The 72089-nt window shown below is 37.8% G+C and overlaps 1 protein-coding gene across 2 annotated transcripts; it reads right to left on the bottom strand.

Annotated features, from left to right (window-relative positions):
- Window positions 1-17718: 17718 nt before the first annotated feature.
- CNIH3 (cornichon family AMPA receptor auxiliary protein 3) lies at window positions 17719-59855 on the bottom strand (the record flags this gene model as incomplete). 2 transcript variants are annotated; one of them, XM_084284133.1, is made up of 6 exons in its annotated part: window positions 17719-17746; window positions 19955-20098; window positions 22278-22390; window positions 35528-35575; window positions 36686-36754; window positions 59775-59855. In XM_084284133.1, 6 exons carry the CDS (start codon window positions 59853-59855, stop codon window positions 17719-17721), a joined length of 483 nt encoding a protein of 160 aa, XP_084140259.1. The 2 variants fall into 2 exon arrangements, with proteins under 2 accessions (XP_084140259.1, XP_084140260.1); XM_084284134.1 differs by lacking the exon at window positions 35528-35575.
- Between the last annotated feature and the right edge of the window lie 12234 nt (window positions 59856-72089).

The raw sequence follows: 72089 nt of genomic DNA, 5'->3' as shown, positions 1-72089 counted from the left end.
TAAAAGCTTCAGAAAAAGAAATTTTAAATTTAGAACGATGAATCGTTGTTTTGCAGGACACTTGAGGCAAACACTAACTAAATGAACAGACTTCCATTAATCATGGAAATTAGATTCATTTAGTTGGATTTATAGATGAAGTAGTAGTAGGTTCACATATAAAAACCATAGAGAACTGAATTTGGTTATTCCAATTATCACCATACAATAGAACATTTTTACCTCATAGGAATGAATAGAATAAAGAGTTTAAAATGCATAAGAAAGATAAAAGTATAAAATAAGACAAAACATAATGCCTCTGCTTCAGATTTGAGAGCTACAGCTTACTGCAGAGAGAAGATATTTTAAATGGTGACTACTGTAGCATATTTGGTAAGAGTAATTTGGTAATGTAAAGCCTTCCTCTGAACTCCACTTTGGAAAGACAGAGGGTAGTGAGTTATGAACAAATTCAGATTATACCAACACTTATAGAATTGTTTTTAAGGAAAAACAAAACAAAACAAAACAAAAAAACAACACTTTTCTGCCATATCCCCATATTTTAATGGTTACTGAATACCAAATCCTCCCTCCAGGAAAAGGCCTCACAATAAATGACAGTCTCTGAAGTTTTACATACAAAGCTCCTAGGAGGAAGACATTCACTCCTGTGACTTCACTGGTATTAAACATGTATTCAACATGTTTTTATATAACATTTTCCCAGGCAAAAGCCAGATTTAAAAAAAAAAAAAAAAGCTGTATGTAAAAATACTGTAAATCTAGGACTACCTTATATATATAACAAGGTTATCCATGCAAAGGATACCTGACTACTCATTAGATTGACGTCAATTTTTTCAGTCTTAAAAAAAAAAACAAACCACAATATCCCCCAAAGTGCATTAGAAAACAAAATCGGTTTTATAGAAATTAATTTAATATTAACATTGCTGTAAACAGCCATTCTTACCTGCTCACTGCTGTCTTCCTTACTTCTGCCAGCTGGTTCACACACGCTATACCTGCCTTTTACCATAAGCAACACCTCTGTCCTCTCTGGTTCAAACCGGAGACGAGACACTAATTTTTCTTTCAGCGTTTTGGTTTGACATTCCATCTGGGTTTGACATCCTTCATCCTAACAGCAAAAATACATCAAATAAACTAAATCTGCAGTAATGACTGTTTCCCCACTGTGTCCTCAGAGTGAATTTCACACTTGAGAAGATCTGCAGGCACCTTAGAAATTAGGTGGTGTGCGGATATTTACTTCTGCAGTGTTGGAACTGAAAGTTCAGAGTTCACATTAAAAACAATTACCTTAGAACTTAGTTTTAAGAGGCTACAAGCTCAGATGATCACTTTTACTCAATTTCTTCTCCAGTTTCTCTGGGATACACCCTTCACCCCATGCATCACGGCTCAGTCACTTAGTGGATCTTAAAACTAGGAAATGGGCAGAAGGAGGACTTGTCTTGTCCCAGTGGCAGAGATCTCTTCTGAAACCACAAAATCTTCTGTAGATCTAGCTCTATCCACAGTAGCAGCAAGTCAATATGCTCACTGAATTAAAGATCACATGCAAGGTAGTAAAGCATGCGCTGAAGATGTTTACTAATACTGGTCTAATATTAATGTGGAAGTTTAATCTATTTCTGAACATTTTGTAACTATTTTTTTCAATGATATAAAATCAACTAGTGGTGAGAGGTGGCACTTTGCTGCTTCTTGTGGTATTACTTTATAAGCTAAGTTTCTAACAGTCTAAAGCATTTTCAGCAGGGAGGTGCTGTGACCTGAGAATTAGTTGCTGAGGCAGCTGCAAACAAATGATGGCCATGACCTATCCAAACTGCTCCTTACTAGACCCAGGACAACCATTCACACCCCAAGAATACAAAGTGCTGAGGTTTTCTTACCACTTAGTATCCTTCAGATAGTAGCTAGTATCCCCACAATCAATAAACTTTCAGAAATCACATTTACATTCCTCAATAAATTTAGTGCAGAACAGATGTTTCAAACCAATGCAAGAACTAACTGTGCACCAGAGTCAATCAATACAGTTCACAGGCAAAATTATCTCAGCCGTGGAAGTGGCAAGCTCCCACTGAGTAGTGGTAAACTCTTTACCCATTACAGATAAATCCAAAAAGACTGATACTGAAGCAGCCATACTACCAATACCTATGCTTAAGTAATCACTACCCCTAGTAGCAATATCTCACATCTCTTATAGGAGTCTCCTGTTAGGGGTCTGGATGGATCCCTTCCAGAAATACCTCCCAGCTCTTCCTCTAGTCTTGAGGTGTAACATCATTGGGGAAAACAGAGAGAGAACTATGACCCACTGATTTCACTCTTTTCCTTAATTTTTAAAGTATAATAAGATGGAAGAGCTAATAAAGAAAGAAAACTGAAGAAGACTGAAAACATCGTTTATGTTTCTTCAACAGAAACAAAATCAAAATCTACCTTCTGTTCTGTCACAGGGATCAAAATTCATTAGTCAAAATATAGAGTTAATAATTTATTAAGGACTCAACTGATCAAGCAATATAAGTACTTGAAATCCAGCTGATGTACAATCCAAATGTGTGATCTTTTCAACTGTCAGCAACAAATGTTCAGAAACTAATAAAATGTATATCTGCTTCAAAAAAAAACATAGAAAAACACAGGATTTGTTACAGTCCCTATTTGTATTGTGGACACCTTAGTATCCAAGCATGTCAAAATTTAGGCGTAAGCTAAATGAAAACCTGCATGTTTGGTGCCGTGATAAGGAGAGACAAGATATCCAAGATATATCAGTGTTATCATCTCCCTTAGCACTTGAGCATTAGGACACCCTCACAGCAATCCTTCCAACAGCTGGCCCATAGACCCCACTTAAACACGAAGTTGTAGGGATTTAGTAACCTTCAGCAGCTTTTTGTTCAGCTGGTAATTTATGTATCACGAAACCCCTCCAAGGAGACACCTTGGCCCTGCTCACCATCCCTGTGACCACCAACCTGGCCGTCAGGTCTGACCATGGGCAGATGGGTGGGATGGGCCAGGTCCATGGGGGTTCTTGGAGCAGCTGCAGCCCCAAGCCCCTGGTGTCCCTTCCTGCCCGTTGGGGGATCGTTGGGGCCTGGAGGGCCGTTAGGCTGCCACTGTAGGCTCTGGCCTGTGGGCTTACGGGTCAGCTGCCCCTTGGCTTGTCCAGCCCCGATATCCACATCCTAGATGCCAACTGCATTAAGCTATCAGTTGTAAACCTGTGTGTTGTGTATTTATATGTGTGTGAGAAAGTTGGTGTTGTCATTGCTTTTTTTTTCTTTTTTTTTTTTTTTTTTTTTTTTTTTTGATAATAAGCTTTTCAGTGACTCACTTGAACTTTCCAACAGTGAAAAAGTTACAGCCGTGGTTTTTCCCCTTGCACTCTGCTTGCATGAGGCAGTCATCACCTAGGTCACAACCTACCTGCTGTGATTATACCTCTACTTTAGGATGCTTGCTCTTTAGTAGTCTATAAATGGTTATATTCAAAAGCTTATTTATCATAAGCTTGTAATACACTCTGTGAGAAAAGAAGGGTTTGACCAGATTGTTTTTACATTGTTCTGATTTTGTTTGATAAGCTCACACTAACTTTTGGATTTCCACATACAGCACACTATTTTTCCTGCTTTCAGGCTTGATGTGAGTTGTTTTAGAGATGGAAGGGAGAGAGTTGTAAGCAGCAAATGTGTCTATGTCCAGAGAGATTTGTGCAATGATCATGGGTTGTTTTTTTTCACTTCTGAGAACTCCGACCAGAAGTTGATCAATGCAACACTCAAAACCAGCCTGTAAGAGGTCAGACAAGGTTAATTTTTGGCCAAAAAATATCTCACTGTAATATCAAGTAAAGCCAACAGTAAATGGCTCAACTAACTTCTACTGACACTTTCCTTAGTATGGCTCTGTGTCATGGGGAGATGCTTCAAGCTGTGGGATGTTCAAGAAGACGTGAGTAATGTAAGTACTTAGGTGAACTAATCAGATGTTACTACACCCTCACCAAGCTGATTTTTTTTAAGATAAAACTATTTTGTACTTCAGTAGTTTAAAACTCTGGTATCTTTCATATTTCAGTACTTCAGTAGACTTCAGTTTGCTTTTTTCCTGAGCTCTTAGTATATACAAATTATATCTTTCCACTTGTATTTCATTAATCATAAATTTGTTACATAATTAAAAGAACAAAGTATATTTTAAGACATCAAAAGATAGAAAAGATAGAAAGATAGAAAGATAGAAAGTTTGAGCTGCCAGACACCATTGGAAGTCTGTAAAAGCAAATAGAAGTCTGCTGAGAACTAACTCATCCATTTGATTTGACCTTATATGGCTTTCATAAAGATTTAAATGATGACTAATCCTTTATTTGCTAATCTGAAACACTAATGCCCAAATAAAATATGATTTTTGACACATTAATACTAATAAGCCTGACTTAGTGAATCAGTAATGATTGTCACACCAAGGCAATGGAATGGACTTCTGAATTGACTGCTGAAACATCAACCTGCATCAACAGTTCTACTCATTTAAGAAACCACAAGTGATTTGTATAACAATTGCTGCTAAGCTGTATTTTGACCACATCTGGTCCAATTATTAAAATTTTTGGAGTCAATTCCTCTTTTTACAGCTGGGGTTGGAGTTAAACTAATTGTGGTTGGAGTTAAACTAATTGTGGTGTGCTGAGGGGTGGTTAGCAGTATTGGTCTAATTTCCTTACATGTCACATTCACAAGTTTCAAGTCCTTAGCTGGTTGGTTCAAATTGCCACAAAGCTCTCTCTGCTCCTTCTTGTGATGGTATGTCTCGTTTCTCCTCTTCTGCTGGCTCTGATTTTATGTGGATGTAATGAATCCATGATTTCATCCCTTTCACTTTGATTGCAGTGGGAGTGTGGAACAAGACAGTGTAAGGTCCTTTCCACTTTTCCTTTAGGGAGTCGTATTTCCACATTTGGATCTGCACCTGATGTCCAGGTCAGAACATCCAATGGAACTGGTTGTTGTTCCTGTATATATCTATGAAGAGGGGACAAAATAGTAGACAAAGATGCCTGTAATTTCATCTTTTCCTTACCTCTTTTCTTTCTTTGTTCCTCAGTTATTGTAAACTTTATAGGCTATTTCAATCAACTGTGAGATTGACATTTATTGAATATTATCTTCCCAGAACCTGCACTGTCTGACTTTTTGGGTCCTGATACAATGACAAAAATGCTAACATATTCCACCTGATCCCATTTTCCCCCCTCCAGCTAAATATCAACTGCAATATGGTGTTATAGTTCCTGAATCAATTTTATAGCAATTTATATTGCGATCATCACTGATCACAATATTGCCTCATTTTACATTTCAACATAGAGTCACCACCAAATTTAGACCAAGTTTTGAGGATGCATCCAAGGGTGAAGCAAGGGGAGATTTTGGACAGAATGTGTCCCATTTTCTTAAATAGAAATATTAAATAATAATAAAAACTGTCACTCATTTAATACATAAATACAAACATGCACAGAGTTCTCATTCCCTTTACAAGAATGTTGAAAAAATATTGAACTGAGAAAGACACTTACTTTTGATTATTCACGCCCATCAATGTTCTTGTTTCTCTGAGCTGAAAGATGAAAGCTGAAAGTGACGTTGTGACTGATACTCCCTGCCCCTGATACCTGATGGTATGGTTAGAATAACCAACAATAAAACAAATATCCATAAGATGTAAGCAGGCTGTTAATGCATAGCCCTCCCACCTTTTCTCTTCCTCTTTCTGGAAGACCAGAACTACTACTCTAGTAGTAGTGTTATCAAGATCCAAGTGCTGGGTCACCAAGATGGTATGGGGAGCATCAACTGACAGGGTGATTAAGCCCATTGCCATTATCAATATCCAGGTGCTGGGTTGCCAGGAGTTGATGACATTTGTCCTGGAACAGGGAAGTGTAGCAACATGGGGAGCACTGTCTATAAAACCACACAGCAGCAAGTCCTAAGTGGGACTTGAACTGGAACTGCTGCTGGACAGCAAAACCCATGATCTCTGGTGGCCAAGGTTGCCTCCGCTGCCATTTTCTTCCTCTGAGGATTGAGTGAGTGACTCACGTTTTTTTACGTAACCTGAGTCTAGGTTATGATTTTATCACACGCTGATTGGTAAGAATTTGACCTGATCCGCAGAGGATCTGTCCAGATGACTGAAAAGCCTGTTTATCTGAGAATTTCAGAAATTCTACACAACCTTAAGCTATGTGAAGTGCTGGAAATTATAGATGACAAACTATGCTGAATGTTACTTTCCTTTTTTAAAAAAAAAAATGTAATAATAAATCTCTAATTATAACCGCAACTCTGTGGTCAGTCCTCAGTCTGCCAGGGATACCTAATAGGATACCTATCTGCCTGTCCTCTATAGTGTCGGGTGACAAACATCATGAATAAAGTTTATATTTTTAGACTAAACTGTGTATTCACAATGCAGCGGAAACATTTTTGCTTTTGAGGTAGATCATCCACAAGAAAAGGGAAAGATCTAAGGGAACATGAGTTACTGTGGTATTAACAGTGATGATGATGATGTACTATTAGATTAATTGTAATAACTTGTTTAAAGGAAGATTTTTCTATTGTGCATCCAGAAAAAATAAAATAGATAAAGCTGTTACACATAGTTCCAATAAAGTGATTTTAATTCTATACCAAAAGAAACTGTCTCACTATGGAGATTTCTCTGGAAATGTCACATAAACTCACTTAGCATGAAGGACATTTTGATCTTAACAAAACAAAACAAACTAAACAAGCAACCTCCCCTCATCCTCTGAATACCTAAGCGCTGTGATATATTTCCATTAACTGTAATCGTATTGTATTAGGGCGTCATCTGTATTCAGTCAATAGAAGACCATTAGACCACATATTATTTTGAGCATGACACAACCTTTGTCTAACATGGGGAAGAAGAGCTCTGCACAGCAGCAGCACAGCCACCATGGTTTCTGCACTGTGCATGCCTTTCTGTTAAGTTTCATCTCTTGTATGTCCCAAACTACATTTGGGCTAATGTTATAGATACCAAGCAACCAGGAAGAAGTCTCTCCTTCAACACTAATGACAGTCCATCCTTAGACAACTGAACACAGATAACAATATTTACAGATAAAGAGTAGAAAAAATACATGAAAAATATATAATTATAAAGAACCACCAAGAGTCAACTCTGTCCCTATTACCTGGCAAAGTGCCTTCTCCTCAATTTTTCATGAATCCCCCCTCAGTTTCAAGCTGTCAGTTATATCTGTATCTTTCTCTCAGGTGCTCTGATACAGCCTGTGGTTTATCTGAGAAGGTTTAGTCCCTGCAGTTGTGGCAGTGGTTAACAAAGTGGCAAAACGGTCTCATAAAAGACAGACCATTCTCAACTTTTATTTCTTTTTCTTTTTTTTTCTTTCTTCCTTAAAGCGAAAACTTAAGCATAGAATGCATAGCTTTTATTAACTGTGTTTATAAGCTTCTTCACATTAGGATATTAGTGGAACTAATTCCCCATATGCTCTACCATACCATATCAGTTTTTCTTGTCAGAAATGACTGACGACTTGAATTACTCTTCAATAGCTCACCAAAACCTCTGCAAATATTTTTAAAGTAACTTGAATTCTCCTTTCTGTGCCTGGTAAAACAGTTGTATTCATCTAGCCTTGTGCCTTGAGCTATGTAGCTGTATTTTAATTAACCAATACTCATTTTTTCCCTGTACAGGGACAATTGTAGAATCCCAAAATGCTCTTCCTTCACATTCCATAACATGCCCCATACCCTCAGGGAACGACATCCTTCTCCATCTGCTGTTACATGGAGGTTAGCATTGTGCTTTATTTTGTCATTCAGTGCTACCATTCACTGGAAATGATAGTTCTACCCAAAATCTTATCCTTTTTGTTTATAGTTACTTAATAAATATATATTCAAAGCCCTTTACTTTATTGTTTTACTCAACTTTTCAAAGAACAATGTTTTATCTCCTAAATAGGAAAATAATATATTACTACTACCATGCAACTTCAAAGAAGGTTAAACTGGTGCAATATCACACTTCTTTAAAGTTACACCCAAGATATAGCAAAGTATCTGTTTTAGGAAGACCAGGAAAGCAAATACCATAGTAACTGAAATAATGCAGGCTTTTGGACTAATATCTTTTAGTCAACTGAAATTGATATCTCATTGCAGTTCAGTGCCAATTAAAGTATGAACAGGAACATGCAGAGCAGCAGCAGAAGTATATAACTCTTTGAATGGCCCCCTTCAGAGCCACTGCTTTCTCATGCATCAATGAATGCAAAGACTAAAGGTCAGTTTTGCATAACGGAACCTTTGCAGTTAAAAGCAGAATGTATCATATGAAATCCATAAAATATTCTAGACCAGTGTGTGCCCACTCTATTTCTCACAAATCATTGTACATTTTTTCTCTTCTCATTAAGTTGCCTTTGATAATGACAGAACCAAATGCAGAGTAAGGGATTGCAGACCTGGGCTTAATATGAGGAAATATTTTTACAGCAGATGACCTATCTGGGGAACTAATTTTCAGCTGTAATGTTGATGGATCAGGATATATTTATATGGTTAAAAAAATTTAAAATAAAATAGGAGCTTTATTAAGCCATATAAACACTGAGAATTGTTCATTTGCAATTTGTGTTAGGAATAAAGACACCAAACCTGTAAAAAGAATGAAATAATTCTATGTCAGTCCAAGCAAAGAGGAAATAATAGGAGAAAAGCATATGAATTCTTTTGAACAACAAATGTTGGCTCAGTGGTGCCCATAAGGACCTAATTAGAGGTATTTAACAAAAGGAAATCTGCAATGTCAAGGCTCCTGCTCAAGAAACCAGTAAATAGTAACATCAGATAGCCATAGCTGTAGAGAAGCATGAAATCCCCAAAGAGGCAAACTACTTCCACTGCTTAGTACCTTCAATTCTCTAAAATTCAGGATACATTGAAGTCAATGTCAAAAAGTAAAATAAAAATAAAAAATCTCCAGTGCATATTTGTGGCAGAGATAGGCCTCATTCTCTTATCCGAGTTGTTCTTTTCCCAAAGTTGTTTCCATGTACAGATTTCTCCCTGCTAGGGGAAGACCTTGTGAGCTCCTTGTGCCTGCACATTTTCTGTAACACTTCTGAGCTGTTAAATCTGAAATCAGAAATACACTCCTTAAAGGCTGGGAATTCTGTTATATTTTTTGTGTTATTTCAGGTATTCAGATGCTATGCAACATCAGCTACTTCCACAGAGAGCTAATCAAACTCATTAAGCTTAATAAAAACAAGTCAAATATTAAGTCACTGTGGAATACACATTCCTTTGCTTCAATGCATGAATAAGTCTGAAAGGAACAGGCTGCTACAATAAAAATAATAAATATAACTACCAGCAGTTTTCCAGAGAAGAAAACATAGCAAAGCAGTCTAGGCTTAGAAACTTTGATTAAAAGGTGAAACGAAACCAAATGAAGAACAACTTTACATCTTATCTTTAACATCATATAGTGCGAAATTTATAAGTAAACTTAATTAAAGAACAGATACAGAATGACCAGACTTCAGTCATGACAGCAAAAAGTTCCTGCAGTGCTTATAAATTCAAAGTTGTTGTTTTTCTTCTTTTTTTTTCTCCATCAAAACAGAAACTCCTGTGAGGCTTCAGCTAGGGAAAGAAAGTGATTTATTTCCTTTTTTAATGCCAAAGCAATTTGTGTGAGGTGAAACAGTCATAGTGAGAGCATTTTACACAGCGTAGATAACTAACCCACATCAAACCCTGACGAGATGGTACAAGGTATTATCTTATGTAGATATCAGCCAAAAAAACTTAGCCAGATAGGCCTGCACACATGTATTTGTTTCCCTAAAAAGTTACACAGCAGCATTTTACCTCATTTTACCATTGATCCAACTCTGAGACAAACCAACGCATATAATTCCTATTTTGACTCACCTGGCAGGGGTCCTACCTACTTATGCTGTATGAGGTGGTGACCTTTATCTCTTCCCTCATCTTCGAAAAGCATTGCACACCAGAGGTCGCGGCAGCAGATGCTACTCGAGTGGCATGCCCTACTCATGAGGTCTCATAAAGTGACAACAACAAGACAGGTGTCCCCTCTGACTGCCCATCTCCACCAGTCCAGCACCATACCCAGTCTAGTCCACATGAATATACATGTTGCTTATATTTGCTGTCTGCAGAGCAGGGTGGGGCTAATCTTTCTGTCCAGCTTCCACAAGAAAGATCCTTCAAATATCTCCCTTAAAATGTCCCTAGCACCTCACAAAATGAAGCCAGCTTCACAATGAAATTTGAGCTACCGAAACACCAATTTCCTTTTCCATGAACAAGCAGATTTCAGTTTTTGTTGCAGCAAGTGCAAATGACGGTCTTTCTTGTGCATACAAACAAATTTACTGTAACATGGCTTCAAACATTGGCCAAAATTTTATTTGCCTACTTTTAAAAATGGTTTATATAATACAAGGAAAAATGATACTGAAAAAAAAAAAAAAGTGGTGATTACTGAAGCCGCAGGGACCTTACAATTTCTCTCCCCCTCATAACTCAGAAAGTTCTGCAATCTTCTCTGTTCGGATGATATCCACAGGGACAGCTCCACTGAACCTAGATCAGCCACTGAATGTCACATTAAAAACAAGGCACAGAAAAAATATGAGAAAAAAGCAATGCTCAGAAGTATACGTTATTTAAAATGCTGTGTAGCTATGCTGTACATCTAATTAAAGTGCAATAGATCAAGCCCATGATATCTACTAATCAGAAGAGAAAATGTGAGAGAAAGCTTTTTCAGCTGTATATTCCGAGTTTTTTTTTAACTCTTCTGGATGATAGTGAAAAAAGAATATTGTGGTTAATACATATACTAGATTACTTATTTATATGCCAACAGTTTCTTCCAAGAATAAGGGCAGGGAATCTCTTTCTACTTTTATTGAAGGGAATATCATCATAAATTTATGACCAAATTATTTAAGAACCACAATAAGACCTAGAAATTACCTTTAAATAGCAAAGCAATCTAGATATTTGCTAAAGAATCTATGTTTGCTGTATTTTTTATTTGCATTTGTATTTGTGTGTGTGATACATTTATATTTGTTATATATTGAGAGTCAGGTAAGGTCTGAAAATATGTTAAATATCTTTTAGAAAGAAACATGGATTTAAAATTCTTATTTCAAAAGAAATGAACATACATATTGCTAAAGCTGCTATTAACAGCACAGTTTGCACCTCCAATAACTTCACATTGTCAATAGCTGAAAGAAACAGAGCAACTGCTTAAAAAAACTCTGGCCAAACTTTGCATTCCTATTAACTGCAGCACCCTGGTTATCTTCTGTCTTGTAATTTGTACTGTTTTATACACCAGGAAAAATAAAAGTGCCACATTACAGATGGAGCAGAAATTCTGGTTTGTTTGTTACTACATATTACTTCGCACGGGTGAGAGCACAGCAGGACAGTCAGATTTCTTCAGGTCTGTTAGGACACTTGTGATATTAGGGATACTTCATCGGAAGAAAAGGATCAACATCTATTCAGGTTTTTGATAAAATAAGTGGTTTTAGTTCTTAATTCTTCATTCAATTTCCATAATGTATGACCTATATATGTTACTAGAAAAATAATTTTTAAAATATGTGATTTGCCCCAGAGCTTCATTGAGAGTTTGATTACCTAGAAACTTTTACTGTTTTAACATTTACTGTTACATGAGACCACCAATTTAAAGGTAAGAAAATAACTACTTTAATTGTCTAAGCACAAAATATTTCTAGAACTGTGGTTTATTAAATTGCAGTACAATATTTTCTGCAGCAAAGAGCTTCATTCTTAGGTTGAGATGTACCAGTGAAATATGTCATTTATAGCATGCTCCCAGGTTATCTGGGAGAAAAAAAGAAAATGCTGTATTTTAGAGCAGAATTTTCCCTCCTTCCCACCTACAACAGCATTCCTGTGATGAATAAAAATAAATCAGAACAATGTGTTCATGAGTAATGAATGATCAAAAAACTCACTAGAGCAGGAATATGGATTGAGATCACTGATGTAAGGCTCGGTGCTACATGGATAGGAGTCTAATATTCATTGCTTCCTTTAGGTGTTTTATTTCAACCTTCTGATCACCTGTTCTGTTTATAGTAATCCAAGCTTTATCTAATAAATAGCTTTTTTTTCTACCCAATTATTTCTATCCAATAGCATTTTTGATTAACTAAGCTTATTGTTGCTTTCTTTTTTCTTCTTCAATTTTTCATTTCCATTGTCATCTTGGTGGGAATTGCACAGTGCTATGTGGGACTCACATAAAGAGGCAAAATTTCCATTAACTTCTGTTAAGCCTGATTTTCACTAAATTGGTCTAACTTTCTGTGACAGTCTGCACTGAAACATTACACTTCTCCCTCTGACGTGTATGTTCCTCTTCCATTAATGCAATTAAGGTAAATGGATGTGATGTCACGATCTAAAAGACAGGTTCTCTACTAGCAAAACTCTAGAGACTTTCTAGTGTAGACGTATTTCTCATGTAGCTCTAGAGAAATTCATGGGCATTATCCAAAGTCCATTGGAAGCAATGGAAAATCTCCAGTAAATTTAAGAATTTTGGACTATGCCCTGTAAGATTGTCCTTATTATTACAAAAATACCTGTGTGGAGAAAGGAAAACAATAGAGTGCTAATACTCATACAAGTGAATGAGAAATCATGACCCAACAGCAGTGTCAGATCACAACAACCTCCATGCAGTTTCTGTAGAAAGGTGTAGGTTGAAGAATTTTTTATTCTACTTCCAGTGCCTTGATGTAAAAAGAGTATGGTCCAAGGAAACAGATGGAAAAACATTTATGACAGCTTAAGTGCTGTTAATTATTTGTAGGCGAAGCATTCTGCTATCAGCATTGACTTGCTTTATTTGAAACCAAAACAGTCACAGCAGCAATGGCTTTATCCAGCATTGCTGTAATTACCTGACTATAAATAGGACAGGTAGAAGCACAGAGCAACACTTCACCAACGGGGCTGCCTTTCAAGCATCTACCCCTTTTGCAAGCAGCTTGTTCAGATTTCATCCACTCACATTTTGTTTTTCTCCTACCCTTTTCTTTTACATATATTCAACAGTCATAGAAAAAAAAGAGAGTATTGTATGTACGGAAAGATCTCACAAGCTAGGTGTTTTACAGATGGTACAAATGAAGACAGTGAATAATCATTTAAATGTGCACTTAACTGCACACCTGTTCAAGGGAGCAAAGGGAAATGACATGTTTTCTTATGATCTTTGTGTGGTTTGTCTGTATCACCAAAGCATGTGAGAGAAGAAAACTGCTGCTCCTAAGCAATGGCATTTACCTTTCAAGGAGAAGAGATGGGAAGTGATCAGACTCGGGAAGGAAATCCGTAGCTTCCACCCACCAAGGAGGAACTGGAGACAAAAGGGGTAGAAGAGATTATTTCTCCCCTAAAAACATGACACTGGGAAGAGACCATTTTGTGTATGAAAATCACAACATTTTTTTCTGTTCCTCGCTACTGCCTCTACTTCCCTGCAGCAATACTTCCCTGTTTTCAGTCAAAGTGCACTCAGCTTGTGTTTAGCCAGCAAGATGTCCATTTATTAAAAGGGCAACCCATAACTTTTCTCTCTTAATTTTCCTTCCTCTATTCATGCTTCTCTTATAATACGTATGGCAAGCCTATCAGCTAAAATGACAAATCTGGTCTTGAAAATATCTACTACACATGGATATAACTGTTGAGAGAGGTCACACCCCACAGATGCAACACAGAAGAATATAGGATAAATTTCTGGACCTTTTACAACACTGATACATTTCCTATTACAGTAAAGGGCTATTTAATTTAAAAACAAACAAACAAACCTTTATTTTTATTTTTATTTTTATTTTTTATTTATTTTTGGTACCTGTTGATAAATCCAGGGCTTCAATCCTGTCATTGTAAGAAAATGATTAATCTAGATACCAGTGTGAATACAACATTGAAGTCTACTTGTCACAACAGCAGCACCGCCAAGTAATGATTTTGTGCTGTACTACAGCCAAGTGCTGTTGGTGTTGGTCTGTTGGGGTAATCTAGCAAGATGCTGCAACCTGTCTGGGTAACAACACTGAGCAATGAACACACTGAGGGCTGTATCTTACTGTGTTGTCTGTGAGGCACATGGTATCAGCAACTTCTTTCTACTGTCATACACCTTGGACACTTACTACTTTTGAGTTCTGGGTTGGAGATAACTGCTTTACATTGACAACATACTCTAATTAATGTTTTTGCAACTTTCATTTGTTATTTCTGCTCGGGAGGAGCTTTACTAGATTCCAGGAAAGGGAAAGTATCCTCATATTAGATGATTTTTCCATTGACTTAAATTAAAATTTTTCTTTAAGAGAAACAAAGTGTTATTAAGAACAGTGGGATTACTTTTTTTGAACAAGGATTTCTGGTAAAAAATGAGAAAGTTAGCTTTCACTCTCTTTTCATAGTAAGGATGAGATGGGGTAAGATATTCAGAATTCTCTGAACAGCTTTCATTATCCGCTCTTAGGCAAAATTAATTTGACTGGAAAGACAGAGAAATCTTATAAAGAAGACATGGAGAATGGAGAGCTTTTCTATGGGAGGATGAAAGAAGAGACAGATCACTTCTAACCAAATAGAGGCTGAAAAGGACTGCTCTCCCTGTGTATCAGGGTGTTAAATGTCATGAGATAAGGGGTATTTAGACTAATGTTGGCTCAAAAGCAAATGGATGAATTATGCAAGAACAAGTGTTAAGCTGGAAATGAAGAAAAACTTGTGATTATGAGAGCAGCAAGATCCTGGAAACACTGACAGCAGTAGTGGGATCAAACCAACTATTCTGCTTTCAAGTGATGATTGAGAAGTATTGATGAGGTTGCCTGAAACAGAGAACTTGTTCTGAGTGACCTAGCAGGTCCATTCAAGCAGTATGTCTTTGCAGTCACCTGAAGCCACATTCAGAAGACCTGTGAATGCAAGTGCCTCTTTGTGTACAAAGGCAAGAATTAGATAGCAATGCCAGTTACAAAAACTTGCAGAGCCCTGTAGACATTCAACTGATCTGCTAGTGATCTAGTTCATGCCTAAAGCTCAGGATTTGCAAATTGTCTTTTCATGCAAAACCTGATCATAATTTCACCCATTCAGCCTCACAAAAACACACCAGGACTTTTCATGAAACTGACTTTAAAGCATATATCTAGAATGTAGAAAAGCTGACTTCAGGTTTTTCTACCCCTGATGCATTCTGGAAAGATTCAGTCACCTACTCAGATTTGAGAGCTTTATAAGGTAGCAAGATGCTTAGAAGTTATCAGTGTGATGCTGATTTTCTCTTGTGAAGTTAGCTCCTATACTTCTGCAGAACAAGGTGCTTAAAGTTATAGTATGTACAAAAGAAATTCAGTTAAAGACAAACTACAGCTTTTGATCAATTTTGCATTAATTCTATCATGGCAACAGAACTTTATCAGAGTTAGCTCTGTAATGACCCCGCAGTTTCTTAGCTCAAGTACACTCCAAGCAAACACAGCCATACTGATTGCAAAGTCAATGTGATTTCAAGAGCATACTTAGCCACTTCTGTAGTGTGTGCAAGCCAAACTCATGAACCATCAAGTTCAAATTAGCTTCCTAAGTAACCTGAATTGGCAGCCTTGTTGTGTGCTTCCCAGAAGTGGGAATGCTAGGTTGTAAGAAGTTAAACTTCATACAGCAAGACTTATTGGCTATGTCTGTACTGATAAATTAAAGAATGTCTGTGCTTGGAACAAGTTGATCTTCTAAATATTGTTAGAATGACCCCAATATACTTCTTACACAAGCCAGTTAGCACTATTGCAGGCAATGCCCAGAAGTTGGCATGGGCCACAAGCAGACAGCTTTTAATTCACCAACAGTACTTTGCAGGCTAAAAGAATTTAATTTTGTTACCATAGTCTGATTACACCAACAAAAACCTTGTCACTGTATGCATGCAGTAACTCCAGCACCATTTTGACCTTGCCAGATATGAGATTACTGCATTCAGCCATTGCTTCTCCACCACGCTCTAAAACAGGGTTTGTTAGCACAGGGATGGTGCTGAATGTGAGACTGGACCTCTCCTTCTGAAATCCCATGCCCAAAGTCCTAAAGAACAATCTGTTGGATCTCAATACCCAGAACAAATCTGGGAGGGTGAACAATGAGCTAGTGCTAACAAGACCGTCTGTAACCAAGCTGTTTCCATACAGATGGGCCTCTTTGCACACTCTGCATCTTTGCTAGTAACATGTCTTATTACCTCATTGACAATGCAAGACCCAAGCAGTTTTTTTGCATGTGGTGGAACTAGTCTTATTAATCTTAGCAGCAGTTCTAGACATATAATGCTTCTGACCTGTTAAATCAAACAGATAAACCTAAAATATGAATAGAGTGTGTTTATATAGATGTGCATTTGTATACACATATATATGAAGATATACAGCACATATATAGACAAATATAAATTATATGGTAAAATAATAATAAAAAAAAAAAAAAAAAAACACTTTTAAATTATAAAAAAGAACAACTTCCAATACCCACCTAATATGAGACAAAAACATTTTGTGCCTTTTAGCTTAAATTTGACAGCAGAAATAAAGCTGCACAATAGAATTACAGCCCATGATCACCCGCTCCAGCATTTTGTTATCCAGCATTCTAAAGATAACATTTACGTTACAATCCTCTCTAACATATGCAGTTTTTATCAGTCTTTTTTGCAGTCAGAGGAACACTACTCTGGTAAGTGCTTGACATACTTAAGTCAATCCCAATGCATTTACATATATTACTGTGCTATTGATTCATCATGAATGAAATACAGAAATATACTGGACATTTTTCTACAGGAATAGCATATCATTAAAAACAGAACACTGTAATTTCTAAATTCTTCTGTTATTTTTGTTATAGGTAAAAAAAAAAAGAACACCTGGAAACGATTTCCCAAGATACAATATCCCTGTTTGAGTAATGTCACAAGAACATCCCTGCAGAATGGGCACACATCTTATCTGAACTCGTCAATGCTCATTTTCAGAATGTATTGTGTAGCTGTTCTTGATGTGTATGATGATCTTGACCTCTGCTTCCTCAGAACAGAACAGTCATTAAAAGCAAAAACAACAACAACAAAACTTTGCTCCCTGGAAGACAGTAGGGGCTACAGTTTATGATGACTGCATTTAGCTGAGTAGCATTATCCCTGAAGAGGTGAATAGTTCTGTAACTCAGCCCACCTTGTTGCATTTTTTGGTTTTGCTTGGGTTTTGAAAGCCATTTACTGCAACACACTGAGAAACAAAAGATAAACACAGTTAACTCAGCCATTCTTCATGGTACTCTGCTTCTTCTGGGTCTCTCTTTCACATACTTTATTTACTTCTTGGGTTCAAAGTCTTCCTCTCTTTATTTTTATTTATTTTTTTTTCTCATGCTTCACTTGGCTCACTCACCCTTGTACCTCCACAGCCTTTGTTGTTTTCAGTCTTCAATGATGGTATTTCAGTTAAGAGCTCACCAAAGTGTAGATCATGCTGAATGTAAAAGAAAGACACAATATGAAAGTATCCTTTTGAGGCATACAGAGCACTTTGATTTTTATATCTCTTTACTGTCTGTTCCTCAGGTCTGACTGTAATGGCCTATGCCTTCCTTTGCATTACTTCCATCTCTCTAGAGCATCTTAATTATGGTGCATTCAAGATGGGTATCAAAAAGCTCTCAAGAAATAACAAATTCATTAGTGACATCCTACTGCACTGCAAGCTGTGTTTGAGCTTATTAAAAGTGTAGTCTGATGTTTGAATTTGAACAGTGGAGAAACAAAACCATTTTGCTTTAGCACATTTGATCTTTAAAACTTCAACCACCAACTCTCAGCAGGGCAGGTATGGTTTCCCATGAAACTAGACTGTTTTCTTTCCATTGGAAAATTTCTGTGCAGTAGAACAAACAAAATGCAGACACTAGCTGGAGTGAATACATACCTGTTAAGGGCAACTTTGAAAAGTGAAGAATTCATAGTGTTTTTACTGCAGTTCTAATTTTCATAATACTCAGGAAAACACAGCGAAAGTGAATATAATTAATACTTCTTTATTTAGGACCAGGTGGTGAACTTTGGTTTATATAGCCACATTCTAGAACAAAGGGAAGCACAGCTCAGCACAATAATTTAGTCCCAGCAGAAATGCTAGATGACACCACACAGCTGTCTTTGATAGAGTCTTTTAGCCTACAGAACATGGGGTTAAAATGCTCCTTCCTCTATTCATGCCTCGCCATCTCTTCTTGCCTCTGCAAAGAGGTCTGGCTGGCAAAGACACTCAGCCCAAACACACAGAGCTACTGGATGCAAAGCTCCTGCTTAGATCCTAATGCCCCATTCATTTCAGTGTGAGTTAGGCACCTATCAGATTCAGTGGGTCTGGTCCCTTCTACCTTCTTTTTCCCCTCCCAAATATGCACGCACACACATACATGTGCATATGTGGCCAGAAAACTTTGTTGTCAGTGGTATTTAAAAGTAACATTGAGAAACACCAACCTGCAGCAATGACTCCTGAAGGTAAGATGAACAACAGAACAAATAACAGATCAGTGATCAAAGGAGAAGTGACATTTATCTTTTTCCACCAGTGTACAAACCTATCACATAGAAGGACTACTGCACACAGTTCTGGCTTGAAGAGGTGTTCTATGCAAATACATTATTAAAGGAGTAGAAAAAAGGCATCTTAAAAACAACACCTCCATCTAAATTGTGTTATTCTTTGTTGTCAAGTAGTTGTATGGTGTGATTACAGGGGTGACTAAAAGCACAGGAATTCTACCAAAGGTCTTAAATACGTTCCTCACATAGTCTTCCACTGGACATTTGCAACTGTGCATTAAGGACATCTGACAACTAAAAGGGGTAGGGGAATGACTGGGGTGCAGATCTCCAAGAATGTCCTTCAAGTAGGGTTTTGCAGCACACACAGGCTTAACCCCATCATGAAAGGGAGGTCTGTAGGAATGACGGCAAGCATGGTGCATCCAGCACTCCTACTCACCATCTACCTACTCATTTGCTTACTGTCTTGAGCATCACTACGCAGGCAGCCTGTGAACTGCCTGTGAGAATATGCCTGGTGAACCTCACCTGTCAGACTCAGCGCAGTCTGGAAGGCATGCTTCCAGCAGTACTGAACAGCCTGTGATGCAGCAATGGGAAATACAGTTTTCAGGTACTGCATTCAGACTGGCTTATAGAAACTGTGAGAAACACATCAGCAAATGCTCTGTAATGTGCTAAATTCTATGCTAACAAGCTGTGCCAGTGCACTGGTTAGCACAGGAGGACCTCATACTCTTTTGAAGCGTAAGAAAAAGAAAAATCACAACAGAGATATTGATCCTAAAACTGTACATTATAATATTTATTTGATATAATGTCATATCACAACACGTATTCTTTCACACATCCTAAGAGACTATGCAGAAGAGCAAATTGTTTTTTCCCTTGGGTTGGTCCTTGGGCCTGGCTCAGGCTTGAGATAAATGCTTAATATTCTGTACTGAATTGTTCACAGATTTAAGTATGTGTTGCTGTAAGCGGGTATGCTTTCCTGAATCAAGATCAGAAGCAGTTTTGTAGAACTAAGGAAACAGGCCCATTTTTTTCCATCCATTCCTAAATGCAATTTCACACATCAAATGAAAAGCAGCTGCTATTCCTTTAGTGAAATGACCAGACTTACCAGTAAAGATAGTAGAAGAAAGAAAGGAGATAGAAAGCTAGCTTACACCAGGCCTCTTTTTGACAGTAACTCAAGGTATCTGCATTCATGACTGCGGGTGGATCATATGCTAGTTCTGAACTATCTGCTGGGCAACGAAAATACCTGAAAGAGAAGGAGAAGACACCTGAAATGACTCTGTTACATGCTGAATTAAATATGTCCTGAATTAAATATGTCACTGTTCTGATCACCATCTCAGAAGAAAACAGTCTTCCAAGATACAGGAGGAACTTTCCTCTCTTTTTCAAGCCCCTGTTTCTGGACAGTGTTAAAATCAGGATACTAGTCTAAGCAGACTGTTCTTTCAGAACAAGTGATTCATGAATGCAGACTTTCTATACTCTGTTATTTTTTTAGATTGAAACATTCCCCCTGCCTATATAGTTCTTTCTGGCTTACTCACTCACTAGAAACTTACATATTGAGTGACAATATGTAGCAGTCTGTGATCACAGCATGGAGGAAAGATTACCGGGCTTTAACTGCATCTACACAACTGATTTCAGATATGATGGAAGGTGACAGCCTCAACCAATTTATAGCTCAGTTTCTCCAATTCTGAAAAGGAAAAAGGCAATGTGGAGTAATATAAGAGTTGGCTGACTAGTGTTTTCTACACATAGCACTGCTTAAAAATATGTTTTCCAAATAATTCTTATTGCAAAATGTTTTTCTTCTTACATAGGAGAAACTTTTAATTATTCTCAGTAATGACTGGATGCTTGAGAAAATCATGATGAAATGTTTTTTTGTTAGTGGTGTTTGTGTTTTGTGTTTTGTTTTTGTTTTTTTTTTTTTTTTCCAAGGGAGCTTTTGTCTCAGTTACTTTGCAGCAAAAAGCAAAAGCAAGCCATAAAAAGAAAAGCCTGAACACAGTAAATGAACTGCTTTAAGGTTTGCACAGATCAGATGAAATACTGTTATTTCTATTGCTTTGAAATGGTAATTAACTACTGAAAATTGCTGGGATTGCTTACAGATGGATAAACAGATATACGAACAGATAAATATAAAATCCCCATACAAGTCACCAGCTGCAAACTTTGAAATCAAAAGTCCTCCTAATAACCTTGCCTTCCTCCTTTCTTCCTTTCTAATATTTGTCACATCCACTTACAATCTCTAATAACACTGCAAAACTTTTACACCACAGATGAAATCCCTTCTTAATTATCTTCATTGGAATGAAGGTATTACACAATTATCTTCCCATGGTTTTGTGTAGAAATTTACACAATGCACCCAAAACTCTCTGTAGCTAAAACCGGAAAAAAAAAAAAAAAGAAAAAAAAAAAAAAGTGGTATTTATAGCAATACATATGGAGAACCACAGAAGTATATCCAAAGAAGCATTATTTCAAGTCTGACCATTTCCAGCTTGCACATAAAATAACTTTTTTTTTTTTTTATCTCAAAACAATATTATTGTCACACTTCTATTGTTAATCTTTGAAAAACACCATGAAACACTATTATTGCACCCAACAAAAAAGCATTCATAGCTTCATTAAGCTTTCTGAGAACTTATGCTGTCACTCTAACTTTGGGGTGATACACTCCACCATACGATGGTGCATTACTACCAAGTTTTGCAGAAAACAGTGTAAAAAAGCTACTACTTTTCAGTTCCTAGCTAACATACTGGTACTGGCTTCTTTACAAAATTATTCTTCAAGCTACTTCACAACAGTAGTTGCTTCAAGAGTCTCTTAGAGAGCCTTCTCATGCAGAACATAAATTCTGTGCTATACAGCAAGAAGCAACTTACTTTATAATGCAAAAACATGTAAGGGTATCAGAGCAGATGAGAAGCAAAATTCTCTCAACTTTCCCATGAATCCGGTGGAAAGGTTTCCTTGCCAGGGCTGAACGAATAGGTACAAGATCTTTTGGACATGAACTGACTTACCGCTCCTAGTCTGTGAAGCATTTAGTGCCCCACTGAGTTCTATTTCCATACTCCAGCCTATTTCAGGTCAAGTTTTTATTTGGTTGTGGTGACGGCATCCTGATACCACTGGGAATATCTAAGTGACTATTTAAATGTGGCTATTAAAGCCGAATTAATGTATTATGACTTTTCTCATCTAATCATGAAAATTTATATATATATATATATATATATTACTTTTTTCTCTGGAAACATAAGTCTTAGCTGCTTTTAGACAAACACTTTTAGGCCTTTCTCCTATTACTGCAATTCATAGTTCATACAAACTTCATGGGGGATGAGTTAGCAAATAAGAGTAACAAGTAGTCAGCATATAAAGGGTAGGCTTACCTCCAGAAGTGATAAAAAAGCAGAGGAACATTTAACCCCAGTGTGAGCCATTCTTGGGCACACAAAAACATTATGCAGAAAAGGCTATGGATAGAGTACTCCGGCAACACCAGCTAAAAGGAACAGAAATAACAGATGTCAGTAAAACATCTCTGTGATTTTAGTCATTAGTTTTGTGGAAGACAAACCATCTCTGCAAATCTCCAATGTGTCTGTCCCCAGACATACCTCAGCTGACAGACAGCGTAGCTAAGAGCAATAAGCATGAGGCACAGTGACAGGCTTGTCCTGGTTCTAATCCTGACTATACACCAGGGGCTTGTTGAGAGGCATGGGACAAATCTTTTGCTGTCTTACCAGGTGCTCCACATTCATGTTTACAGAACATACATCATGTTACTGCCTACCTCACAGAAGCATTGTGAAAATAAGTGAGAACATTTCTATAAAAGAGGTCTTAAAGAGATAAGTTTTATTACTGATGCATTTGAAAAGAAAATAATTAAACCATTATTGAAGCTTCACATCTACATTGCAGGAGTATCCTTGGAAAAACAGAAGGCTACTTCTACCTTTCTGATATGTTATAAACACCCTAAAGATATCAAATCCATTACGAGGTTAGTGTTGTGAGCTAAAACTCACTAAGACAGGAAACTCACTTCCTTGGTAAATCCATGGCTCCCCACACTACTTGTTTCAGACCAAGATGATTCTTTCTATTAAAAGAGAAAGTGAGTGGGCAGCTGGCAGAAACAGAAATTCATGTGATGTTGATTCAGAGTACTTATTTCTAAAGGCATCTTACTTTTTCCACTCTTTTCCCCTTTCTTATCTGGCTTTCTTCTGTAGTTTTCTTCTGATGCCTTTTTCTCAGAAACCTGTTCTTTTATGTCTTTGTTCAAGTCATAAAAGAGACCAACTTACAGCATTATACATTTCTCAAAGCTAGACAATCCCATACACAGTGCATCTGCATCCCTTGCTGTGTCTTGAAGCAACAGCAGCCAAAGTTAAACCACAAAAAGCATTTGGCAGGCTTCTTTTGATGTCAATGCATTTTTGTCTGTCAAATGGTTAAAGTAAGCCCTGCTACTAAAAACAATGAAAAGCCCACTCTACAGCTAGTCCCATCTCCTACCTACTCCTGTACAGCTGTGCTGCAATGAATTCAATGGTTTTAGGACTTCTTCCACTTCCCATGGAACACATTTTTTCACTTTCATTTACCTTCACTGCTTGAAGTAGTTAATACATTTGGATATCTCTATGTCTATGCCTTCCACTTAAGCATTCTCAACAGCTTATTTTATGGGCATGACAAATCATGATACAATTATATAGTGTAGATTCCAGATGGCAGTTATTTATCACTGCTGCATTTTTTTTTTCATTTTCAGAATGTGATTTACAACATGACTATAACCTTTACCAAGACAATGATTCATCCTTGCCACAAATTGCAGATAAGAAAGGTCTTAAAGTTGGATGTCTACCCACTAAGCATCACAGCACCTAAGAGCCTGTTACATCGTTATCACACACTTGATTTCTGATTCCAATACAGCCTACAAACTTAGCAAAAACATAACCCTGGTGTTTGATCAGGGGGCTGGCTGGTAATAACAGGGAAGGAAACCCATGGTGGAAATTTATGAGGAGCTTAAAAACAAAACAAAACAAAAATTCAGCTGTGAATCTAGAAAGAAAAGACAGGAAGCAGTGGAGAACAGACTCACTTTCCAGTCACAGTTTCCAGTGTCTATGAAATCTACCTGTACTTTTGACAGAATAACAAATTGGTTGTTTTGTCACCCTTGTCTTGGAGTGATATTTTTGCGTGGACATAAATAAATAGAGGATCAATGCTGATCACAGTTTCTGAAGAGAAATCATGGAAAAAAGCCATCAAACACCAGCCTGCAAGCCAATTATAGTTTATATTCAAGTGATTTAGCCAAGAAACTAAACCTAAAAGCAAGGGAAAGTGAAAGCATAAAGCTTATAAAGACACTAACAGCAAGGCTTGTGAGGAATAGTAAGCTGAATAGATGAATAACTACAAAACCAAAAAACACCCAAACCAACAATGCCTCAGTTCTTGGCTGGAAGGATTATCCTGCAGTTCTACCCAAATGTCCTCTAAAATGGAAACTTTCAGTCAACTTTAGCAAATATGAGATTCAGCTCCTGGAGGGAAGGAAGGTGGTTTAGAAATAAGCAACAGTCAATCCTTATCATTTCTGCCAAGGTGGTCCATTACAATAGAAATTTATGTGATATGCAGAGCAGTGCAATAGGAATCAAGATCTTTTATTCATTTCTGGGACAGCATATGAAATTGTCAGATGGTAAATATGTTAGGATATAAACAGTATGATTCTATTTTGAACCAGGAACACTCTGATTCAGATAACAAACTGCTTTTTGACATGGGTCAAGATAAAGTCTGCAGACAGCTACAGAATGCAGAGTTGGAGGGGAAACTGGCAAAAAAAGACTAGTTCTCAAAAGCTGCAATTCGGTCACCTTGAGCCCCAAGCTAATGAATAGCTTTACAAATTAGAAATTTACAATTACAAATTTATCACTAGAAATTCTGCTGGCTGACATTTAACTGTGGGAAATCATGGAAAAGCCTGAAAAGGCAGTCAGAGTTTCCAGACCAAAATTCTACTACTCACAAACACCTTTCACTACAATGTAAGCAAGGAAAAGAAACTACTATACATTTCTATGTATGCTCTGATGTGTATATTTAAGTAAATATTTATATCAGGAAACATTAAAAGTCTTTATTAATAATCCATAATTTGCATTTCAAATGTAAAGGCTTAGGTAGATACCATATCATTATCATCCCACCATTAACTGGGGACAAATGTTTTCTCCCTTATTGCTTTCTGGAATCCTGCTATTCTTCATCCAGCACAATTCCAACCTAGATGATTCTGTGATTCTGTGATCCTATGATGTGCAATTGAATTAAGAACCATGTGGCATATTTGAAGAAAATGGTCTGAAAAAGCCTGATATTAAAGGGGAGGCTTTTGTAGGAGATAAATGTTCTCTCCAGTCTCAGTTACCTTCAAAAGTTAAAGGCAGTCATATCAAATACAAGCAAACTTTGCTGAGTAACTGCCAGCATGCCAATGGTCTTGTTGCCCCTACAGGCAGGACTGAACCTTGCCAGCCATGCTTCAGGGATTGTCTGGCTTTATTTAGTCATGATTTTTCTTTCCTTCTTTTAACTTAGAAGTGTTGGGGAAATGCTTTAATCTACAAGTGCTCTAGGGCTGTAAATCAAGCTTTGGCACTAGTTCTGCTAAAAGGATCTTTCCAAGGGGTAGTGGCACAGTTCAGGTCTTCTTCCTTCTTGCATTGTAATACAAATGATAAAATTGGGGCAATAAATGAAAGCAAAGTTAATTCACACTCCGTGAATTGTGGAGAAATATATTATTATACACTTGCTTCACTAGTAAATTTCAATTTGCAGCTCTGGAAGAAGGAGGGGTGGGAACTGCCCAGGCATCTGTAACTAATACCTGCTTGTGTTAGAGGTTAACTGTCAGGTTGCCTTAAAATATCTGCAATTTGTAATGTTTATTAAAGGAGAATGAGGCTCTGGGTTCTTATTTTAGATGTGATTATCTACCAAAATTCTTTATTTTGTGTACCTAGTACTAACAATTAAGCTATGAGCTTTATAAAACATGTACTTTCTTACTAAATTTACCAAGATGATCAAGGGACTAGAGCACCCCTCCTGTGAGGAGAGGCTGAGAAAGCTGGGACTGTTCAGCCTGGAGAAGAGGAGACTCAGGGGGGGACTTACCTATCTGTGTAAATACCTGAAGGGAGGGTGCAAAGAAGATGGTGCCAGACTCTTTTCCACAGTGTCAGGAATGCCAGGACAAGAGGCAATGGGCACAAACTGGAACGCAAGAGGTTCCATCTAAACATCAAGAATCACTTCCCTACTGTACAAGTGACAGAGCACTGGCACAGGTTGTCCAGGGAGGCTGTGGGCAATGTTCAAAAGCTGTCTGGACATAGTCCTTGGCAGCCTGCTCTAGGTGTTCCTGCTAGAGCAGTGGGATTGGACCAGATGACCTCCAGAGCTCCCTTCTAATCTAAACCATTCTGTGATTGTGTGAGTAAAATTCAATATATCCTCATACACAGTAGTGTATGTGCACACATATGTGCACATGTAGGTAGTTTCTAATTACAAAGAAAATAAGTCAGGCTTTGCTGTGTGTAGACACCAAGATTTGGCTGAACTAAAGCATGGGAAAATGAAAGCTGAAGCTAATACCTCTCAGCAGCTTCTTTGTGTTTATCGGACTACAACGTCATCTGAAGATCTCAACTGCATAAGAGCATCTCTCAGGAAGCTCAGTCCAAAATAATTTTATTCAGTTTCCTATTCCCTGAATATATTCTGTTGTTTTTCTACAAAAAAACAATCACATCTTTTCCTGTAAGTACTCTTCCTCCTTATTCTGTTTATTACATATGACTACCTTCTTCCCAAATGCAATTTGCTCTTACAGAACACTATATATCATTTTCTCATGGAATGACTCCTACAGCTTGGCTCACCAGTGAATATGGCACATAAAATACCTCTCAGAAACCAAAACTGGGAAGATATAGCAGTATGAATAGTAATCAGTGCCCTTCACCAGTGCAATTACATTCTCACACTACATAAATTGTAACAAGTGAATCAAACTGCTTTCTCAGTCACTGTTAAGTAACTAAAACATCAAAAACTCATACTCCTGTCAAGTATTTTGTTTTGGTCCAATACTCCTGAATGCAAAATAATAATAATGCTCACAGAATCACTTTTTTTTTTTCTCCAAGAAGTCTCCATCTATGTAGCCTAGCCTCCATCCTGTGTCCATAAATGTACCATTGTACCCATAGATCGGCAACTGTTAGACAAAGTAATGCTGCTTTATCCCAGTAGTTAGTGCTGCTGCAGCTGCTTCTGCCAAAGGATGCAGCTTCTGCAGCTTGTCTCTAGCTAGGGTCATCAGCCTATCATCTTTATCATCAATCTGTTCACTGGAACAAGTTTCCCAGAGTTGTGGATGGCCCCTCTCTGGAAGTGCTTAAGGCTAGGTTGAATGGGGCTTTGAGAAACTTTGTCTAGTGGGAGGTGTCCCTGTCCATAGCATACCCATAGAGGATCCTGAAGGGTTCCTTCCAAGCCAAATCACTCTATGAAGTGGATGAAAGAAAAAGCTTTTCCACTCTGGGACGTGAAGAGCATCAAGGAATACCGGTCAGTAAGGCAGATCTGCTGTGATCTAAGATGTGGTATCTTCACAAACTTTTTTTTTTTTTTTTTTTAAAAGTTAATTCAGAAGCTGTAACAGAAGCTGGGTTAGCAACCCTGGAGTGCGAACCTCAAATTTTGACAACACTGACATGGAACAGGGTAACAAATTCTTTCTTGCCCTACCTCACTACTATGTTTCAGATATAACCAGAGAGTACAGCCCACAACTGGGTTATTCAAGAGTTCATTCCATCTTTACCTGTTCTCCTGAGACTGGTGAGAATAACAATTAATACCACAGCTGCTCATTAGGATCCAGAAAACCAGCACCTCGTTTCACAGATAGGTCAATGAATGCAGAAATCTTAGTGATCATTAAAATGAAGCTCAGCCATCTGCATAGTACAGGAAGGGCCCTCAGGCTTTTTCCTTGGGGTCTGCCTAAAATTGACAGTTTTGTAAATACTGAGAACTAACTGTTCACTAAAGGGCTGTTTCCATATCTAGATTTTAAAGGCTGTCAATCTGAGGAAGTAGATTTCGTACAGTGAAGAGCTAGTAAAGAAGATTCCTGCCCTGCTATCCTAACAGCTTTATTGGAAACTTCAGCATTTGAATGCAAGGTAGGACATTTAACTCCCACCTGAAACAGTTTCTATTCATATAACAGATAAAATGCAAAATAATTTCACTATATTTTTAGCTATTGTGGTGGTTGTTTTTTTTTGGTAATTGCAAGGAGGCTTTATAGGGTCTGAATCTGACTTAAATACACAGTGAACATTCTGCTAACCATAAGTGAACTTTGATTTAACCCCAATTTCTTTTGTTTCATTAAAATGTAAGTATTTATTTTATTACATACTAAATTAAAGAAAATATGGTCTATTAGGAAGTCATATTTTGCCAGTATCTTCAACACAGCTCTGAGAGGCAGATTCCCTCAGCAGCTGATAATTCTCTTCTAGGCGTACATTACAGACAACTGTTATTCACATACATTTTTGCTGCATCTTCAGTCTTATTCTACCATTTCTTGTGATGTTCAGATACTGTAAGGGCATATGCTTACATATCCTCCAGAGCAGTACTGGAAAGAAGTTGAATTGTAGTGGTTGTCTATTACAAGGTAATACTTTTTTAACACTTTGATGATTGAGTAAACTCTTAAAATATGAAAGTAACAGCAAAATACAGTTGGTTAATCTGAAATAGTTTTATATGTAAATATTTTCTTGAGCAATAACATTAAGAGTAAACATGCATATGGATATATCCAAAGTATATATCAGTTTTCATCAGGCATTGCACTGGCAAATCTTACTTCCTCCCTGGAATAAAAGGAGAGTAAAAGCCAAACTGTGACTGAGGCTTGCAGTAGGCTTACAACTTTCCTTATTATCCAGTGCTGCTTTGAACACCTGTGCAGGCACAGCAGGATATAACTTTTCATTATCCTCCATTGAGTGCAAAGACATTCTTAGGTAATGATTACTAAAAATACAATTATTATGTTCTAACATTTGAAAAATGCTGAATTCCGGAACTTGTAAATTTGACTAAAGATAGTGCTGGCAAAATTCTCATAATAAATGAATGACACAATGAACATAATAAATGAATGTCAGTAGTGAATGAATAGCCTGCCAGAAATACTATACTTCCTCTAAGTTCTTAAGTCCTATATGTTTCCTTTTCCCAAGTATCACTCTCTATTCTAGCCTTTTAAGATGTCATAATTAGGACACTTTAACCGAGATGGCAGCAGATAAGTTTATTCAGGAGGCTAAATGCCAAAACTCAAACATAAAGGAGCCTTTCCTACCATGGTATTGCATGCTGACTAGTATTCATAGAACAGGAAGAAGAAATAAAAAAAAAAAAAAAAAAAAAGAAACAACAACAACAACAACAAAATAGGACAATTTTGTGTATGCTGCAATTTTATTGCAAGTTTCAGGGAAAATCACTTTGTCCCTCATATTTCAGGATGCAAACAAAACTCCACCCAGGCCTGCTGATGCAAATGTGAATCTCTATCAACATGTAAACTCCATCCTCTTTTAGGCAAGCTGCAGAAAACAATTAAACCAACACCGAGCTACTGAAAGTATGTGGTATTTCAGTTCAAAGTATTTTATTTGCTTTTCCTATATCGCTACTTCCCCTGCCAAGCTGCATTTGCTTTTGGAACCTGAGAACAGCCCCACTGTTTAATAAAAAGTAAATTTTAAATTTATCTCATGCCTCTTTTTCCAAGAGATGCTGTAGCAGAATTGTTTAAAAATAAATCATCCATAAGACATGATTTCCATAAACTAAAATGTGTTTACTAATATATTTTAGCTAACTTGAAATTTTGTTTAGAGTGTAAAAAGTTATTCATTCCTAATGTAAAAATACCTTGTCAATGACTCTGAGGGCCAGAAGAAAGCTAACTTTAACATGCAACAGCAATGTAGCACTATCTTCCACATAAGTAGTGAGCACGGAAGTGCACACTTAGCAGTTTTCTGTCTCTCACAGACTCTAATGTACTTTAAATATTCCTAGGTCACTTCAAACAAAAGAGATCTTAAGTGAATTTAGTTTTATGAAAGTCGCTGGACTGACAGTCCAAGTCCTCACTGACAGAATCTGCACAGCATAGCAGATCACGTCCCAACTACATCCTAACCAATCTGCAGATCTAAATAATGCTTTAGAAACAACAATAACCTTTATTCTAATGCCTGTCTGCAATCTCTAGAATTTCTTCTGAGGCAGTTTATGAGCTAAAAAATGGTAAGCAACAAACATGAAGTCAAACCCTTCCTAAATCCAGAGATGTTCACTTTCTGATATAAACCAGCTCTGCTTTGAACCACTGAATTGCAGTTCAAGGATGAGAGAGAGAGAGATGGGAGATGATTATGATCAAATAATTTTTAAAATACATAGCTTTTACTTAAATCACTTCATATAGAGCAATGCCTGCTTGGGTACAAGTACAAGCTTCTATATTGCACTGAGTCACAGGGAGATGAAGTATTGAGTATGTATCCGATCACTGCAAAATGTTTGCTACATACATAATCCTATATTCATTCTTCAGAAGTTACCCACACTATCTTTTGATTGGGGTTTATGCTCCCAATCACTCAGTAGGAAGGGTCTCCTGAAAGTTTTCCTACTGCCCAGATAATTAGTCAAACTCAGCAGTTCCATTGTATTGATGTGTTAAGAAAAGAGGGAGCATTAGATACATCAAGAAATACAATATGCATTCAGAAGACAGTAACAATGATGAAGTCCTTGGTCTCTAATGAAAGCGGACAAAGTTCATGTGCTCCATCACTGCAACAGTCACTGCTAATGGACAAAATGTCACGCGGTGCCATTTTTTGTTCTCTTTGTGATCTTTCTTACAGCAGCAATCATCAGAACTCTGGACACATGAGCCTCTTTGTCCTGTGAGGCAGCATACCAGTACTATTTCCACAGCCAAAATACCTCTTGACTAGACAAGGCTGTTTTCCTCTCAGATAATACATGCACATAGACTTCAAAGACAAAATGCTCACTACTGGTTGGGAGGTGCTGAATATAATGCATAATGTATGCCAGTAACCTGGTGTATACCTACCCTGCAGAGGCAGTGCAAGTATTTTTTGCTTAAGCTGAGTTAATTCTCTAGTGTGGCTATACTGAAATGTTTTTGGTGATTTTTTTTTCCATCAAGTCTAACCAAACAGGGAGTTAAAACTTCTTTACTGAAGTTGTTAAAAAAGAAAAAAGAAAAAAAAATACATATATATATAGTACAATGAAAGGCACAACTATTGCTGCTATTCCCCCCAAATTTATTTTGTAACAAATTGGCCTATTGCTGTAGCCTCTTGTAGATGAATTTGTTCTTTCAAATCCATGAAAGAAGTATGATTCCTTCTTACATACAGATGGTTACACACCACTTTAAAAACACCATCAAATTTGCTGAATTTATTTATACAGACTTACATTAAGCATTTTAATGAACCATGCAATAGGCTTACTGAAGTACCCTGCTAATAGCTATCAGCATGGTGACTGGCTAAAAGAATGTAACAGATCTATAAAACCATAAATCCATGATAAAACAATCAATCAACATATGCAGAAATACACACTATAAATCTGAGACATTATCTGAAGCTTGTTGGTGACCACAAAGCAAAACAATGGAAGAATCGATTAATGTAATAACCAACAAATTTACCAAGAAGAACAGAATACGAACAGTCAATTGAAATCAGCTACCGTGACACCTGATACTCTTCAAAGGACTACGTCCACTACAGCTGCTGCATGCAAAGAATGTTATGAGCTACTGGTTGGATAAGGTCTGGAACCTAACAAAGTCCAAGTACAAAAAATTATTTCATATAACAATTGCTGTAGTGCACATTGGCCAACCTCCTTCATCTAAACTATTCAGAAAAGGTGCCAGCAGCAAGAAAAGATAGGGCTACTTACTAAAAATGCTGACTTGCCATAATATTTTCTACATGTGAACCAGAACCTCCATACTCAGAAAATTATGTTTTCATTCGTTAAGAAAATACTAAAACCAGATACAAACCTTGTTTCCTCTTAACTGCTCCAGAGAACTCAAAGTTTCACAGAACAATTTGTTTTAATTTTTTCAAGATCTGATTATGTGCATTCGATACTGACAAACGTGCGTGACACAGTCAGAGCATCAAGTTTTGTCTTCTTTGACATGCTCCAAGTACAGTTAATCTATATTAAGCTCATAACCATTCAAGAATCTGATTACTTATGCCTCTGAATTACTTCTATTTTCATACATTTACGTTGACTTTTTGTTTTAAACAGAATACTTACATATGAAAGCATACCTAAATAAATTGTACACAGAGACCCAAGTGTTTGGAATTATATATTATGCTCACTAAGTTTTACTTTTTACTTACTGTATCTCAGTCTGAATTGAATGCTTTCTGTAATTGCTCTTTAAGGTAACATTGGTTTTGATAAATAATCAAAACCTGTAAATACAGTGAAAGATGATTGTGATACGTACTAGGGAGTATACTATGGAATATAAATTGAAAAGATAGATGCTGGCTGACTGCCAAGCTGAACATGAGCCAGCAGTGGGCCCAGAAGATCAAGAAGGCCAATGGCATCCAGGCCTGCATCAGAAATAGTATGGTCAACAGGACAAGGGGAATGTCTGTCCTCTTGTACATGGTGCTGGTGAGACTGCACCTCAATTACTGTGTTCAGTTTTGGGCCCCTCACTGCATGAAGGATATTGGTCTTTTTATATATAATATTGGTGAAAGATATAGGTCTTTTCCAACCTATAATTCTAAATTCTACATTTCTAAAATTCTAAATATAATTCTATAATTTATAATTTAGAATTTAGAAATCTATAATTCTAAAATTCTATAATTTTATTTTTGCAAAGCTGTAAAAAACAGAATTGTATCTAGTAAACACCACAACATGTACATGATACATTTCCACCACTAGTACCCTAGATCCAGCTCTACTAGAAATGTGACAGAGGTACTAGAAGAGACCAAGCATTGGCAGTTATCAGCCTCCTGACTAAAATAATAGTACTTGCTTCAAAAGGCATTAGGTGAAGATATTTTTATTTTTAAATACCCAGCTACTGATTTACATTCCACTCTTGTTGTTACTCATGCTAGTAATGGAGTATTGAACAAGCTGTAAGTTTTGTTATTCAAAAGTTGTCCTTGCATATTTTTTGTCTGCTGTTTTTTATTTTTTCTTGACAGTTGAAGTTCATCTGAAACATCTTTGAGATTAATATCAGCTTGTCTATCATTAGATTTCTTGATGAATTTGCTCCCTTCCACTCACTCCTTCAGGACGAACCTCCCCCCCCCCAACAAAGGAAAAAAAAAAAAAAAAAGACACCACCACAAAAAAAAAAAAATATATATATATATATATATATAAAAATATATATAATATATATAAATAAATATGGAAAATGTAACTAAATTATACAGTATCTGGTAACATATCAAGTACCTGGTCACAGTTTGTTAATAATCTTCTCCAAGTATTTTGGAGGTAAACCAAAAAATCCATCCTTAAACTCATTAGTATCATTTGTATGGCATATTGTACCCCTATTTAGTAATTCCAATGAGCCCCTTCTAAAACCAGGCTATAATGAAACTGAACGTATTTTTATAACCTACCTATAACCTCTTTTTTTAAAAATTTACAACAGATCTTCATCATTAAGTTCTAATGTCATAAATAGTAATATAACACTATTCCCAAAGCCATTTAAAATAATTATCTGACTTCGTGACAGAGGAAAAAAGATATGTTGCTTTTTCATAGAAGGAGAAACAAACCTAAAGCCACACAATTTTATAATGAGGGATATATTTAGTGCTTGTAGATAGCATCTTAACTGCTGTCTTCCTGTATCTATACAACACTCAATTATTCACCGTTTTTGCCAGAATTTATCCCCAACAGTGAATACTTTATGCTACATAGTCTAAAGCTATTTTTAGTGACTGTCAGTTTTAAAGACTACAAATCTCTGTAGTTATTTCACCACCTTCTTCTTTCATATCATCTCTCAATTAAAACAAATGTATCCCCAAAGAACTTTGAAGACACTGAATTAACAAAATATGAGAACCAGAAGCAGCCAATCCCTTTTGAATACAGAATCTGTAATTAGACAAAATGCTCCATTTTGCTGTTCACAAGAAGCCTGAGTCTCAATATTAATTAAATACTGATGAAGGCAAGGCACTCCCATGGGCTCACATATATTAATACATTACCACTCACCAGTTTCTTTATGTCAGATAAACTGTGACACAGCTTGCAAATGGCTGGCTGCCAATATGACAAAATGGAACGCTATTGGTGATAAGTGTATTTTCTCTTCTTTTCACATCCCTAGTGTCTTAACCATGCTAAGTTCTTAAATGTGGCTTGCTCATAATGGTGCCAAACAGATCTGTCTCAGGTTCTGACTGATCTGAGTCATTTCCTGCATTCTGAGTGTGGTCACAACTAGATCTTTTGGTCATCCCAAGTGAGTATTTCCTAGCACTGGTTTTCCAAAAGCTTCTAAGGACGGGGCCCTCGGCTTATTAAAAACACATCTGAATTTAGTTCTTAGCTTGATTAGGATGCAGTCTGCAGTCTGTACTTCAGTGATGACCTTTGTTAAGCAAAAATGCTGAATGATTTAGATGGCTCCATTACTATTCTGGTGAAGGCAATTTAGAGAAACTTTAATATATAAGGTGAAATATTTTGGAACTACGATTATTTTGACTTCATTGGTACAGAGTCAGGAGAACAAGGAGTGTTTAAGAAAGCCCCCTTTCAATCTACAGAGGAAAGATGTAACCTGACCACATCAATCCTACAATTTATCAGCTCCTTCAACTCTCAGAAACTGAGGCACTCATCATCTCTGGCCAAATTAAAATAAATGGTGTATCAACTTTTAAATTCAGCCAAATAAAAAATGTAATTATTAAATATGTAGGTAATAAAATATTTAATTTATTAAATACCAAGCCCCTGTTCAAAAAAAAAATAAAATAAAATATCTAAAGCCTGAATTACAACACTATAAATCAAATGATAGGGCTATAAGAACCTTAAGCTGCAACTGCAAAATGATTCACAACCATCCAAAAGCATGTTCCAAAACTAATGGGCAGACGTTCTCGGGATTTATTTCTTATCTAGGAATCCTCTACTATGTCAACTTTTTATAATTTGTCTTACTCCATTCTAACAAGGTCATCATGACTTCCAATTCTGCAGCAGAACTGAACCTTTCAACAGAGAATGAGAATTATTCAAAGAGCAAATGAATGTAGATAATCAGTCGTTGGCTTTAATTCTCATGCAGTTCACAAATCCTAGACTATTTTACACTCACTTTTCGCAGGAGGAAGCAAATACGCTCAATATTTCTCAGTCGCTCTCTCTGTCAAGAAAAAGTGGGGAAAAAGGTGGAAGATTAGGTAGTGTTGTAAGTTAAAGACAATATATTACAAGTACAAGGGGTCAAAATCATATTTTTTGGTTGCAGGGAAGCAACATGTTATTAATCTGAACCAACAGTATTCACTTCTAATGTACTGCATGCAAGTCAAAGGATCTACTCATTTCTAAGTTCCAATGTTATTTTGTCATCTGTTACTGAAAACAGCAGTATAAAAAGGAGGTTCATGTCTATGTTAGTCTTGAGTCAGAAGCTTCAACTTTTTTTTTGAAGTCAACATTTGTGACTGGAGCCAATCTACAACACAGAGACTCGGCCTTGCATTTTCACGTAACCAGCCTCTAGTTTTGAGATAAGTCTGAATGAAAAAAAAACTGAAAAGCTGATATAGCTGCACTTCCACTATCACTAATAGTGTGTCTGAGCAACATGTGCTATTATAATTTAACCCATTAGTGAATAATACCCATAATGTCCTAGAAATATCACTTTAAACAACAGATTTATTCATAAACACTAAAAGTAACTGTAATTAAGTACTTTGAGTCAAAAGATGCTCTAAGCTTGATCCACAGAAAGAAAACAAGTCAAAGTACGATCTTCTTTAAATGGCTTATAATGAGAAATTCACTAGTAAAATCAGATTTCTCTCTGCATAACTGGGGTTAATCATGAGGGTATGTAGAAGGACAGTGGCCACTCCTTTAAGGGTCAAGGGCCCTTTTCCAAGGCAACAAGATAGTAAGGAAGGGAGGAAATGGTGGGAACAAAGTTCAGTCAGTCATACTAAGTTATGAGAGCATGTGAAAATGTAGGAATGTTTATTCCAGCAGGGTTATCTGATGGAGGGCTTCTAAGGTAGGAGATAATTGAACTTCCAAATATTTTTTCTTTTGCCTTCTTCAGCAAAAAGGAAAGCTATTAGCATAAAAAGCTTCTGTTTTCCTAAGACTAGCCCAATAAATCAATTTTCCAAACTACAACTGTCTTCACAACAGGCTTTACGTTCCCTTCCACACTCATACTTTGATAGCTCAGTGCACCTACCCATCTTTAGTAGCTGTTGCTTAGCACATCACTGGATGTACTTACTGCGTGGACTGGGTTGCATTGATCTACAGGGCTTTTGAAGTCTGTCCGTAGCTCATCAAAGGCAATTATCTGAAAAACAATTTTTTCAAACATTGTAATGAATGTTAATACAAATGCTTATTTTTCTGCTAGAGGCTAGTTAGATGTGTTGCCTCCCTTCCTGCCATTTCCTGAGAAAATTAGGGAACCTAGAGTCCTAATACACTCCTTTCGGAAACAGTTAAAACAAAACGTGGGATACTTCTAAATATGAAACCTAAAATCCATTAATCCTTCTGTCTTTCTGTAAAACCACATCTGTATCCCTTTCAGCATTATTGTTTTCCGGGTTTCTTCCTTCCCATCTTCCTTCTCATCAGCTGGAATTCTTTCTCAAACTTTCAAAAGATGTAAAACTATTTTACAAATACATCTCCATGCTTGATGGAAATAGTCACTAGCTTCTTAACACACAGTGAAGCATCAGATGCACTATTCCAGGTTTAATGCATGCACAACAGATCCTTTTAAAAAAGTTATTAAACCTACTTCAGACATTAATTCAGAATTAAGCTATATGTTTGCAAGCATATTCCTCTAGAATAGAAGGTAAACTACTCTAGAGCAAAACATGTCCTTCCTAAATTCCAGTGGGTCTTAGAACATTTGCCTCAAATATCATTAACAGAGAGAGGTCTTTTGCTCAGGTCCTTTAGTTTCATTCATGAGCTGATGGATTTAGGTACACTGGTAATTACTGCCTGCTTTTAAAACACAGCAGATAAAATTGCCCATAAAAAGAGTAAAGTTTCATGATGCTTTCTTAGAAATAAAACAGCCGTAATAGCCCTCAGCATATTTAATTCAAAGATCTCAAAGCATGTTCTTAACTTCATTTCATGTTTGTATTCTAGCAATACCTTTGATTCTGATGGCTTCACTCAAGGAACGAAAGCTCACGGTGATAAGGACTACATAAACACACAATCAAAGTGATTCCTTGTCAGACAATTTACAACCCAGGAAAGTATTTGTACCCAGTAAAAATATGAGAGGAGTACAAGGTAGTAGTCAGGTAATTAGTATACGAGTGCAACAGCCATTCTGTGACATATTACAGTGTACCTGCTGCGTCGCTGTTCAAACAATAACCAAGTGGGTATCAACACAGACCCGCTGTATAGTTAAAACACGTTCATTTTACAGGTATGAAATGCATACAAAACAGGAAGTCTACAAATGATTCTGCTAATAATCTGCCGAGAGGTTTGAGGATAAAACCTAGAGCTACAATCCACAAATCTAACTACTACTCTGCATCGCACTCTAATGCTGCATTCATCATTCTGAAGCACATTTAAAATCAAGAGTGTGGCATTTTCTAAGAGCACACTACAAAATTCAATTTATTCAACCATGACAAGTCAAAGTGCCAGAATAAACCAAGGGAACTATAAAAGCATGATTATAAGTGAAGTGTTTCTCCCCATGGATGCAGTATCTCCACAAGTTAGGGATTAGGTCTGCAATGAGCTGTTTAGACTAAGGTGAAAGAGCAAATAACAGATTGTGAGAGGGTTACAGTACAACTGTGAGGGATAAGGTTGGGAATAAGGGAATAAGGAATGGGTCAATTGTTAAGAGGGTAAAGACCATGCAAGTCAGACACATGGTTGTGTTCATAATTGGATATCAACGTCAGCACTGGCTGCATCAATATAAAGGAAGAAGGATGTTCTTGTAACAGGTAAGAGAGCTGACTCTGTTCACTGATTTACTTTGGGATCCCTTAAATTCTCTTTGTCTAACTGCACCAGTACTTACAGATGTGCCTTGAAGACAGAAAACTATTAGGAGCTTTGAGTGACAACTTTATTTTTAATAATGTACAATAATGGCAGGTGTTAAAAACACAGAAGTGAGCTAAAATTTTCTTGAAATAGTAATAATAATAAAAAAAAAAAATAGTGAATTTGCTGTGCTCTTCCTTTTGGTAGTCAGTAACAGCAATAAGGAGTTTGAGATAATAGTAAAACAACAGACAGTATGGAGCCAGCTCATGCCATAGTGAAGACTGGTATGAGACAATAACTTGGAGAACTGGAAATTTTGGAATCATGAGAAGAACTCTACTCTAAGGGAAGACCAGGAAAGCCTTTAAAGATTTGCTGAGCACAAAGGTTTGAGGATAACACTGGAACACGTTTAGATGGAGAAGAATTAGGTCACTTTGAAAGACAGAATCATTAAGGTAGGGCTCTGTTGAGCTAGCTAATGCAGCTAAGAGAAGTCTTGGAGAAATCCTAAATAACAGTTTGGAAAAGAGATTAGCCTCAAATATACTATGTGTTTAGATTTCCTCAGCTATCTCTCTTACCCCGTCTTTCTCTCCCCCAGCATCCACAGCTCTGTAGACAAAATAAAATCTACTCTTTCTACTACTACTTTCATAGAATATCTTGAATTGGAAGAGACCCACAAGGATCATCAAGTGCAACTTCTGGCTCCACACAGGACCACCCAAAAATCAGACAATATGTCTGAGAGCATTGTCCAAATGCTTCTTGAATTCTGTTAGGCTCAGTGCCACGACTGCTTCCCTGGGGAGCTTGTTCCAGTGCCCAGCCACCCTCTCCGTGAAGAACCTTTTCCTAACATCCATCCTCAACCTCCCCTGTTGCAGCTTCATGCCCTTATTTGCTACCAAGCAGTTAATTTTGTGTTGTGATGGCATAATATCTAAGTGCACTGAAATGAATCTGAAACAATTAAGCACATTGTTTTCATGGAAACAGCGGGCCTAAATACAATAGTCTCACAGGCATCCTCTTGGGATGACTGCCAGTTACAACAATTTTGAGATAGATTTCTATTACACTGCAAGAAATAGACTGAGGACTTGTACCAAGCACACAAGATGGTAGGAAAGTTTCTTCAGAAAAAGTTTCAGCATCTCTCTGGAAGGAGGTAGACAGAAATAAATCCTCTCAAACTCTTAATATTTCATCTCCATAAAGGTTCCGTAATAGTTTGTATTTTGTTAAATCCAAAGGACTGGAAATCCAGTGCTTACGTGAAGATATCTCCTTTCATTCATGAGAAAGTGCATTTCTGTTTCTCAGTCATAGTGAAAAGTTTGGAAGTGTAATATTATGAAGGCTCCTATTAGAAGGAATATAAAGAAACTCCCCAATTTTTTTGTTGATGGTGGTTGGTTGAGTTTTTCAATTTCCCTCTCATGCTGGATTTTTAAAAGTGCAGATAAGAAATGATGGAAACAAAGTTGTAGATTATTAAGATTGGTGGTTGCTCACCGTAGAGTATGTAACTGAGCAACAAACGGTATTGTGTTACAGCAGATAAGGGAGGGCTGTGCTGCTGAGTGCTTTACATAATCAGTGAGGAAACATCTTCCTCTTTCAGTTATAACTAACCTTGTGTAGCAGTTTAATGTTCTAGGGAATCGTGTGGCTGGAGTTGCCATTTTTTTCTTACAGAGAAAAAAAAGGGAAAAAAAAAAAAAGAACTACTTGCCACTATTAAGTATTTCACAATGCTTCCACAGGAAGTGCAGACTTCTGGCCATACTCCAAAGAAACAATCTGCTGTCCAGTTACATTTCCTCTGGATGCAGTATAGCTACCTGCTTCCCATACATCAGCCCATCAGAGATGCTGAATGCTCTGGAACAACATTCAAGTGTGTTCAATGTCCATTTCACTTCAGAAAACATCACACTCATCAGTATCTTGACAGAACAGTTCATTCCAAGGAAAACAATGTAATAGGTCCCAGTCAGGGACAGCAAATCATTAAGCCTTTGTAAATGAATGCATTTTATAAACCATTCAGTATCTTTTTGTTATCCAAACTAATTTGATCCAGTGTGGCAATAAAGACTGCAAAACATACGTATGTGTGGACATCAGTGACCCCATCTCCCCAAAGGCCAGACAACGAGCAGACTGTTCCAAAGAAAAATGACCAGCCTCTAGTCATGGTTCTAAGCAGAAAGCCAAATGGATAGCACTTAGGAAACATACACCATGGACTGATAGCACACAGAAGATAAATTTACTTATATCAGTAAATAGTAATGTTGTATACAGCTTGCTAGAAAGAGAATAAGGACCATTTTATTTTATTTTATTTTATTTTATTTTATTTTATTTTATTTTATTTTATTTTTGGATGGATGGTTGGTTTTGGTTTTTTCCCCTTGGGGTTCCTAAATTAAACAACCCCCCCAAACTTCAAATCTGTTCATTTGCAGACCTACATCACATAAAAAATTGTATCATGTTTACCAACAGCTTTTATCATTACTGTAAAAAGGGGACAGAGATTGAATGAGCAATGGATGCTGATTTACCTTTTGACTTGTATAATTTTCTCTATGATCCCACACTTCAAAACTTCAAAACATCACAGGAAGTTTGTTCTTCTGCTGCCTAGCTGCACTTCTTTCTGTTGATAGAAATGTACTTGTGGGTGTTACCCAACTAATAGAACCAAAGGTCTATAAAATTAATGGTAGCATTCTCTGGTGATTCACACCATCTGGAAATCTCATAGCTACAACTGTAAATCAACAAGGAGTTTGCCCAGTTTAAGCACGCACTCAACAGATGAGATTGTGATGACATCGTATGTTTCAGTATACCTACAGCTGCAGTGATATTTATAAAAATGTGCCTCCGTTACTTGCACTCTCTGTGCTCATCTCTCCAGACAACAGCTTTGGACGATGAAGTACATATGATTGAACCTGAATTTTGTTATCTTTCTATATTTATACACACGTCAGACTGAAAATGTTCACCTATTAATGGCAGGAATGGATTTATGACCTCTGAATTTGAAATCACTCAGCTCTTACAGAAATACATTTTAATTTAGAATGTGATATTTGGGGCTAGTGGGTAGGGTTGCTGTGTGTGTTTCAATTCAGTGACAGCAAAGAAGTGGGAAATTATTGCTTATTGGTATCTTAGAAAAGTTAAAATAAAACAGAACTTGATGACAACCACACTAACCACAGAACAGAAGAGTAACACTTAACATATGCTTCCTTGCTACCACCCTGCCAATCCTACCCTAAAGAAACTGTCTTTGATGGCTTGTTCAAACAGTTTGTCTACCCCTCTGCTCTGCTTTCACAGCACCCGTACAGGCAGTTCCCAGGCTGTCTCTGAGTCAGCACATGGACAGCAAACAAACAGGTTTAGGAGCATGCTGTGCTTGTATTCATTTCATGCCTGCCCATCAACTGCTGTATAGACATATTTACAGTGTTGAACCTTAATCATGTTTAAACTATGTTGGTACAAGCTGGGTTGGATTTTGTTGACCAAAAGCAGCAACAGACAAAATGTATGAGTGTCAGACAGTTACCAGTGCAGAAAGAGATGAAATTGTCACTGTCTTGATCTCAATGTGCATGGGGAGCCTATAGGGAGATGCACAGAGTGGTGACATTGACAAAGTTATAAACTGAGAGAAAAACGCTTGCCACCCAATTCTTATCATGACATTAAATGAATCTGAACAAGAATTTCAGCTTTTTGGCAAGCAGCAGAATTGCATTGTGTTCAGGTTCACAAGTTCAGTCTATGACCCACTGGAAGAGCACAGAATTATTCACCATGCCTACAGTTTTACCTATAGTAAGCTCTATTTCAGCAAGCCAGACACTAAAGCCTATTGACTTTAAAATGCTGGAGTTGTGCAGTGTTACACATTAGAAAGCTATTCTCATACATTCCCCCCAGTAGACATCTTTTTGAGTGTAAAAAGATCTACAATAAATCAACAGTTCATTGCAAACAAAAACTTCAATATACGGGATATCCAAAACATATTATAGCACAGGTTCACTAATTACTAGTTACACACTCAGGGGTTGGGGAGCATACAACTGTATGTGACAATGAATATCAGTATAATATAAAGAGTTTAGAGAAAAAAATGTAGGACTGGAGGATTTAAGGCAGCAGAAAGCAAAATATAACCTAGTTTGACCAAGACATGGAAGTCAGAAACCATAAAAACTTCCAGGGAAATGTTTTAAGTCTACTCTAATCTCCTATTTCATAAAGAAAGAGCATCCATCAATGATTCTGCACAGTTGCATTTTATTGACTAGCACAAGCAACAGGATCCTCATTTTTAGTAAAAAGAAGTCTAAGGGTAAATATCTGAGTTTTCAAAATTACATATTTTCTCACGGTCAGAAGAACAAACATTTCCAATATTTCCAATAAACTAATCCTCAAAGAAATTCCAGACGTAAGGCAAAAAGAAAAATCTTGCTCCAAAATTAAACATTTGCTTTGAAATTTATTTTGGTTTTAGAAAAAATAGATTATATGGCATAATTCAATTTTCTATTGTATTTATTTTAAAGCAAGCACACTGCTTAGTAGAGACTGAAATCTTTTATCTTATTTTCTAGATCAAAGTATCTCATTTGTACTACACTGAAACAGCAATGATTGTAAATATTTTTAATTTATTACCACTTAATTCTCAAAACAGAATCCAGGAAAAAGTGGACATCCTGGGCCATCAAGTTCAACCCCCTACTTCTGCAGACACCACAATAAAATACTAGTGATAAATACACCAAGTTTATTTTAAAAACAGGGAGGAGGCATATGGTTTCTTCTTTCACTGTTCCTTTTGGAAGACCATTTCCAAATCTGCTGTGAAAGCTGGGAACCTTCTCCTAAATTAAATTTGTTCACAAATAACACAAACAGTTGCCAAGACTGCTTCATTACAACAGCTACTTAGTAAAATGAGAAAGTTTTATTTTGAAGGAACTCACATCAAAATTGGCATGATTCCAAAGACATTGCTCTTCAATTCAGCAGAAAACTCCATCCCAGCTCATGCTAGCTGACATTCATACAAACCCACTCATATGCATGCAAATCTTGTGCATTACAGTACTTGCACAAGAATAAGAATTAATAACAAAGCTAAACGACATTGGCACTGTATCTCTACTTCAAATTTCTCCTTAAATGAATGAATTAACTCTTGGATACCTGGAGTTTTTTGTCCTGACACCTGCCTGATAGAAACTAAATTTAATCAATCAAAAGTCAAAACCTCTTTCTTGACAAATTTCTGCAAGAGCCTTTATACAAAAGTTACATGTCTAATTATCCCCATATTATTAACCCTTCACTTCTAGGAGCAATGATAAGAAGGAAGGCCCTTATGAACAAGAGAAAAGGGCCATGAACTGTGTGGTAGCACAATAACGAGTGGCAGAGAAATTTAAAATGTTGAAATAAAGTTCCTTTTTCAGGCTTCACATGGCTATCCAGTAGGCTAAGCACTCTCTGGGTGAAGGGAAATCACACTCTCCCATTGCTGATGTAAGTGGGGACTGACTCCAAAAATAACTGTGTCTATGGCTGAATCCCAAGAAGAAATGTCCCTAACAGAGAAGCACGGCAAGAATTTAATCTGAAGATGCCTCATAAGGCAGAGAAATCCACCTTGCAAGTCAAGCTGTGGCAAAAAAAAAAAAAAAAAAGACAAGAAAAGCTGCTCCTTGATACACATATGACTGCATCTTAGAATCATAGAATCATACAGGTTTGATTCTCTAGAGATCTTAGAAAAAGACCTCTAGGATCAAGTCCAACCTAGCACATCCAGGTCTACCACTAAACCATGCCTCTTAGCACAGCACCTACATGTCCTTTGAATACTTCCAGGGATGGTGACTCAACTACTTCCCTGGGCAGCCTGTTCCAGTGTCTCACAACCCCTACAGTGAACAAATTTTTCCTGATAGCCAACCTAAACCTCCCCTGGAGCAACTTGAGGCCATTTCCTCCAGTCCTATCACTTGTTGCTTGGAAGAAGAGACCAACCTCCAGTTTGATACAACCTCCTTTGAGGTAGTTGTAGAGAGCAATAAGGTCTCCCCTGAGCCACATTATTTCTGAACCAAGCCAAGATGCCACTGGCCTTCTTGGCCACCTGGGCACACTGCCGGCTCACATTCAGGTGAGCATCAACCAGCACCCCCAGATCCTTTTCCTCTGCACAGCTTTCCAGCCATTCTGCCCCAAGCCTGTAGTGCTGCATGGGGTTGTTGTGCCCCAGGTGCATGACCCAGCACTTGGCCTTGTTAAAATTCATACAGTTGGCCTCAGCCCATCATTCCAACCTATCCAGATCCCTCTGCAGAGCCCTCCTGCCCTTGAGCAGATCAACACTCCTGCCCAGCTTGGCGTTGATCTTAACAGCTTTAGTTTGATTAGAAACTGCTTGAGCGGAGAGACCTGATGCAGACCTGCTTTCTATCCCTGTATCAAACCACATTGCAGGAATTTACATATGGCAAGTGCAGGAACAGTCTCAAAAGTCAGTGTAGCTTTTGAATTAGTAAAAGAATTAAATACATTATTTAGAAACTGGAAAGAGTTTTATATTGACATATAACACCACTGCTATTTATGGACTTCACTATCCCTTATTTAAGGATAAAGACACCCAAAGATAAGATGAAATCTGGTTCTTTAGACAGAAACTCAGATTCAGGAGAACAGGGAAAGCTCCACAAGCCAAATGCCTACACTATTTGTACTTCAGGGTTTGTACTTCAGACAAGGAACCTAGTAATGGAGTTAATAAATATTGCCTTCCTAGTTTGTAGAACAAGCTTTCAGAGTACAGCTTTAGCTGCCAGTGTCAGGCACAAACAATGCATCACCTGTGTCTTTTTGCAGTAGGCAGAATTCTACAAAATCTGTGCAAGTTTAAACATGTACACCTTGAAAATGTAGTAGATATATTCAGGAAAAAAAAAAAAGAAAAAAAGAAAAAAAAAAATTGTTAAGCTTAGATATTACTAATGTTGTAATTTTACATGGATATATTATCCAAATAGGTGATATATAACTTCAAATTGCATGTTAGTACCAAAGAATAAACCTTTAATACTTGCTTATCCGTGACAACCTTTCCTTTATTTGACTGTTTTTAACTGCTTAACTCTGAAGCACAGCAAGAGCTCTCAGATTTGTAACAGCGCTTCCCCGTTAGCCATATGGGCATTTCAGTCAATGTCTCAATATTATCTCATATGATTTAGTTCCCTGCCTTTCCCTGTATGATCTCAGCTACAAACCCACCTGCTATTTTAAGTTGCCATATTGGCACACATCTGCATCTTAATTTTATTTAAGTGAGTTTTATATCTCTCTGGAAGTTGCAATTACATGATCAATGAAGCAAGGACAGGACATAAAGCAAAATAATTTGTAGTGATCTTTGCATTGTCAAGTATAATTTTAGTGGAAACCACCTTCCTGACTTTCAGTTATTATGAAGAGCTTTTCTCACCTTTAATAGAGAGTGACAGAATGCAGTTTCTTAAAATGATTATTCAAAATTGCGTGAATGGATGGGTAATGTGTCACAAAAGTCAAATAGTTTTATCTTTTTTTTTCTTCATATTTTATTCTTTGCTTGTTAAAGAATTTGCTTATTTTATTCTTTGCTTGTTTCTTTTGTTAAATATCAATATCTTAAAAAAAAAAAAAAAACTCAAATCTTAGTTTTCATCATATCTGCCCATGTAACTCAGTAGCTTCCCAGACTACTCCATCTGAAATGTTGGTTTTAATGAGAATCTTAATGCTCCAGCCAAGCAGAGTGCAGAGAGGAAAGTGAGATGAAAGGAAATCCTTTCTTCTTATACCTCTCCCCCAAAACATTTATTTTTCTGAATGTTAAACTTATTGATTCACCACATTTATCAGTAAAAATAAATGATAATAATTAATAATCCTTTGCAGTTGTAAATCTTCCTGCAAGGCGGTGAAGGCCTTAAATGCTAGGAAAGTATCATTTCCATTTTTAATACAAGGGGAAAAATGAAACTTGGAAATTACATGATTTACAGAAACAATGGCAGAAGAAACAGAGCCTCCAGATTTCTGCACTACATCAAATGATTGGGGAAACAAAGAATACTGTCAGTGGACTAATAACATATGAGCAGTGAAACTATGCATTTCTGGCTGATTATTATACTGTCATTCATCTCTATAGCACTGTATTGCTCTAAGCAGTGCCTTTCTAGATTAAGATTGCAAAGGGTTTTAAATCACTCAAGGGTGGAAAATTGTTCTATTCGTCAGATTTAGCAGTAATAATCGTATGGCATTTCTTTGCTCTACTTAACTTGAATTTCATATGCTGCTACTATTAAACAACTCTCCATGCAGAAATCTGAACACATTGCTATTGCAAACAAAGCTCTTGTGGCTCTATCCAGGGCTGCACAAATAAAAACTGAGCAAACAGTTTTCATCTTTTTATTGAAATGTCATTAGTAAGGCAGTATTACATTTAGGCCAATACAATTTAAACTATTTAAGGTCTAACTGGATGTTTAAGATAATAGTCATTAAAATCTTACTGCAACTTCTGAAGTATTTAAGCCATATCCTAAGCCTTTTCCAATAGAAATTCCTACATGTAAAATTAAAAACATGCACTCTCTATTCCACAAACACAATTCAAAAGGCTTTCCCATCTACCTATGGAAACGTAGAGACATGATTATAGTATTGTAGTGGGTTTATGTGGCAAGGTTTTGGTAGCAGGGGTCTTCATGGGTGGTTTCAGTGAGAAGAATCCAGAAGCTGCCCCATGGTAGATAAGAGCCAGTTTCAGCTGGCTCCAAAGGAACCCACTACTGCCCAGAGCTGAACCGATATGGGATGTTGTTTGCACCTCTGTGAGAACATACTTAAGAAAGGGAAAAAAAACTGCTGCACAACAGCAGCTGGGAGAGAGGAGTGAGAACCACCCTGCAGACCCCCAGGTCAGTGCAGCAGGAGGGCAGGAGGTGCTCCAGGCAGGCAGCAGCAGTTCCCCTGCAGGCTGTGGAGAGGTCCCTGGTGGAGCAGGCTGTCCCCCTGCAGCCCATGGGCCCCACATGGAGCAGATCTCCACGCTGCAGCCCCCCCATGGGTGGAGGAGCCTCCAGTGGAGCAGGTGGATGTGTCCTGGAGGAGGCTGCGGCCCATGGAGAGCCCCTGCAGGAGCAGGCCCCGGGCTGGAGCTGCAGCCCGTGGAGGAGCAAGGATCCGGGGGGAGCTGCCGCCCACCCGTGGGGGACCCGTGCTGGAGCAGTTTGCTCATGTGGTACAGAGCCATGTGGGAGCAGTGCTTGAAGAGAAGCAGTCCACATAGGATCAGTTTGGAAAGGACGGCATCCCATGCGAAGGAACCCACATGGAGCAGGGGCAGAGAGGGACCATGAAGGAGTGGCGGAGATGAAGCATCAGGGACCAACCACAGCCTCCATTCCTGGTTCCCCTGTGCTACTTATGGGGAGGGCACAGAAAAGAGTGGATGGGACGGATGGTGTTTTTAGTTTTGTTGTTGTTGTTTCTCACTTACCTAGCTTGTTAGTAATAGGTAATAGATTTCATTAATCTCCCTATGCTGAGTCTGTTTTGCCCTTCACAATAATTGTTGAGTGATCTCCCTGCCCTTATCTCAACCCTTGAGCCTTTTTCATCATATTTTTCTCCCTTTTTCCCTTTGAGGAGGGGGAGCAAGAGAGCAGTTGTGGTGGAACTCAGCTGCCCACCTAAGTAAAAACCACCACAACTACGCTAATTAAATATTGATAAAAATCCGTAGAAGGCTCTCCTGCCAAGAGCACATGCACAAATATCCCGGTCTGCATTTGTATAGTCACACCACTGTATTCCCCTGCACAAACAAAAACTATGTGGATGGACAAAAACTAGAAACCATATAGATGGACAAAAGTAATAGCATTGTTTCAGTGATGGCAAGTCACATTTCCAAGCATGCAGAGAGGTGCAGAGAAACCACTAAGAATAATCATTGGGCAGTCACCTGAAAGTCCATGTATTAGTACAAGAAAGAAAAACTCCATGTTGTAAGAAAGACAGAAATTTATCTTCAGGAATACAAGCATACTGTGCAGAGTTTTGAGTACTTTGAATGGAAAGTTACTATCTCAGTGCATTACTGGTTATTATAATGGCAACCCTGCAGACAACAATTTGAAAAAGTAAACCTCGTTTCTGAATGTTAAGAATACATTTGTTGTTATTAGTTTTGACAAAACCACCGAGAGAAAAAAAAAAAAACAAAAAAAAACTCAGCAGCTGCAAAATTCTGTTGGGAACACGATGTTCCCAGAAGGATGATTTGATAAGCATCTATTGACAGATTTCTACAACTGCTATGAAATGTTTTTAAATCACCTCATTCAACTGCAAGGAGAAACAGTTTTACTAACAACAAGATTCTGGACACAGATTACAGATTTGACTTTCTCATCACAATCACTGAAATATGTTACCCTGCTATCCTGAAACTGAGATGCGTCAACCCTCTCACATTCAGGAAAGAGAAAGACGTTCCACCTATTCCCCACTGACAGAGTTCAGAGATTACCTGTGCTTGTATCACAATTGTAAATCCACTCCCTTACTTTCAGTCTAGACCAGCTGAAACTCAGACAGGAAAAAACAAAAACAAAACAAAAACAAACAAACAAAAAAGAAAAAAAGAAAAAAACAGCTTTGTGCAGATAAACTGCAGTTCGTTAAGAGAAGAAAGACAAGCAAGCAAGCTGTACAGGAGAGATGATGCTAATACAGCTGTACAGAGCCTGTTTCTGAATAGGCTAATAGTTTTGCTCCCTGCAGCTAGTACACGTTTCAAAACAGACCTCAAGTGGAGGAGGAATTTTTAAGGTGAAGAGTGCCATGTTTCCCCCACCCCCTCTATGATTTCAGTATTTTGTCACAATTCATTTACTTTAAAACTTTGGTACTGCTTTTAGTACAGTGAAACAGAAAGCCTAAGGAAAAAAAAAAAAAGTTCAAAAAGCAGCAGTATTCTGTGAACGAAACTCAACACTTGACATTTTTAAGGGACAAAAAATATTGTTAATAATATTAAGCAAAAAATAAAAAATAAAAAATAAATCCATTAGTTTCAAAACTGATCAATACAGCACATTCTTCTGAGAAGAAAAAAAAAAAAAAAGTTTACATGTATTTTACCTGGAAACGTATTATTTAAGTTTAACAGACATGTTAAAGTCACAAGGCTCTGCTTCATAAATTATTCTTGAAAGGAACTGAAGCACATTTTCTATTAGTTACCAGCACAAAGCTGATAATCACAAAGCTAGGAATAAACAGGATGTCTCTGCAGAATAATTTTAGGGAAAGGGTAGTAAACAGATGGAAAAATACACCAGAATACATACGATTAGAAAAAATATTTGTTGCAAAGAAGGAGGTAAGAGAATGAGATCAAAAGACAAGATTTTTTTTTCAATATGAGTAAGATAAATGTAATAAATGAGAGACTTGTGAGTTGGCTACTGCTGTCTCTACCAAGTTTCCAATCTTATCATCTCACTCCAATGTATTGTATTACTTAACTTTCAAAGATTCATATATATGGTTATAAATCATCATGTTGAGATTTTTGTTTTCTTACACGCACTCTTTTTCAGGTCAATTTTCTCCTCAACGGTGTCAATTTATTGTGCAAAAACTGTTGTTTGGGAGAAGTATCTTCCCCCACTCCTTATGTCGAGTTCTCTTGCATTTCCTCACAGGTTTCATATTGCTGCTGCTACCTCTTTTCCCTCTGTCATGTTCTCCATTCTCACCAGCAATGGTTTATGTACATTCACCAAAACCCACAAAATACATTTTTCATGTTCTGTCGCTAATAAATCTGTTCAAGCATGTCATGTATTACACCATACCCACACAGAAGACTCATTACACAGGCTGCCCAAAAATGTCCACCATCTGAATTCAACCATACCTTCTGGATTCAGTCAGCCTTCTCTTCTCTTCTCAAATAATTGTTCCCCAAGCAAGAATTTTGCATTTTCAATCATCCTTCTTTTTGTCCCTTACTCATACACACACCATCTTTTGAGCTTTCCTTCATCTTTCTCCCTTGAGTCCTACTTCCCTTAGTCCCACTTTCCCTCTTCCCACACCATTCTTCTTAACCGTTACCTACTCAACCATGGGGTCCTACCAATTCTGTCTCAGAAAGAAGCCTATTACAGGGTAGCAGGCAGATGTGCTGATGATCTGCATTCCCTGCCTCCAAATGGCACAGAAGAAGCCCAGCTGGACCACCAAGAGGCAGGACAAGAGAATAGGAGGTTTTCGAGCAGGTGGCATCAGGCAGGAATGACCAGGTTCGAGATCTCCCCAGATTTTCTTTCCCATAAAGAGGCCAGGCAGAACCTAAAGGAAGTAACTCTGAAGCCCAGACACACACACCAGACACGTTTGTGTTTGAAGAAATAAGGCATGGGGAAGGGATGCAGTAGTAATGCACTTGTTTTTGCAGAAATAAGGTAAGGGGAAGGGATACAGCAGCCAGTAAGAAGGATCAAGCTTTTAGAGTAAAATAATCAAACAGCAACACTATTATCTTGCCTCATCTGTTCACATACCTTCCTGTGACACTGACTAGTTTAATTATAAGAGCATGAGTAAGGATAAGGACAGATTTTAGCATAGATCCAAACACACCTGCCACTTAAAAAAAAAAATCAACAAATCAGATTTCTAAAGGATCTAATAGTGTTTAGGTAATAGCAGACCAACTCTGAAGCACAAGTTTTTGATTAATTTTTGGTTGAATTGATCTTCATGGAGTCTTCATTATGCTTCCTTATAAATACCCGTTCTGTGAATGTACAAGGCAGTTTATATTTACATGGTGATACAAATAACTTTAGCAAGAACTCTTAACAGGATAAAATAATAATGCAACAGAAGATTGACTAAACAATCAAACACTTGAAACAGTGACTCACAGCATAAAGATGGCTGGCATTTAAATGCATTCAAAAATCAAATGTCATTACAACAAAAAAATGGCACTTTATCAACAATACCTGGCATTTGCACAGCAACTGTTATCAGATAATTACAAAGACTATAACTTACTAATTCCAACCATTTTACTGTAGATCTTCTGTTATTGGACTCCAGTTACTCCCATGATGTGCTTAGTTTTCCAGCTGTATTAAAAAAATAAAATAAAATCTAGCTCTGATAGTAAGAATATGACACAGCCTCCAAAAGCTTAGAAATAAGAAGGACCCACAAACAACGCAAAAGTATTTTATGATCTATTGCATAAGTGAGGAGCTCCAGGCAAAGTTCTATGGAACAACTCCTTGACAGCATCATTTTTTCATCACCTCTGTGTTCTGCTTCATGTGCTCACTTTATCAAAATGGTAGGTGCAAGTTCAGCAGTCCTTCAGAATCTTAAAGAGAAAGCCTGTTTCCATTATAAATGTTTTGTGATATTCCAGTGCCTTTTAATATAACTTTTTACAACATTCCTAAAATAAATCCTTGCACAAAAAGTTACTTGTACAGTAACTTTTTTTTTTTTTTTTCAATGGGAAGTGAAGAAAAGAGACCCTTGTCCTGTCACGACAAGGTACATTGATGTTCCTTTGAGTTTATGTGGGCACACAATGAAACACTAAGCAAGATGGAGATGCTGTGTCCCCGCAAAATATTTTATACCCAGACAGGAGAGACAGGGAAAGGATAGGCAGATTACAAGGTAAAAAACTGGCTACGCCATCAGACTGAAAGGGTAGTGGTCTCAGGTTTGAAGTCTGCCATTAGGGCTGCCCAGTTAGGAGCTACTGGGGGATCAATACTGCAGCAAGTCTTGTTTGACATCTTCACCGATGACTTGGAAAATGAGACAGATGGAGTAAATTTGCAGGGGACACCACACTGGGGGGATCAGTTGACATACTGGAGGCTATGGCTGCCATTCAGAGTGGCCTTGACGAGCTGGAAGAATGGGCCAGTGAAAGCCTCATGATGGTCAACCAAGGCAACTGCAAAGTCCTGTTCCTGGGACACACTGTCCACACATAACATTGCAGCCTGCCAGCAACTCAGCAGAAAAGGATCTGGCCTTTCTGGTGGACAAAAGAAGGTTGGGTGCACAAGGAGAGACTGAGGGAAGTGGTTTTGGCTGTGGGGTAGGAGATCAAATTACTGTATTCATTTTCTCGGGGTGGGTTTGACAGAAGTCAGCACAAAGGTTTTCTCAGGGGGGTGCACCACGAGACCAAGAGACAAAGTCAGAAGTTGCACCCATAGAAGTGCCAACTGTGTATAATAAAATCTATGTTCACAGTGAGAGTGGTCAAGTACTGGAACAGGCTCCTGGAGAAGCTGCAGAGTCTCTGTCTGCAGAGGAACTCACACCTCAACCAGGCAAGGACTTGAGCAGCCTGGCCTAACTTTGAAATTAGGCCTGCCTTGAAGAAGAGATGTGACTAGGTGATTTCCTAGGTCTCTCCCAGTCTAAATCTTTTTATGAACTTGGTATTGTTTCTTTGAACAGGAAGGAGACATTTCTGAAGGTGTAATTATTACCTAAGGAACACAGGAACCATCCTGTTAAAATTGCATCTTGCTCTCTGAAAAGCATCATGGCCACAAACAAAAAAAATAGTAATAATAATAAAATGGAATTTCCAACTGTAAAACACTGGAACAAGTTGATCTTGTAAATAAAATACTATTTGATGTCTGCTTTTGCCTCATGAACAGACTCTGTCCTGTGACTTTAGGTGACTACCCCTTTGAAGAACGGCAATAATAACAACAGTACTTACTTGTTTCATATTGGAAAGACTCTTTGTTTCCACAGAAAGTGGATGTGTTTTCAAAACCACCAACCTACAAACTAGTAAGTCCCTCAGTATCCCCTAATTTTAATTTCTGTGAGACAGAGTTTGCTTGCCTGGCGGAGTCACTGCTAGCTGTCAGCAACAACACTGATTATAAATGAACTGCATGTCAGAGACACTGAAGAAGAGGAATGGGTCAAAGAGATACCTAGATTCTCATTCTCTGCTCAGCTTCCTCCTCTTCTTTCTGAAAAACATTCTGATAGAAGGGCGTTCATGCTGGGAGGGGTGAAGGGGGCAAGGGAAGCAACTCAGCCAGAAGTCTGAATGTTGAATTTTAAGGGTGATTGAACATAGTATTTGGTGACTGAATATACAAATGTATGTAATAAGAGCTAAAACCTCATGCCTCAGACTCAATCAAGAGAGTGGCATTCACAGTCTAATGAAATATGACAGCTATATTGCCATGCTTATCAACAAACGTAGCAGTTGAAAAAAGCACTACAAATAGATTATTTGCCAATTTTGAGATAAAATCCCTTTAGTAAGTAGATTTTCCAACTAACCTTATGATTAACAACAAAAAAAAAAAAAAAAAAAAATTGGATATGTGACAACCAAATAACATTGAAACAGTTCTCTGCACATTGCTGAAGGAGGGAGACACAAGACTCCACAGAGTAATTTATTGTACGTTGATAACAGTGTCACTGTGACTTGTGAAGCATCTGGAGTTACAACCAGTGGCAACCATTTACAATGTAAAACCCTTCTCCAAATAAATCTCATCATGACAATTCCAATATATAGAGAGATCCATTTTAATCTTTTTACAGCTTTTAAATCTGTGGCACAGCCAAAGACTTATACCATTTTTTAATTAATACTTAAGCATGACAAGGCAACTAAACTGAAATATATTTACTTTTCAATACATAAAGTATATTTTGTTAAGTAGCCTAAGCTGCCTGGCCTGGTATCTGTCTGTCAGCATTAATGTGACTAACTTCTGAAAGCAAAGTGTACGGGAGCTGTCAAGCTACGTTATAGCCAGACACATCAGACTTACTCCTTAAGCTGTCATGACTATGAAACCTTCAGGGACAATGTGCTCAGTCGCTTAGAGAAGAAAAATTCTTCCAGAAATATGTATAACATAACAACAGTGTTTGTGTTCCTGCTCCTCAAACCTTAATTTCATTCTATTTTTAATCACATAATTATCCAATATTCTCAGAAAACTGAATTAATGACTCATTAAAGTACAGAACTGAACTTCAATGACTGAAAGAATATTCAAGCTCAACCAAGTCTGTAAGGAAATTACTTTCTTTTCAAGGCAGGCTCTAAAGTATTGTACGGAGAAATTGAGCTGACCAGCAGCCTTTGCTGAAGAGAAGTACAGGTTCAAGTGAGCTTACAGCTCTTTTTACTGGACTCTGATAGAACAGCCAGCTATCCTCCAAACCACAGTTACAGATAAACTAAGCTACTGATACACAGAGAAAACTGATAGACTAGCCACCAGTTTGTGGCCAAAGTGCTTTGCTCAAGTGAATTTGCCATCAGCACAAGCCTTAAATAATTATCTTGTGTGCTTTTGACTTACCTTTAAAACTAAGGTTAAACAATTTATCAAAAATTAGGCTAACAATTTTATGAGGAATCCTAAGTGAGATGGGTACTGAATATTCACCAAATTCCATTTATGTAACTCTTGGAGAGCTTTCAAATTTTTCTACCTACACTACCTCAAATTGAATACTGATAAAATACAGTCCACATCAGCAGGACCATAGTGAAAAATAGCAGAAGTGGCAAGGTCTTCTACGTACATAGCACCTTATGTTGGAAAGCAAAGACATTTTAGGGATATATTTGATAAGGTGTCATGCAGTACTTGGAGTTCGGTTCTATTATCCACACTTAGTAGATGAGAAACAATGAACAGAAAATTTAAGCCATCTGCTAAACATAACAAACAAAGCAAATAGAGGAAACAGCACACCACATAGTTTCTAAAGGCTTCCTTCCTTGGTATTCTCAAAAAAAGTAGCTAATTAGAAACTAAAAGTCCATCTTAGCCTACAACACTTTTTTTCAGTCACTGCCTCCCACTGGTTTTAAATAGAACTGTGATCTGGTAACTGTTAATTCAGGCCAGTGTCATATGAAGGTAGTTTATCAGCATTAACACTGTCCCCAAACTCTGAAAGGATAAATACAGCAAAAAATATATACTCTGCTATTTTATTCTTATTATTACATTTAGGTAACTACCACAGATTTCAGCTCATATTACTCTTGCCATGACACAATTTTTTCTAGAATCAATTGAATTCACAACTATATTGAAGAACTGCATAAGCCCAGCTGATGTGGTACAACTCCTTACACCAGCACCATTCTTTTTTTCTCTGGCCCAATACTCCTAATGCTTACTGGCAATCCTTAAGTATTACTGGTTATTAAGCAATTGCACACATTCACAGATACACTGGTATTAGTTCAAAGAGATGGTCCACCATTTGAATTAATTTTTCAGACAGTAATGTCCTTGCTACTTTGTTTTGTTGTGGTGTTATAAAATGGAACACTTTGAAAAGCTCTTTTCATAAAACTTTTCTTAAAATAACAAATCTCAAAGCAGTTAATTTCATCTTAAAATACAAAGAAAGGGAAGGACTGTCTTTCATGTAGTCAGATTACCCCCAAAACAAAGTATTTGTAGAGAAAAATAGTACGTCATATATTAAGCATGTCATATATTAAATGACAACACATAAACCAGAATTTGGTCACTTTCAGTCAACTTCAGTTCAGACATAATTGAAATCAATGGAGCCATACTAGAAAAGAACTTGGTATGTCAAATCTTACTGGGAGTTCAAAAAGACCTGACATGGCTCACTTAAATGTTAACAGGAAGCTAAATCTTAGTTAAAATAGTTTAGGAATTGAGTAAAACAGCTTATGTAATTAAAATGCTGTTTATAAAGAACAAGGAGAATAGCTGACGATAGCAACACAAAGTGTCTATGATATTTAGTAAGAAGACCATACGCTCTGTTTTTGAGTTTATAGCATGATCAGATGCAGATATAAAATTATGCAGTTGACAGACCAAATCCTGCTGTTAGCTGTACCACGCAACCCCACCAAAATATGCTCAGCTGTATTAGTCCAACAGAGAGGACACCTTGGTCAATATACATGTAGATGATACCACAGCTAGTAATGCAAATAAAGTGCTATCAAAAGTTTATGTCTGAAACAGCTTACAGTCACATGCAGTATCTCTATGTGTGTATATGTATATATATATATATATATATTTATTTATTTTTTTTCCCCATAAGATATTTACTCACTGAAGTTTTCTTAACATTTTGATGCTAACTTCTTTTGAAGACAAATCTCATTTAGCTGATACACATTTGGCAAATACTGCTTCAAGTAAAATCATCTTTACTAAACTGTGTACCTATGAGAACTCAAACACACTCAACACATTGAGACCTCAGATGAAAAAGTTTTATTAAATTTAGAAACATCTAATTCATAGAGTTATGCAAAGTTTACTCCAAACACTAGAAACAGCCCATATAGTGTTTGAAACAGCCTATGTAATTCTGTAATGGGAATATGAGGCTTTATTAAATTCCACAGGATTGTTAGAAGAAACCAAGCAGAAGGATCACCATTCTCTACTAAATTCTCTAGTACTTTTCCACAACAGTGACACAAAAGTATACATTTCTACATAATGTTTTTAGTGTTGTGTCATTACAGATGGAGGTAATGTGATCATTGAACAATCTAAACGTTTAAGAAATTCCCATACCACAGAAGCTTTTATTGAACCTATTACATCTATAGTAATGAAAACTATCACTCTTATAAAATCCACCTGGCTACTGAGTAGGAAGAAAATGAGATTTTGTTTGAGCCACTGTTAATTCATTCCATATAACTGCCCAAATTTCAGTCAGATTCTGGTCCAAACAAGATGAAGTCCAAATGTTGCATTTTATACTCGTCCTTTAAAATAGCTTACAAAATGTAAATGCAAGTTCAGCCTTAGAACCCTGTAATCTTTCAATATGATGAGATGCTCAGATTAATCAGCACTTTGTTCTTAGTAACAAAACATTAAAAAGAAAAAAAAAATTTAGCAGAAAAATGTAATATTTAAAATCCTCTGCTGCCCTTATAAGAAACTACTTAAAATGTGTCAACTGTCCCTTGCAAATATATTACAGCAAAAAATAAAGATGAAAATCTGGTTGCAGGGAAGGAGTAGGAGTTTTGTTTCTTGGGAAGATTTTCACAATGAGATGTTTAAGGTAAAAGAAACTCCTATGACTCAATACATAAGCTACATGTCAGACTACATTTAAGAAGAAATCAGGAAGCAAATTATAACAGTTCTTAGAGAAAGGACGATGGAAATTGTTTTGTAATCGGTATGCTTCAAAATTTGTTCTGGCAGGGTGTTCCATCTGTTATCCTATGACCTTCACACAAACCATGCACTTCAATAGGATTATCTATTTATAACAGAAGTACCAATTCTTGCTCTATTACAGTAGAATGGTGTTTCCAGCCATTTTCAATTTCAATCCCTCAATAATTTTACAATGGATGTGAGAAACAGGTGCCATACACATAAGCCTATTGACAAAGGGTTTTTCTTTTCTTCTTTGCTTCTTACAGATCTCTATAAATAATGGATTGCTCTCCATGGGTTTACAGACTGAAAGTTGAAAAATGTTTCACTAAATTTGCAGTGACTACACTGACTTATGTATGGAAAAGTAATTTGCACCATTTGCTAGACATACTGTATGTCTTCAGCCAACAACAACTTCAGTCCAGGAAAAAGACAACTACTGAAACACAGTAGCAGACTTCAAATATATAAAAAATGATAAAATTGTGGTAGTGATTACAGAAATACCAGTGTGATTTGTAGAAAGAGATTCAGCAAACACTTAGAAAACACTTCTTAACTCTAATTGGTTTGAAGGATCTGCAGAATTATCCCTTTGGGAGACCTTATGGTTTGGGGAAAAGGAAAGAAGGAAACATGAGTAATCATCTAAATTGTACTACCCCTTTTTTTCTGAAGAGTGGGAGTACAGTAGCTGACTCCTAGAGATCCTTTTCAGTCTTTGCAGTACACGACATCACCATTGCCTTTTTTGTCATTTCATTAATAAGAAAAATTTTGTAACTGCACCATTAACTGTTCAGAACAATTAGATTTCAAAGAATCCTCTCAGCTGACTGCTTCCTACCTCTAACGTGCTTACATACAGCTAAGCTAGCAGCTTTACTCATGTTATAAGAAAAATACATTCTCTATCTCCCTTGCTTGTTAGTTAGAGGAGGTTTTGTTTTGTTTTGTTTTTTAATCTTATTCTATCAGGTACCTGCAAAGGCATTCACAGAATCACAGAATGGTTTGGGTTGGAAGGGACCTTAAAGATCATCCAGTTCCAACCCCCTGCCACGGGCAGGGATGACACCCACTAGATCAGGTTGCTCAAAGTGCCATCCAACCTGGACTGGTTGAGCTCTGTTTCAGCTTATCCTGCTCCAGCCTGAACGTTTACTGCACTAAGTTCTCTGTGTGATATACAAAGATGTACAAGCTATAGTGTAAATAATTCCACACTATGTAACAACATAAAAGAATTTCAAATTATGCATATGGATTATTTCATCATTGTGGAAAACCATATTTTAAGTTACACGCTTAGTCCTATCACAGCCCCCCCTGCATACAGCAGGGAGTGAACACCACCACTTTCAAGTGAAATTGGTGAAGAAGGAATCGAAACACCAGCTCACGCATCACAACGACTGATGAAGTTTCAACTTCAAAAGTGATGCTTAAGAAAGTTGTTGGTGTAGCACTTATTGAAGGAAAGATCAGCATCACCAGATATGTGGAGGCTTCTCCTTGACAGTGCTCGGCTCCTGGAAAACAAAAGCCACGTCCCTCGGAGAGCTGTGGTGTTAACAGGGTTGATGCTGGGTGCACGGCTGCCTTTATGCCAAGGAAAGTCAACGGCGTAGAAGTTCTCCACACGCACAGCGCTACCACGGCGCTCAGGGTGCGAGCCCTTCCCAGAGGCACAAACAAGCGCGTTCTTCACAAGCTATCGCGGAAGCACTTCCCTTGATTTACGTTTGTGAAAACTTAACGGGATGCAGATATACGTGTACATAGCCCCACGGCGCTCTCGGGGGCCCAGCCCACGCCGCAGCCTCCCACCCCTGCTCCCGCTCCGCCTGTCAGGGACCCCGACGGCCCCGCCGGGGCTGGGGCCGCTGCTGGCGGCCCCCGCCGGGTACTCACATGCCAGATGGCGAAGAAGATGAGGGCGGCGCAGAGGACCAGCGACAGCATGTAGCAGAAAGCGGCGAAGGTGAAGGCCATGGCGGGGAGCCGGCACGGGGGAGGCGCGACCCCCGAGCCCCCGGGGGGCAGACGGGCGTCCGCGCCCCCGCCGCCGGCCGGGCGGAGTTCGTCGCCCTCGGACAGCACAAGGGAGGGGATGCTCGGCCCCAGGACAAAGAGCTCCGGGAGGCTCCGCTCCTCCGAGCCCGTCCCGCCTCCCGCAGCGCCGTGCCCGGCCTCCGCCCGCCCCCTCCACCTGCTGCGGGCGGCGGAGCGAGCTGCGAGCGGCCCCTCCGCCGCCCTCCCCTCTCCTCCCTTCCCCTCCTTTCCTCTCCCTTCCTCTCCGCCCTGGCGTGTGAGGCGCGGGGCTGGCTGCCGACGGTGATGGGGGCGGCCGGGGGGCTTCGCCGAGGGGTGGGTGGGTGTGTGGGGGATCCTGTCACCTGTAAGGCGGTGCCTTCCGTCACGACCGCGTGTTTCTGAAGGAAACCATATCACGATATCACGATAGCGTGAGCGTGGGCTATGAGCTGAGGTCGACTTGGGCCAGATCTTGAAAAAATGACTTGCCCAAACTTGCTTTTTTATTATTATTATTAGTAGTAGTAGTAAGAACGGTAAATCCGTTCCGAGGAGGCCCCTCTGAGGAGGAGAGCATGGCCAGACGAAGGCTGAGGCACTGCCAGGGGTCACCTCTCCGCAGGACAGGCAGAAACGGCCCAGGGGCGATCTGACTGAAACTAAGCCGCTCAGCAAAGTACTACCCTGAGATTCTTCCCCACAAGGTGAAAAGGATGTTTGCACATAGGGTAAATAAACGGCAAAGCCGTTTTAAACGACAATTTGGGAGATCGCGCTTTGTGAGTTCAGGGTATTCGCAATATCCAAACAGCTAAAATACATGTTTAAAATGAAGGGTAAGCCTCTTCCTTCTTACCTGGTCTTTGACAGCTCCCATAGTGTCTCCAGACATGCCTTAGCCATTTCTGCAGGGAGTTTATTTAAGATTTACAGCCAGTTCTTCTGTCTCTTTGTACCACAGCAGCTGGCAATACAGTAGGTTTGCAGACAAACAAACAAACAAACAAAAAATCAGTAGAAAATACCACAGGTCTACCTGAGGACTAATCTAAAAATATGCTGAAAACCATGGATGAAAGCTATATGTTTGCAAAGTCTTTACAAAACTTAAAAGAATTTCAGTTCATGGCATTATTTTCTATCTACGGGTGGAAGGGACTAACTTGGTTAAAATTATGGTATAGAATTTTAAACATAACATGCACTTCTACCATGAGCGAAGAGTGCTGACTTGAACTGAGTGTCAAGGCTGGTAATTAATAAACCAATCAGGAATAAACTGATGGAAATAACCTTTTATAAGTGAGCTGCTCTGGAATGTGCATGTGATTTGGTGATTTAATTAAGAAGGACAGAACACAGCAAATAATGAGCTTTGCTGTCATACAAAGATGCAGTAAATGTATTGTAATTCCTTGACCTTTTTAATTGCTTTGTATCTGAAATTCTGCAGAGCATAGACTTGAGAAAGTAAAGGGTTTACTCATAACCACACATTTTAAAAAAGAGCTGAAAATGAGCTACAGGAGCAGCTTTGGATTTTATGTATTTTTTGTTTTATTTTGTCCTGGTTGCTTTAAAACCTAGATATACATTACCTATGCTAAGACTCATCACAGAGCACCCAATGCTTCCAGGAAAACAAAAATAAAACTTTTCCTTCTGGAGCACTTATGAGCATGTATGTATACACACACATATATGTATATAAATAAAAATAAAAATATTCTATGGGCATCATTAAAGACAGACATGGAAGCAATGATTAAGTATAAATTTGGAATCTAAGGTAAATATTCTCCTGTTTTCCACTGCCTCTTATCCTCATTTACATTTCAGTTATGTATTTGGAGCTGTTTGATGAACACACAGGTGAAATATGTTTCTCATTTTGCAAAGTGACAGTTCCACAGCCAAATGCTTCCAATATTGCACAGTCTTTCCTGATATTGATTTCAAAACATGTATTTCCCATTGGCCCTACTTCTAATCATTAATCATTGTTAATGACTGACTAATTACAAGAATTCCTGATAAAAAAGTTAAAGAAAAAGCTATCAAGATGCTTTTAATATGTTTTTGTCCTATCACCTTCTTACATTATATTATATTATATTATATTATATTATATTATATTATATTATATTATATTATATTATATTACATCTATACATTATATATACATTATATTATATATATTATATCCTGAGATATTTAACTGATGGAAAACTGTGGAAAGATTTGGCTGTCACTTAGTACATCTCTGAGATTTGTCTAGGCTACACAGTAATCACTAAAAATGGCTTCCTTATCTCCATCTCATTAGAAACTCATTACAACTTAGTGTATGATGCGGACCTCACAGCAGGGAGCCATTCCTATGTCATTTCTGAACTAGATTTCTGCAAATCATGGTAAGTGAGGCAAAAGGTGAAAATAATTTAGATGTGCCTGCCCCTTTTTTCACTGGCTTAAGCCCTGAGAACACAGCAGGAACATAAGACTGTCTATTAGCTCTACATTCACTTCTAAGGTCTTAGTCCTAACCTTCAAATAAACTAATGGTTCTGATCCTAGCTGCATGAGAAATTACAGTCCAGGACCCAGCTGTTCTCCTTTGAAGTAATGCACATCACAGAGACCGGAAGGGATGGTTTGAGAGCTGAGGGTGCTGCATTATCAGCTGAAGGGATCTGGAACAAACACAGCAGATGCACAGAATATGATCACCTTTAGAAAAAGAAAATGTTATTTTCAAAACTGTCGTTTTTACACTGGCAACTTTACAGTTGCATTTTACGGATGCGACTTTAAAATGTTGTAATTCATTATTTGAGCTGCATGTTATAGGAAGTCCTAGAGCAGGAACTCCTTGCTGCTAGCCAGGCTAGGGGAAGGAGAGGAATTGCGATGTTAAATGATATAGTCTGGTCCAAGGGTGGAGATTGTGATGGATGTACCTTTAAATTGTTGTAAACTGTGATCTTATTTGCATGTTATAGGATGTCACATAGCAGGAACCATTCAAACCAACAGAGCATGAGCATCACAAGAAGCAGCACAACTGCAGCAGCAACACGACCTGAGCTGGCTGTGATGTCCATCTACTGCACACAACACACTGCCTCTCCCATCCTGAGTGACCACCACAACAGAGAAATATAAGAATCTAAGTCATGGGCTAAAAGAACTCAGTGGATATTTTGTGGACATTTTATGGACATCTCACTGGGGTGGTCCATAGACTAAGGGAATGATATTTGTGTATTTGTTGAAAGGTGGTGATTAATTAGAATGTCTTGTAAATGTGGAACCTGAGCATGACAAAAGAGGCATGGAATAAGTGGTGTATATAGTCATAGTTTTGGCTAGGATAGAGTTCATTTTCTTCTTAGAGGTTTGTATGATGCAGTGTTTTTGATTTTTTTTATGAAAATAGTGGTGATAACACACCAGTGTTTTAAGTTGTTGTGGAGCAGCACTTGCACAGAGTCAAGAACTTTTCAGCTTCTCTTGCTGCCCTGCCAGTAAGCAGGCTAGAAGAGTACAAGGAGCCAGGAGGGGACACAGCCAGGACAGTTGACCCAAACTGACCCATGACATATACCATACCACATGACAGCATGCTCAGCAGCAAAAACCGGGGTAAAGAAGGAGGAAGGGAGAGATGTGTAGAGTGATGGTGCTTGTCTTCCCAATAAACTGTTATGCATGATGAGCCTGCTTTCCTGGCAGTGGCCGAACATCTTCCTGCCAATAGGAAGCAGCAAATTAATTCTTGTTTTGCAAGGAATCTCTGGGTTTATCACTCCTGACTAGCTGAATTCCTTCAGAGCTGAAAATGGAATAATAAATTTTGTGAATAAATAAGCTACGAGAAACTCTTCAGCCGTCACTGAAGATCTAGCAGAGCCTTGCTGGTTGCTCCTATCTACTGCAGACACAGTTAAGTTCCACTTCATGTCTCCATCATTCTAAAGAAAGAAGCCAGAACTAAGTCAAACATGTAATGTCCTTCTTCTGAGCTCTTCTCAGAAGGAAATGAAATTTTCTCACATTAAATAAAATTTTCTTCTTTCTCTCTTTATACAGAGACTGCTATTGCTAATGCTCATCCCTATTATCCAGAAAACAACAGTCTGATGCAGTAGAACAAAGAGCTGGTATCTTTGCTATAATTTTGAGAATTTTCAGTATTTCACCAAACTGACATATGTGTTCTATCTCAATTCATGGTCTTAGTCATTTTTAACTTGCATGCATAAATGAGTAGCTTCAATATGGTGTTCATAAATAACAGTGTTGACTGATGAATACATAAACATTACTTTGTGTCTGTATTTATTTATTTTAAAAAGTGTGTTGCCACAGGTTTATGAGGGGTGGGTACATCCACAGCATGAAAGGAAGGAGAGGCTACACAGACATTAGCAGGACATACTGCAGTGTCAGTACAAATGGACTGGTTGCCAGCAGTTCAGGACCTTGTAGTTTTGCCTCATTGTCCTCTCCATCTGATAAATTAGTATCAGTTTTTACTTATCTCATTTTAAAGAAGAAAAAAAATCAATATCTCAAATCCCAAGAGTTGTACTATTACCATAACAATACCAGAAGTGATTATCAAATGCTGAATTTATTTAAAGATTGTCCAAACTGATCCCCTAAGCTCCTGCAACTTTGAAACATATTCATCATGTTTTGCCAGCAAGAAAACCAAAAGCCCATAAATGGGGATCTTTTTTTTTATTTTAATTATAGGAGTTAAACTAATGATGTAGCACTGTATCACTCTGAATTTCAGTTCCGTCAAAGTCCCTCATAAAAATTATTTTAGTATTTGATGAGAGCCAAAGAATTGATTCGTAAATTGGGAAAATACCAGAAGAAGAGGTTGGAGGTGGCAATGGAGGAGTGGGAACATGTTTAATAAGAAGTCTCATGAGAATGGCAGTGCTGAAAGATCATTCCTATTCTAAATATAAATCTTCAATACATTAACCATCCTGTTTTTAACAACATATGAAATACTCCTAGTCTGAAGCAGAAGCAGCAAGAGTAAGTGATTCTTTGTGATTTATCCATCTCTTACAAAGAAGAGAAGGAAAAGGTCAGAAATCCTGGCTGGTGGTTCTCGTACCATTTATACCACAAATATATTCTCTTCATTTGGATTCTCTACTTTTTTTTTTTTTTTTCCTGTTAAGTTGAAAAGTCTAAATAAATTTGCCTAGACCACAAGGTCAGATAATGAATGTTTGGGTCTAGCTCTAGATTTGCTAGATCTTTAGCAAATATTCAGAATGCTATCTGGAATACTCATTTTAATGGTAGAAATAGCTACAAGAAACAGTGATTGTGATACAGGCAATAAAGACAATTCTTCCCTCTTTTGATCTATTTTTGGAAATTATAAAATCTATGTTATTCTGAGATGCCTTTTGCCAAGTTCTATATATTCTGTAGCTATTTCATGACTGATGACATTAATCAAAAAGGACAAGGTACACTTACTTTTGTTAAACCAATTGTTACTTTAATTTCAGAGGCAAAAGTAGCTGAGCAGCAACAGTTGTCAGCACTAGTCATCCATTCTTTCAAATGGAGCTATCTTGTGTTATTTCTTAAAGACTTTACTTGTCACTCAGTACTCTGAAGCAGTTGTTCACTGGAAGATCAATGAAGCACAAGCCTAAGAAAAATGGAAGAGATAAATGTGATCTTAACTAATCATTACCTGGGAAGAGAACAATGACTCATGTCAACTTCATAAAGTTAAACAGCCTTTAAGAAACTATCATGACTCACAAGTATTGCATACACACACACAAAATAATTCTTAGTTCAAGGTATTTAATTCTTCTATAGAGAAACTAAGTTATCTTCTACATAAACCTTTAGCAGCTACACATTAATGTAATTGCCCTGGCATCAGCCAGCTAAGTGAGTCAGAGTAGTAGAAGCTATCACTATGTTTCTTGCCGACCAGGTTACATAAATTGTTGACCTAGTGTGGGGGGGGGTTTGTTTTCTTTATTTTAAATGTTTTTTTTTTTTTGGGGGGGGGGGTGGTTTTTTGTTTGTTTGTTTGTTTTTACCTAACAGATTTAAGAGTTTCCTTTAATTGCAGTTCAAGCAACATTCAAGATCAAATTGACTTCAGGCAAGTTTTCCTTATGGACTTTTACATGGTTATCTAAACTTTTTTTTCCCAGCAAATATCTATGTGGGAGGTTATTTGGTTTTCTGAAGCATTCATTTTAGTGACAATAATCCTGTATCTATTGAAACAATTATCATAAGCAATATTATTCAGTTAACCAAATCTAATGAAGTCAACAGGCTTGGGCTTGAAGCAGAAGCAAAGATGACAAGGCTTTTGACATGGTCTCCCACAGCATTCTCCTGGAGAAGCTGGCAGCCCATGGCTTGGACAGGTACACTCTTTACAACTGAAAATTGTCATCAAACATGGAAAGGAGTTGTTGCATTAACATGGAAAAGGAGTTGTTGCATTAAAGGAGACTTATCAAATGTTTGCCTGTTTCAGAGCCCTGCTAAAGACTTTCACTGAGACAGCTTTGCAAAGTCAAATGTATTTAATAGGGCGACAGATACAAGATTCTGAATTGCCGTTGACAAATATACCTACTGCAGTAGCACTAACAAATGATAACAGTGCTAGCAAAATGCTGTCCTGGGTATTCCTCACCAAATGTGAAGGCCCTGCATGGCCTACCAAGAACCTGTCCTGGTTCTATCCCCTCCCAGCTTCTTGTGCACCCCCAGCTTCCTCGCAGTCAGGGCAGCAATAGAAGTGGAAAAGTTCTTGACTCTGTGTAGGCATTGCTCTGAAACAACTAAACCACCAGTGTGTTATCAACATTAATCTCCTCCTAAATCCAAAGCATAGCACCATACCAGCTACTAGGAGGAAATTTAACTCTGTCAAAACCAGGATGAAGCTGATGGGGTTGAGGGTCCCAGTCTCTGAGCTGTGGTGGCAGAAGAAATCCAGCGGCCCTCCAGATGATAAAGGTACAACCCAGATCTGTTTTCTACTTTTCAAGTTTTGATCATCTGACAAGAAGAAAATATTTTCCCGCTGTCTGAAACAATAGCAATTACCTGTAAGAACATCCTGTTCTGTACGGGTTAGAAGGTATGCAGTTAGAATTTACCTATTTTATCCAATGAGTGATTACATTTAAAGTAAGTAAACAAGCCTGGAAGCAAAAAACTACTTACTTAGGCATGCACCTAACCAGCTGAACTTACACTTCAGATAAGTAAATGATTCCATGAGTAGTTCTCAATTAATAGATTTCTCAGATTGTCTGCCTAATTGCAATGCTACTTGTCATTGCATGTTTTCAAATAAAAATCAAATCCTGAAGCACTTCCAAATATAAAGAATATGTATATATTACATACACAAATAATAGATCTACTTTTCAGACTATTCCCACAGGTACTCTGTGTGAACCACTCACATAAAGAAGGATTTTGAATCAGATCCATTCCTCACAGTACACATTTAAATCAAATACTCAAAGAACCATGCGGGAATATATTTGCATTTCATTTTTATTTTGTAGAATATTTTAAACTAAAAAAAAATAAGTTGTAAGAAATTTCTTCCTAAATTTAGTATTAGAGATAGCAACTTTCTGGGTGTGAGCTTTGAAGCCTATAGCACCAAAGCGGGGAAGGGAAATGGGTGATGCAAATAGGGTGACAATTGACAGGAAAAAGGTGTTCTACTAGCCAGATTTCTACATTTGTAGAAATTCAACCCCCCCCCTTTCATTACTGTAGCTCCTGAGAAGAAAAGAGGTGTTTTAAAAAATATCATTGGTGTAAAGAAATTCAAGGAATTAAGCTGTCAGTACGCATAACCATGTCAGTGTTACAAGCACGGCCCCGAATGCTGTCGTTTTAACAGAATTATGCAGATTTGGTGCCCCCTGCTGTCTCTTCTTTTCCTGTCAGAATGACTGATTAAAAATATTCACACTGAACTGCACAAAACGTCCCCAAAGGGCAAATAAAGGATGCTGCACAAAAAGACACATTTAAGATGGAGTGTGAGCCCATATGCTGTTTGGGTGAGGTATCCTGGAGCTACGAAGAGCAGAGTGCTGTGGTGGTAGAATAACGAAGAGAGCAGCACGGAGACTTGAGCTTCAGCCCTGGCACACCGTTGCTCCCAGCAGGCACAGAAACGACTGAGCCTCTTGTGGTGATAAAAAACAAGTGTGTGAAATATCGGCAGTCTGTCTTTCCTCACTCAGCAATGCACCTGCTACAGTCCCACCTTTTACCCCCAAATGGAAAGTTTAAAAAGATTCCAAATACTTCTGTGTTATGGTAGTGCCTAGAAATATGTCTCAAGAAATATTAGCGCCAGGGTATCCCCATCTACATGCTTGTACATCTGCATAAACTTTCTAATGAACTGAACTGGAAGACAAGCCCTAGAAGCCTTCCCAACACACCCACTTCCTGCTCAGGACAAACCTAGAGCTAACCCAAAATAAAACCCCTCCGATGCATACCATGTGGCTCTCAGAATGGCAGCACAACTTGTTTCTCTCTGCAGACCCAATCCTCTTGGGCCACACTGGGTGGTAGAGTAGATAGATGACCATTCCCCCGCTGAATGTCACTGCTGCCAGGGGCAGTTGTCTAACCTTCCCTTCTGCTAGCTGCTCATTCCCAGTCCATCCATTTTCCTAGCACCACCAACCATCTGTCAACACACATGGCCTGTTTAAGTTAGAGACTCCATTAAATACTAATTTTTAGCTAGGTCAATTTTACTGCGTGAGTAAGAAGGGGGAGGGGGAGGAATGTCCCTTTTTGCAGCATTATTGCATGTCCTAGATTGGCTTCAATTAATCTGAAACTTCTGCCCTAAATCAAATAAAGATGTGAGGTGCCAACAGATGCAATGGCATGTTCAGATTAATACAGCACATTTCTAGCACAGCTGGGCTGAAATCCCCGAGTGATCGATGGCTTAGATTTTATATACCTAACTTTTTAAATTTCTCCATTGTTTTCTTTCCTCCTTCCCTGTACTTCCCCAGGAACAGTACACAATCTAAGTGATGACGAAGCAAAGCTACAGTACCCCATTGGAGCAGAGCAGCAGATAACACTTTTTGAAGAAGAATGCCTGGTTATATGATTTTCTATTGTCAATCAGCAACCAATAACTCTGTGTGCTTTTTCTCAAAGATTTCTCTTTAAACAGGACTGTTCAGTAGTTACAGCCATGAATTGGGCAGTTCATTACTTCTTCCCTTTGGTATCTGTGCTTTAAGAGAAAAAAAAAAAAAAAGAAAGAAAAAGAAAAGAAATACAAACAAACAAAAAAACACCACACACGAAAATAGCAAAGAGAAGGGACAGTCCTGCCTTGCTGACATAGATGTGTTTCAGTAACGCAGAAGAGCACCTGTTTTCCCTGGCAGCTTCCACTCTAGCACTATTTACAACTCACAAGATCCTTCCTTGATTACTAATGAGTCGATCAATCCAAAATTCTGTCAAAAACATTTGTGTTTTCTCAGTTGTGTTTTCTAAGCTCATGAATTGCAAGTCAATGTAACACAACTGTTTTCAAATCTTCCTGAACCAAATGCTGCACTTGCTCCAGCCAAGTTTGTTTGCAACTTTGAATTAATGTTTGCTCTTATACACGGCACAGTGACCGCGACTTGTTCTGAGCATGTGCCTTTTGGCAAAATGATTGCACAGAAAACACTGGTAGTAGGAAGGCACTGCACTGTGCTTCAGGTGGATGTGTGGCATAGAATACATAACAATTTCATATTCAACTCATGATGGAAAGCTTTTCAGACTGACATTGACACTACAAGTCACAGCATGTTCCGGGAGGGTTTTCTGGGGAGCAAGATGAAATTTCTGTCATTTGGGGTCTGAGAAGGTCCTTCAGCCTCAAGAAAAAAAGGATTTATCCATCTTCTATGACATTTATTTATATACACCAACCCTAAAAAGCCATTTTCAACTTTTGAACTCCTGTGACTTAGTAAGATGGCATGATCTGTATTACATCTGCTGTAGCAGTATTTAAACAAACATACTTTAAAAAATCTTGCTCACACCCAGTGTCCAGAAATCCTATTTTGCATGTATTATTTTTATACCTCAATATTCAAAACACAAGAAGGCAGGAATTTGACCTGGTAATTGTTAAATGTTATATCCTGATACAGAATCAGCTTGCTTGCTCTGTACTCCACACTTGTTATTTTATTCTGTGTACCATCTGTAGGAGCCAAGTCTAACATTCACGTCTATCTCCTGTGACTGCTGTGTAAGTCAGCAGCCTGTCCTCTTTTCACCCCTCTTCACATTCACATGCAGCCCTGTCAGGGGTTGTGCAAGAAGCAGATTATGAGGGTGGACCCACTTGTTTTGATCTCCTGACAGAGCTCTCCAGCTCACCCTGCTCTCAGCTCTGGGGCTGCTCCCACAGTCACCTTATGGCTTTCATTTTTTCAGTCCTAAGCTCTTTTCTTCTTTCACTTTTTTTTTTTTCTTTTTTTTTCCTCCCTGAAATACATTAATAAATGAATATGTGCATCTAGCAACCATCAGCTGCAAAGTGCTGGTTTGTCACAGAAGTGTAGTGTGGAAGAGGGATGTGTCTAGAAGTTTAAGGCAGAAGGCTGCACTATCACTAGGTCTCAGAGCACCAGCTAATCAGTCGGGGTGCAGCTTTATTGAAAAAAGTGTATATGATGATATTTTTGCATGTAACTGAAACATTTTGTTTCAGTGAAACATCAGAGAGCCTTCATCAACCACTGGCCTGCTACATTGTAGTCAGTAATAAAAATTAACCAGAGATTCTCTTCCTGAGCATGCCAGGCCTGGTATGAAGGAAGGAATAAAATACAACAACACTCATGCCAAACATGCTCTTCCCAACACATACACTAAGGTAAATACCTACACACATGTCAGACTTCATTATTCTTTCAGCATATTCTTTTTCCTATGAGTCAAGTATTGGAATATGACTCTTCCAGATAGCACATACCTATATCTTCTTTAATCCGAAAATGCAAATTTGCACAATGTCAATTGTAGTTTCTTATTCATAAGACAAGAAAACACTTTTGAAATAAAGAATATAAAACCATGCAGATGTTAAAAAAAAAAAAGGAAAAAAAAAAAAAAGAAAACAAACAAACAAACAAACACTTCACAATATAAACAAAAGATCTTGACCTTACTGCAATCATTAAAATCCTGCCTAGAATAGGATGGCAAAATGCCTGAGACTTTGTTTATGCTGGTTAGCAAAAAATTCTGTAAATAAAGTAAAAGACAAACTGTTTTCTAACATGATTTGTCCATTCTGTGAGGACTAAAGTCAAGCTTTTTAAGGTGAAAAAGCAATGATAACAAACACAAAAACCGCAAGTGAGGTTGAACCAAGCTACCTGTAATATGAAAGAAATAAGAGCAGGCATTATTGATAACCCAGACCCAGCATTCAAGTCATTTAAATATAGATTAAACAGTGAAGGAACACAAAGCAAAAACAAATTTTGGTAGCAAACATCCCTGTTTCAGGATTTATCTCAAGAGCAAAAGATCCGTTCACCATCTGGTTCTGAAGACTAAACCAGAATTGCACCAACTGCAGACATACATCGTACATCAGTAAGCATCAGTATACATTCTTGTTTGAACATTATGTCATGTTACTTTATTCTTATCAGAAGGTGGAAGACAACCACTCTGCTTTTTCTTTGTAGTGCAGTTCAGAACACCATGAGAGAATCTTAGTCAGTGTAGTAAACAATGCATTTTTAGAAGTAGTATTTAATTTTCTTGGGGTGCTCTCCTAGCCATTTCCATCTGTTGTTGCTTATGGTATCTTTAGACTGTAAGCTTTTGGGAGTAAGGACTAACTTTTCTTTGTGTCCTTGTAAAGATTAGGACAACAGGATCTGAAAACAGAGCAACTGGGGTTTACAGGAATCCAAATAATGACATGCAAAAAAAAAAAAAAAAAAAGCGTTTTTCCTTTTAAACTGATTTAGCCCCAATATGTGCAGTTGTTTTAAGGTATTCTTACCTTGAGATCGGTATTTAAGTATTTTGGTTACAATTAAATATTTTCTGTCATATGCTTCCATTAAATGT

This window comes from Netta rufina (assembly GCF_964035555.1).
Source record: "Netta rufina genome assembly, chromosome: 3".
Lineage (NCBI taxonomy): Eukaryota > Metazoa > Chordata > Aves > Anseriformes > Anatidae > Netta > Netta rufina.
Note: the sequence above shows the minus strand (reverse complement) of the source record. Positions and strands in the feature narration are given on the sequence as shown.